Here is a 72,089-nt window from a genome sequence, read left to right on the forward strand (position 1 = left end):
GATGAATTCTTATTCAGCTGTGTCAATTTTCCTCTGTTCGTCGTATTCAAGAATGATCACCATGTGTTTGATGTAATGATGGTTTGCTGGGATTAATACATGTTCATACAGCAAATTGAGATTCTTATCACTACACTGTGATAATGTCATGGGATTAATGGTGGAATAATTGTGTGTGTATGTGTAATGTCAAAAGCAAATTGAGAATACAGTTATAATTCACAAAAAACCACAAAGTTAAAAACTTGGCATTATACTAAATTTCTTTTGAACAGAAGCTGGCCACTTGCAGTGCCTCTAGTGTCACTGTAAGAGGGTCGTCCATTGTGTAGGGCTGTTTTCCACCCTTGCATTTCATGGATTCCACTTTGAAGCCCCATTTCTTAAGATTGGCTCTGCGTCTTGTGGTGCCAGAGCGCAGTCTGTTCAGATTGAGGGTCCAGGTTTTAACTTGCCACTTTTGGACTCTTGCTTGCTGAGGTGTTCCTGCAAATATCTCTGTAGATCTTAGGAGGCTATTTCTTGATTTAGGGCATTGGCTTGCTGGTTGATATCCGAACAGAAGACACATTTGAGCATCCCCTGAGCAATATCTTGGTAGATGGTCAATTCTCTCACGCCAGAAGCAACTTGCAGTATGCAATTATTATTATTACACCACTGTAAATGCCATAGCAACATTGTTTGCATTTTGTAATTAGTGAGGCCCAAAAATTCTCTGACAAAGAATTCTCTCTAGGTTCCATACAGTGTTGAAAAGCAAAGAAAAATGGGTTCCCTTGGAATTAAAAAGGTCAGTATCCACTAATTGCAGTGATGCAAATGTATCTAAACACACAGAAGCTCAATGTATACATGCAAATACAAATGTCAGTAAAACATAGGATTGTTGCATTCACATTTAACAATAAATAATTTGTTCTTTTCTCGAAAAATTAAAAAATTCTTCTTCATGTGTGGAAATAGTACTTGACTCTTTACTACAGACGAGTAAACTCCAAATCCTTGCACAGTAAAGATGCTTGCCACAGATGCAGGTGAAATGTCAGGAGAGAATGCTTCTAGAACATGGCCATACAGCCCAAAAAACTTACAACAACCCAAATGTCCTATTTTCTTTATTACATAACATTCAACCGGTTTTGACTCACAGGAGTCTTCATCAGATAGTTGGGTCCTTAAACAATGCACGTTATTAATACACACAGCGTCATTTAAGGTAAAGTGACTTTTGAATAATGTATATTAAGATAAGACTTGTGTGGCAAAAGTTTGTTAATTGAATGGATGTATCAATGGAAAACTTAATATTACTATTTCAGATGTCAGATATTTGGCTATTTCTTCTCTCCCCCCCCCCCCCCTTCCCAAGATGGGTTTGTAAACCCGGTGTAACAATACAAGAGGGCATTGCCAGGAAATGAAGGTACATCCTATGCAGAAGATGCATTGTTGTATAAAAGAATCATCATATTGTGGATGATATTAAGTCCAGCAATAGTGTTGGTTCCGGGAGATACTGGACATAGTAGAGTCATGGTGGCTAAAGTGGACTCTACCAACGAAGATCTGCTTTTTGTATTGTTTCCTTGGGGGCATCTGCACGGTAGAATTAATGCAGTTTGGTATCACTTTAACTGGAGCCCCCGGTAGCACAGTGCGTTAAACCACTGAGCTGCTAAACTTGTTGACCGAAAGGTCGCAGGTTTGAATCTGGGGAGTGGGGTGAGCTCCCACTGTCAGCCCCAGCTTCTGCCAACCTAGCAATTTGAAAACATCCAAATGTGAGTAGATCAATAGGAACCGATCCAGTGGGAAGGTAACAGCGCTCCATGCAATCATGCTGGCCATGACCTTGGAGGTGTCTACAGACAATGCCGGCTCTTTGGCTTAGAAAAAGCACCAACCCCCAGAGCCGGACACGACTGGACTTAATATGAGGAGAAACCTTTACCTTTTTACTAGGTTGACAGAAGCTGGGGCTAACAGCGGGAGCTCACCCATCTCTGGATTTGAACCACCGCCTTCCAATCAGCAATTTCTGCAGCTTAGTGGTTTAACCCACTGCACCATTACGGCCCCTCGAAAGAACAATACACTATTTAAAATAATGAATAATTTTAACCAACATAAACTTGCCAGTATTTCAATGGGAAGTGTAGGCCTGCCTTTGGCTGATGAGACTCACGTTAATGAGGATTGTTGTTGTGAGCAAGTCATTTCAGACTTTATTGTTGTATTTTGTGGTACAGCAGGTTAAACTGCTGAGCTGCTCAACTTGCTGACTGAAAGGTTGGCGGATTGAATCCTAGGAGCGGGGTGCGCTCCTGCTGTTAGGCCCAGCTTCTGCCAACCTAGCAGTTCAAAAACATGCAAATGTTATTAGATCAATAGGTACCCCTTTGGATGTTTTTATGTTGAATGTTCTTATATTGAATGTTTTTATGTTGAATGTTTTTATATTGTATATAAGCTATTTTGCCCTATTTTGCCCTTGCCGACCAAGGGCAAGATGGATGGACAGCATCCTTGAAGTGACTGGACTGACCTTGAAGGACCTGGGGGTGGTGACGGCCGACAGGGAGCTCTGGCGTGGGCTGGGCCATGAGGTCACGAAGAGTCGGAGGCGACTGAACGAATGAACAACAAATAAGCTATTTTAAATTATAAGTCACTTGGAGCATTTTGGTGGAAAGCGACTAATTAAGAAATAAAGTGATGATGATGATGATTTGGTGGGAAGGTTAACAGCGCTCTATGCAGTCATGCCGGCCACATGACCTTAGAGGTGTCTACGGTCAATGCCGGCTCTTCAGCTTAGAAATGGAGATGAGCACCAAACCCCAGAGTCAGACACGACTGGCCTAAATGTCAGGGGGAAACCTTTTCCTTTATCTCTTACCACTTTAACTGCCATAGCTCAATTCCATGACATTCTGAAAGATGCAGTTTTACAAGGTCTGCCAGTTGCTGGTGCCACACCAAGCTACAAATCCCAGGATTCCACAGCATTGAGCCAAGGTCGTTAAAGAGGTATCAAACTGCATCAATTCTACAGTGTAGATGAACTCTATGTGGGAGTTTTTTTAAAAAAAGAAGGAATGAAAGAAGTTAGTTAATTAAAAATTTACAAAAGAGGAACCCACAGTGCTCATCTGATTATATTGATCGCTACTAGCTTGGGATGATGCACAGCTGGAAGGATCTGCTGACTTGAGCCTCTTAAACCAGAAGCTTCCCAACTTTGCCCGCGCGCGCCACTTTGGCCCCGCTTCTTTCCACCCCAGGTCCAATAGATTTTCGTTTCTCGTCCGCCGCGCGCACGGGACGTCACCACGCCGGAAGAAAGTGGTTGGCTGGCTGGCAGCCGGGGGCGGGGTTGGCGCGAGATAGGAAAAAATTGCTGCTCTGGAGACCCGGGCGGGCGCGAGCCATCCGCGCGCGCTAATCCTGGGCTCCCCTTTCCTTCCTTGCAATGGTGGCCAGCACTGTTGCTCTTGCTGCTGCTGCTGCTATAACCTCATCCACCTCTTCTTCTTCTTTGGGATCGTTATTTTAATTTATATTCTTGCCTAATTGTTTTTTTTTAAATCTAGAACAGAACAGGATGTCCCGCAAGGTTGGCTGGTGAGTTTTGCATTGGGGTTAAAATGATATTGCCTTAAATACTATAAATTTGATTAAGAGGGAAATAAGTGTGTGTGTGTGTGTGGGGGGGGGGGGTATTTCCTGGCCATTTCCCCAAAAGGTAATTTCTCTCATAGCAAAGAGAGATGTATCCCCCACAATAGTGGAAGTGATCCTATGGTTTCCATGGATGACTTAATTTGAAAGCGAGGTTGCTCTATTTTATTTTAATTTGGGTGCAATATTTTAAGGGGTGCTCCAGATGGCCCGCGTGAATTTCCAAGGCGGGAGAGGAACTCAATTCTCTTTGCGCCAAAAAAGGAAGGGGAAAGGAAGGTCCTCCCTGATCGATTTATTTTAAAGGGCTTGGGTTTTTATCTAGATCGATTTGGTAACTATTATTTCAGTGTGAAATCTTTAGATTACTTAAGCCCCTTCCATACAGCCCTATATCCCAGAATATCAAGGCAGAAAATCCCACAATACCTGCTTTGAACTGGGTTATCTGTGTCCACACTCAGATAATGTGGGATTTTCTGCCTTGATATTCTGGGATTTAGGCCCCTTCCACACAGCTGAATAAAATCCCACATTTTCTGCTTTAAACTGGAATATATGGCAGTGTGGACTCAGATAACCCAGTTTAAAGCAGATACTGTGGGATATTTTTTGCCTTGATATTCTGGGCTATATGGCTATATGGAAGGGCTCTTTCTCTTCCCTTCCCCCAGCACACCTGAATGGAGGAAATGGCAATGCATTTCCAATCACTGAAAAGGAAGTATGCATTTACATTGTAAAATTAATGTACTTTAACTCTTAGTTGCCATGCTGTAGAACCACAGAATTTGTAGTTTGCTGGAGCACCAGCTCTCTTTGTCAGAGAAGGCTAAAAACCTGGTAAAACTACAACTCACATGGTTTCATAGCATTGAACCATGGCAGTTAAAGCAGTATCAGACTGCATCAAATTTAGTATAAATGCACCCCGTGTCTTGTAACAAATACAAACTTCAGATTCCTTGGAGGTCATGAGAAAGTTATTGAAAGAAAGCAATTAAAAGAATCCACGAGCATGTGGACAATTGCAACGGGAAGGAGGAAACTATGAAAATGAACAAAATATGGCTACCATTCTTTCAAAAACTCTAAAATCAGGTCAGTAAATAAAGAGGATTGCAAGAAACAGGAGAATTCCTGTCATGAAACAATCATGACTAGATAACACCTCCCAACAAAGGATTCCCCCAGGCAGCAATCGCCCAGGCTTTGAAGCTGCAAAGTCATTTAAATGCTAATCAAGGTGGCCAATTTCAACATTCACACTTGCCTCCAACAGACAAGAGTTCTTTCTTCCTCCCTGGACATTCCTTCTTTACTTAGGCAATCTCTCGGGGGCCAAGGATGATGGTCCTCCAAGTCTGGTGGGTTCGTAGGTGGCTGTTCTGCATGTTCTCTCCCAGTGAGGACATTGGTTTCCAGGTGGAAGGACGTTTCTTAGCACGTTTCTCCCTTTTGCCCTCCATTTGTGCCTCTTCGAATTCCACAGCACTGCTGGTCACAGAAGGGTTGGCTTGCGGATCATCCAGTTGATTCAGTGGGTCTGTTAATTTGATTTATCTATATGGGCCTAAATCCAATTAACAGACCCACATAGTCAACTGGATGATCTGTAAGCCAATCCTTCTGCAAATCCTTCTAATTCATTATGTCTACTGTGGTTGAGAGTAACATTAGGAAGCACACTTTTCAACAAAATCACTGCTGTTTGCATGGATGGATGCAACTAGCAATATTTTAATAGGTGGGTTGCTGTGAGTTTTCCGGGCTGTATGGCCATGTTCAAGAAGCATTCTCTTCTGATGTTTCACCCACATCCATGGCAGGCATCCTCAGAGGTCATGAGGTCTGTTGGAAGCTAGGCAATTGGAATGTCCAGGCTCTTGAGCACTCTAGCTGGAGGTCAACTAAACCTTTTGCTGAATGAGAAAAGCTTAAATTCTCAACTGATGAACAAGGTAATTCAATATTGTGTTAACAAAGTGTCTCTTCCTTTCTTTTAAAACTAGTGAAGAGCAAGATGAATTGCACAGTCAAGACTCAGATGCTCAGGAACGGCGGGACAACAGGTGCAAAGTCAAATGGTCACGCGAAGAGGTATTGTCCTGTGGGGATTTTGGGGGTTAAGGTATGGAGTGGGATGGGAAACACTCTGGCGACATTCATCAAGAGCTATTATGAGAAGTCCTGACTTGAAAAGCTGGGGCATTTATGGTCCTTCAGAAGTCTCATCTGCCTTGGGCCCCTTCCACACTGCTCCTATATCCCAGGATCAGATCCTGGGATATATAACATTGTAGAAGGGGGCCAGGCCCGTAGCCAGGATTTCGTTTCGGGGGGGGCTGAATTTTTTTTCAGGGGGGGTTTCGGGGGGAGGCTGAGTTTCGGGGGGGGCTGAGTCTGAGTGAAAGAGGGGCTAGCCTAGCAAACCTTTTGTATCGTTACCCCAATACCCCCATGCATATGGGATATATTGAGTATGGTGATCAGATCATGATATGAATAAACATAACAGTTTAAATAATGCACCATTAAGGCTTTTTCGCGAACCACCATGAAAATTTCGGGGGGGGGGGGGGGGCTGAAGCCCCCCGAGCCCCCCCCCCCTGGCTACATGCCTGAAGGGGGCTTAGCAATTGCAGCCAGTATTTTACTTCTGGCAGGAAGGGCACTGTCAAATTTCAATAAATAAAATAGGAATCCTATGGATATCTCCCTTGTCCAGCTATTCAAAGATGCTGCCGTATTGGTCTAGAACAGTGGTTCTCAGCCTGTGGGTCCCCAGGTATTTTGGCCTGCAACTCCCTGAAATCCCATCCCATTTACTAGCTATTCAGATTTCTGGGAGTTGAAGGCCAAAACATCTGGGGACCCGCAGGATGAGAAACCACTGAATTAAAGCAAGGTAGGATATGTATTATCAATCAATGGTCTGGAACATCGGTATACAACGGGATCTTGCAGCACCTTAGCGAATAACTGAAATAATGAAGCTGGTAGCATAAGACTTTTGTAGACTTAAGAGTGCATCTACATTGTAGGATTATTGCACTTTGATTTCACTTTTACTGCTGTGGCTCAATACTATGGAATTCTGGGAGTTGTAGTTTAGTAAGTGTAGAGAAATGTTTATTATAGAGTGTTTAATGTACTGTGTTTAAACTGCATTTATGTATTACATTTATTGCCATGGCCTAGCTGTGAGGGATAGGTTGCCATGGTGACAAGACAAAGCCTCAGAGAAGGTGGGCGGAGCTTAAGGAGAAAAAGGTGGGAAAGTGGCAGTTAAGCTCCAGTCCGGTGGAGGAGACCCGGAGAAGAGCAGAGCCAGTTAAGGGCTCTGGGAAATAGCAGAGTCAAGAAAGGACTCTGGGGGAAAGTAGTTTAGTCCGGTGGAGGAGACCCGGAGAAGAGCAGAGCCAGTTAAGGGCTCTGGGAAATAGCAGAGTCAAGAAAGGACTCTGGGGAAAGTAGTTTAGTCCGGTGGAAGAGACCCGGGGAAGAGGAGAGCCAGTTAGGGCTCTGTTGTGAAGCTGTGAGAATTCAGTAGTTCCTAGAATTTGTGAATATTTCTTCAGCAAGAGAGCTGAAGGTGTTACCTTGTTAGATTGCTTAGGTTAAAGGAATCTAACAGAGGGGGGTTTTCAGGATTGCCAGTAAGGAAAGACTGGTGATCAGTGGTTTGTTCCGAGTATAGGGCAAACCGTGTGGATATTCACAATAGGGAACTCTGAGATAGTATAAGCACTTCACTAAAGAAGGAGTTTGTAGATTTGTAACATTCAGAAGCCTGAAAGTATCTCAAACCAGCCATTTTGTAACATCAAGCCTTGTGCCAAGTTCAAATTCTCAAAACTGCAACAATTACGTTCTGTTAACAATAAAACTTGTTCTCTTTGTATTTCAAACCTGCCTCCTCCATTGCTTCTATGCTTGGTGCATTCCACACTACCAAAATCACCTCACAACACAACTAAGGATAAACAGAGACATAAACCAGCGTCTCTAAACATATTGGTGGCAGCTTAATTGATATTTAAAAGAAGGTTCCTCACAGAATATTGGTGGGATTAACGCTTCGTTACAGTAAGGACCAGCGGTTTTCAGCAGAAAAGGCTAAAGACCTTGTAAAACTACAATTCCCATGATTTCATACCATTGAACCAAGGCAATTAAAGTGGTGTCAAACTGATTTAAGTGTGGTGATTGTGGTGGGGTGATGGCTTTGTTTGTTTTTTCTTTACTATAGCCCAGAGTTTGGGTGCTTACACAGTATGGCCCACATATCTGCAGGAAATATATTTCCAGACTTACAGTGGAAACAAAAACTTGTGGATAATAGTTAACTCTATTGAAATGAACCACCTCTGACGGAAGCATACCATAGAATTGTACTGGAGGGCCTAGAAACTGCCAAAAGAGAACAGTACTCTAGCATTTGTGGGTCCTCCATTGCAACTCTATGATCAATTTCTGGCCAAAGCACAATGTAGAATTCCACTGGATGACCTAGAAAATCCAACGAGAGAACACATTCCTTCCATTATATTGGAAGACGTAGAAAATGTCAAAGAGATTTTTTTGGCTGTGGTTAAGTGAAACAGTTGGTACTGATCCCCCAAATATTGCTGTCATACAGTATTTTCAAATATTTTGGTGTTTGATTCCCAAGAACTTCCACTCAATATAGCAAATGGCAAGGAATTGTGAGAATGGCACTTCAAAACATCTGCAGGTCTAAAAGTTCCTCGATTCATATACTATGATGTTAAAGGGCCACAAACACCTAATCTTACTGAAACTTATTCCTGAAATATTAGATTGCAATGTGTGTTCTTTATGTGGCCTGACAGTATTTCTCTTTGCAGGATGAGCTATTGAACTCCCTGGTGAATCAGTTTGGACATGACTGGAAGTTTCTTGCCAGTCACTTTCCTGTAAGTTGAGTTTTTCAGCAGAGTGAAAGGTTTTCTTTGGGATTATTTGTAAGCAGAGACTCATGTGAGTTAGACATGAGTGAGTTGCTTTTCTGTCTTGCTGCCTTTGAACCCTAGCAGTATTTAATGTGTACCTATTTGAATTTGCCTGCAGAACCGTACTGAACAGCAGTGTCAATACCGCTGGCTCAGGGTGCTAAATCCTGTCCTGGTAAAAGGCCCTTGGACGAAGCAGGAAGATCAGAAGGTAACTTCTTACAGTTGATATTTATAGTGGAAGCAACTTGAATCATTTCTATTTTGGGAGATTTTCTTTTTGAAAGTAGAATCTCATTACATTCTGAGTGGAATTTCTGCCTGCTGCTTCTCTTTGTTTATAAAATGCAAATTTCTTTATCTAAGGTAATAGTTAAGAAACCTTGAATCAGTATTGACTTGCTTCCTAACTGTTCCCCTTGAATATCATGAGGAAACCACTTTTCCCCTTGAAAAAAAACCCGTCTTGACTATTTGTTCTTTCCGACTACTGCAGCTATTTTTAGGCTTGTTCCTATATTTGCCCAATTTACCTGTCCGAACGCATCTTCCCCTATGAGCCACCCCGGAGATTAAGATCTGGGGAGGCCCTGCTCTCGGTCCCGCCACCATCGTAGGCGCGTTTGGTGGGGACGAGAGACAGGGCCTTTTCAGTGATTGCCCCTCAGCTATGGAACTCCCTTCCTAATGAGATCAGGTCAGCCTCCTCCCTCTTGTCCTTTAGAAGGATGATAAAAACGTGGCTGTGGGACTGAGCCTTTGGGACTGTGTAATGAGGCAGCGATAGGAACTCTTAGTATGCCAACCAAATTTGATATGGTTGTTGAGACAGTTTTAACTAGAGGATTTTAACGTCAGGATCAGTGATTTTAATGCTTCTTTTTTAAAAAAATAAATAAATCTTTATTGCATTTTTTAAACAGTTAAAAGACACCAATATACAGACATACTAAGACATCACAGTAATTACATAGAGGGTACAACAGATACAAACAATACACCTAACATCCAACAAGTTAAAAAAAGATTTCCATTTTGTGTTCCATCGGGCATATTACTTGTTCCCTATCGTTATGACCCATCAACTCTTTGTTGTAAGTTGGGGTCATAACGACTTTTTGACCTTTGATTTTATTACAGTTTCTTTTAAATTTCTCCGTTATCATTCTTAGGCAGTTCTTTCTTCCATCTTACTTATCACATACTCCTCCACCGGTTTCCAATCTGTTTGTCTCATTGGGATCCCGGTGCTTTTCTTCAAGTAAAACGTAAGCTTGTCCATGTCCTTAATGTCCAGCAGCTTGTCGAGCCATTGCTCGATTGTGGGCGTCTGATCTTCTTTCCACAATTTTGCAAACGTGATTCTCGCCGCTGTGGTTATGTATGTTATTATAATGTCCTCATCTCTCTCCAATTGTAGATCTTCTTCTGTTAATGCTTCTTTATGTGTATGGTCTAGTATGTTTCAGCATTGAATGTTTGCCGTTTATATGTGGTGCTCTGCCCTGAGTCCCCTTTGGGTGAGAAAGGCAGAATATAAATACTTTAAATAAATAATACTGTATATAAATACTTGAGAGTATGTTTCATTCACATTACTTTCTGAGTAAATCTGCATTAGCTTGTGCTGTTAGGATCTTATTCTTCTGGGCTTGAACTTCAATGCTTAAGGTTAGAGATTGGATTATTGTTTTGTAAATTTGATATGTCTGAATGCATATGTTTACCTAGTTGTGCTCATTGCATCTAACTAGGAACTCTGATTTCTCAAGGGTCTTCATTCTAACAGAGAAACCTTCACAATTTAGTGGTACATTGATAGATTTGGGTGTATACATTGGAAGCAAACCCTATCATAAGAGATTAGTTCTCTTGCAACTATTACACTGTCTGAAGAGAGCTAGAGAGACATCATATTAGGAAAAGTATTAATAAGCTAGAACTAATATAGAATTAAACATCTGTTGTGATGGCCTCTATATGTTCCATCTGGGTTAGTTTGAGAAATTGTAGCAATTGCATGTTTGTTGTGATTTTGCGCTCCAAAGGGCAAATCCGTCCCTTCCAAAAGCCATCCTGAAGGTTACCATGAATAGAATCCTTGCTATGTCTATGGAAAATAACTACTGCAAAGTATGTAGATTCATAAAGATGTAGTGTACTGGCATGAGTGCTGAGAAAAACGTGGAAGCAATGGAGGATCCAAATGTATATTCCTGATTGCCAGCAGTTAAGCAAAATGGGACTTATTCTTAGTGATATTATTTTTAGATGAGTTGTTGAAGGCTTTCATGGCTGGAATCACTAAGTTGCTGTGAGTTTGCTGGGCTGTATGGCCATGTTCCAGAAACTTTCTCTCCTGACGTTTCACCCACATCTATGGCAGGCATCCTCAGAGGATGTGAGGTTTATTTTAGATGTCTTTGTACCTGCTGAGTGTTGAAATGCCAAAACCCAAAGTACAGTCATGAATATGTCATATAATCATTTTTGTTTTTTTAATTAATTACCAGGTTATTGAACTGGTGAAAAAATATGGCACAAAGCAATGGACACTTATAGCCAAGCATTTGAAAGGCCGGCTAGGAAAACAGTGTCGTGAACGCTGGCACAACCACCTGAACCCTGAAGTGAAAAAGTCATCCTGGACAGAAGAGGAAGACCGTATAATTTGCGAGGCTCACAAAGTTCTGGGGAATCGATGGGCTGAGATTGCTAAATTGCTGCCGGGCAGGTAGGCTTTGTAGTCTATGAATGATGAATGAGAAGATGCTATACTACTTATGCCTTTTTCCTTGGCTTTAATATATGCATTTATTTTCCATTATTGTTGTTGTTATTATAGGACTGACAATGCTGTGAAGAACCACTGGAATTCCACAATCAAACGAAAAGTGGACACAGCAAACTTTCTGAATGAAACAAAAGAATCCAACCCCCTCTATCTACTAGTTGAAGTGGAAGACAAGGAAAGCCAAAACGTACAAGAAACTGAAAATCAGGTATGACTCAGGGGAGATTTTTTTAAAGTAAAGAAAGCGAATTATTAAATTTGAAATATATGTTGTTGTTTATTCGTTCAGTTGCCTCTGACTGTTCATGACCACATGGACCATCACACACCAGAACTCCCTTTCCGCTGTCGCCACTCCCAGCTCCTTCAAGGACAAGCCAGTCACTTCAAGGATAACATCCATCCATCTTGCCCTTGGCCGGCCCCTCTTGCTTTTTTCTTCCATTTCCCCCCAGCATAATTGCCTTCTCTAAGCTTTCCTGTCTTCTCATTATGTGGTCAAAGTACTTCATCTTTGCCTCTAATATCCTTCCCTCCAGTAAACATCTGGGCATTATTTCCTGAAGTATGGACTGGTTTGATCTTCTTGCAGTCCAAGAATTTTTCTCCAAAACCACAATTCAAAAGGATCTATCTTCCTTCACTCAGAAAGAAATGTGGCATCTACCTGCCTTGATTAAGATTTGTCAAATAGTTTTGGCCTTCAACTAGTGAATCTAGACTGGCAGGGGCAGGGATCAAATGCTCCTTTAGATCTTAGCTGTAACCTCCAGCAGGCTTTGACTGTTGGAGTGAAACAACTGCAACAGTCAACGTGCAGAGCTGTGTGGTTCCCATTCCATAGTATGTGGGAGTAATGATAAATTTTTCATTTACTTTCTACAGCAAAACTTTGTTACCAGCTGGCCTGTTCAAAGTTTGGAAATCAAAGAGGAGGAAGCCACTGAGGATGAGCCAGTTGGCTTGCAAATGCTGCCTTCAGAGCAACTCCCTGAAAGCCTAGCGGAGGACAACACCAAAAGTATACCAGAAACCACAGTGGCTGATGACGCACTGGAAGAAGGTTCCTCTTCATATGCATGGGTGGTGGAATCGGGCAGTTATTTGTGCACTGCAGCAGCCCCAGCCATTACAGAAGCTCTCGACATGATTGAATCTGTAAGAAGTGGAATTGTCTATTTTCCCTAATGCAATCAATAATGGGAAGATAACAGATCTGGGAAAAGGGATTTGTTTTTGTTTTTAATGATTCTCAAAAATGGCCACTAACTAATCTGTTCAAGTAATAACTTGTTAAAAATCTGGCTACTATTCCTAAGCTGGAGACTTTTTGACCTAACAGCTCTGCTTGTAACCCATATGAATAGAATGTATATTTCTTTTATGTCCTTCTCATCTCCCAGTACAGGATTCAAAGGGGCTTACAACCATTTGAAAAACACAGTATAGTTTGCCTATGGTATCCATGGATGGTTTGAAAATATTTTTTTAAAAAACTTCCTTTGACTTTGCAATTTTATAATGAGCACCATTTAACTACATCATTGTGTATCATTACGCATTCGCAGATATTGATATCCACTGGGGTCCTGGAACCAAACACCAGCAAATACCAAAACATTACACAACTAAAAAGCTATTAATCATAGAATCATTGCATTGGAAGAGACCTTGTGGGCCATCCAGTCCAACCCCCTGCCAGGAAGCAGGAAAATCGCATTAAAAGCAACCCCAACAGATGGCCCTCTGTTTAAAAGCCTCCAAAGAAGGAGCCTCCACCACACTCCAGGGCAGAAAGTTCCACTCACAGTCAGGAAGTTCTTCTCCAGGACAGCAGAAAACAAGCTTGCTCTCACCTTCCTATGGCTTCCCCTCACATATTTATACATGACCATCATGTCTCCTCTCAGCTTTCTCTTCTGCAGGCTAAACATGCCCAAATCTTTAAGCTGCTCCAGACTTGTTCTCCAGACCCTTGATCATTTTAGTCGCCCTCCTCTGGACACATTCCAGGTTGTCAACATCTCCCTTCAATTGCGGTCCCCAGAATTGGACACTATTCCTGGTATGGTCTGACTAAGGCAGAATAGAAAGGTAGCACGAGTTCCTGGATCTAGACACTGTACTCCTATTTATGCAGGCTAAAATCCCATTAGCTTTTTTAGCTGCCGTTGGTACTAAAACATGGTACAAAAACACAGGATGCCAACAAGCACGATCATTGATTTTAAAGACAGTTTTAGAGATGCACAATAACGTTTTTGTGGGGAACATATCTACATTCAGATTGCTTCAAGTCACGCTGTTCTTGGAAGTCCTTGTCTTCTCTCTTGTCTAACTCATTCACACTTGGGAAATTGCTTCAGGCTGTACTTATCCTTACCAGCTATTTTATGCTTCTTTGAAGGATTTGTACTAATCCTAGGAATTGCCCTCCTACAAACACTCACATTACTGAATGAATGTCTTTTAGTTTTCAAGCATCTGAAGCTAATTTAAAAATACAGCAGCAATACCATTGTTATTTAAAATATTTATATCCTGCCCTATATCATTCTGTTTCTGGGTGGTTAACATTAAAATTTGGTTGAATTATTTAAAATGTAAGACAATAAACATGAAACATTTTATTTACATCATTCTAAAAACATTAAACAACTGATTAGTAACTGACAAAATTAATATTTTAGGTTTCTCTAGCCGTGTGTGTTTCCTCATTCCATCCATTGTGCTTGTATACAACTCACATCATCCCCAGTCAATGTGGTTGATGGGAATTGTAGTCCAAAACAAATAAAAGGTGCCAAGGTGAGGTAGACTGAGACACGTGAAAGGCCTCAAAAAACTGAAGAGTTAGGTACAATAATTCAACTATAGTAGTATTAAGATACTCTGACACTTATTCTTCATCTTCAGTTTTACTCGTCCTGATTTTCACAATGTTCCTTTTCTGGCAGGACCCTGATGGTTGGTGTGATCTGTCTCAGTTTGACCTTCCTGATGATCTCTCTGCCAGTAACAGTAACAGCCCAGAGAGACAGACATCAATCAAACCCTATTCCTCAGCGCAGAACGTGACAGAGTACCGTTTGGATGGCCATACCATTTCAGATCTGAGCAAAGGCAGCAAGGGCGAGCTCATCCCCATCTCCCCACGCACAGACATGAGCTTTGGCACTCCGCCTTCTGTACTTAAGCGGCAAAAGAAGAGGAAGATCAGTCTCACGCCAGTTTCAGAAGGGGGTACCAGTACCAGCCTCTCCTTCTTGGACTCCTATAATAGCATGACACCTAAGAGCACTCCTGTCAAAAGCACCCCTGTCAAGACATTGCCATTTTCCCCGTCTCAGGTATGTAGGCATGGAGCAAGTAAGGGGTAGTGCCCAAGAATGAGGCAGTAGCTTCATCTGTTCACAACATTCCTGTCTTATGCCATTATCTTGGTTTTATGTTAGAAATATCTACCTTGATTTGCAAAAGGCAAGGAATGCTTTTCCCCACTGCTTGTGTTATAAGCAGGTTAAGGAACCTGTGATGCTCCAGATTTTGATGGACTGCTGCTCTCATTATTCCTTACCATTGGCCAGATTGACTAAAATTTATGAGTTTGAAATTCACCAGCTTCTAGAGCAGTAGTTCTCAACCTTCCTAATGTTGTGACTCCTTAATACAGTTGTGGTGACCCCCAAACATAAAATTATTTTAGTTGCTATTTCATAACTAATTTTGCTACTGTTACGAATCGTAATTTTAATATCTGATATGCAGGATGTTTTTTCATTCCCTGGACCAAATTTGGCATAAATACCCGATACACCCGAATTTGAATATTGGTGGGGTTTGGAGGAGGGATTGATTTTTGTCATTTGGGAGTTGTAGTTGCTGGGATTTATACTTAACCTACAATCAAAGAGCATTCTGAACTCCACCAATGATGAAATTGAATCAAACTTTGCACAAAAAACTCTCAGGACCTTAAAATTCTGGAAGGGTTTGGTGGGCATTGACCTTGAATTTTGGAGTTGTAGTTCACCTACATCCAGAGAGCATTGCGGACTGAAATAATGATGGATCTGGACCAAATCTGGCACAAATACTCAATTCAATGTTCCCTTCCTACTTCATGGTTCACCTTTTGCGGACTCGCTGTTTTGTGGGGTTTTTTTTAATGAATTTAAAATATTTAAAACAAGTAGTGAGGGACACTGATCAGGAAAGGTCCTGCCAGTGTGTGTGTGAGAAAGAGAAAGAGAGAGGCACCTCATCGCCGCCTGGACCCCTCCTTGGCTCTTCTTCCCTCCAGGGACGGCGGCTCTTCCCTCCTTGTCCTCTTTACCTTCCTCTTCCTCCTCGGCGTCTCCCTTCCTGCCAACAGACCCGGCCCAGGTGCTGTGGCTGCTGCTGCTCCAGAAGTGGCGGAGGAGGCACCTCATCGCTGCCTGGGCCTCTTGCACCGCTTGGGCCCCGCAACAAATGAGAACACTAGTGGAGTTTGAAGAAAATAGACCTTGACATTTGGGAGTTGTAGTTGCTGGGATTTATAGTTCACCTAGAATCAAAGAGCATTCTGAACTCTACCAATGATATAATTGGGCCAGACTTCCCACACAGAACCCCCATGACCAACAGAAAATATTGTGGTTTCTAATGGTCTTTGGCGACCTCTCTGACACTCCCTCGCAACCCCCCCAGGGGTCCCGACCCCCAGGTTGAGTAACACTGTGCTATAGTCACTCCTTATTTTCTACCTTTAGTACCCCCAAAAAAACTTCTTTTTAATATTTTTATTTATTTTATCATATCATAGACTCCTGACAACCCCTTGCGACCCCCCCCCCCCCCGGGTCCCAATTCCCAAATCAAGAAACACTGTTCTAGAGGTTGACATGTCTGCTAGCCTATTCTTAAGAGTTTGTGTTCTAGTGATATAATTTAAAATTATAGAAGCTGCTCTTCTGTTCCTTCTATGTCTAACCATATAATGCAGAAAACATTTGGATATGGCTGCATTTAAAAAGAATTGGGTTAGACCAGACAAGTCATATATATCAAGGAACAGATGTGTAAACCCTTCTTGCATTACACGTTTATATGATTAAGAGCCACGTGTAACTCTTCTGTGTTCTTGAATGTAACATGGGAGACTGTCCTGGGTCTTCATATTCAGCAACTCTGAAAAAGATTTCAGTTCTTTGATTTTGTTTTGCTTATTTTTCATTTACTTCATGTCTGCTTACTTCGAAGGAAGAACATTCCCACATGAAATGCTCACTGACCTATGAGAAAATACTGTTGTTATCAATGGCTTAGCAGATTAGCATGACTAGAACATTCTATTTCCATCTCTCAGCCATGTTGCTTGGCTTCATACTTTTTGCACGCATACCTAGGTCAGTGTGAGCAATGATAGCATTTTAAAGCTTTGGCGCAAACTATAACTCAAGGATAGAAAATGATCAAAGTGCTTTTGGACCATTTAAAAGGTGCTGGATTGCTACTGCATGTTTGCTACTGTAAAATTGTGGTTTTAGATGATATATTGGCGCCTTCCTGGCATTGTGGCAGTAGCTTAGAAGATTTGGTAATGACTCCTAGACAGATCTGATATAAAAACTAAAATTGTTATATTTCGGATATTAGTTATCTTTCTTGCGGACTTTATTCTTTCTAACGTTTGTTTAGGGAATAACTTGGTGTCTCTTGAAAGTGTGGTGTTATTTTTATTTACAAAGTACTAAAACCGTGGTGCACTTAAGCAACCTGCTGCATCATATGCGGCATAAATCTATCTAGCTCAACATTATCTGGCTCAACTACCAGTAGCTTTTCAGAGTTTCAGATAAAGGTCTTACCTGGAGACTGAACCATGGGCTGCCTCCATGCATGGCATTTTTATGGACATTCTATATTTCTTCTGTTGCACAAGGAAGGCAAGCTTGTTGGGACGAATGGGCTTATTAACAAAAGACCCTCTTCATAAATGTACAGCAGAGTAACTTATCAGCAGCAGTGTAACCCAGCACCAGTAGACCAAAGTGACAAAAAGAACAAAAATAGACCAATGTTATCCCTTCCATAGGCAGCTTTTCTTTGTAGTAAAATAATAGCTTTGCCCTATTACAAGAACAAGGTTTCCATAACACAAATAAAGTTCTTTATAGGGTTAGTCAAAATGCATAGGCCAATAAGCCATTCAATTGAATGGCTTATTGGCCTATGCATTTTGACTAACCCTGTACTTCCTTCTTTGCTTCTACGCTGGACTTCTTTCTCATGCAGATAAACAGCTTCACTCTCACAGAAGCTTCTCACACCAGGCCTTCTCAAGCAGGCCTATCTCACACTGAGGACTCTCTCATACTGAAGCCTTTTCTTACCAAGGGCAACTAACACTGAGGCGAACCAACCTACAGGCACACTTACTTATTTTGAACTAGAGCTTTTGCTGAATCATTGTATCCATTTAACCCTTTCTGTGTTTGACTCACATTTTTGTAATTAAAAATATTGAGTTAATTTTTAATATTTCTTCTGTTACACAAGAAAGACAAGTCCTGGGAATAATACAGAGGGATGTGATGCCCTAGAAGTCACTCAGCATTGCAGACAAGCCAACCTAAAGTGCTTCTCTTATTAAATGACCGAGTGGTGTTAATACTGTTTTTTCTGTGTTGTATCATATGGAAAAGATAAATATTTTTCTTGTGTTTGCATCTTGTGCCTAAACATTTATTTTTTGAGTTGCAATCTCCAAAATGTTTCATCCAGGGCTATGCTGGCTGGAAGACTCTAGGGGCTGTACACAAACAAACCCAACTTTGTAAACATTAGAATTTCTGTATTCAACCATGTTTGCCAAACCTCATTGTGAGCTCTCTGCCACGTTTTCTATGGTGACCAATTTATTTCCTTGTTAAAAATTTGGCAGTTCCTGAATTTCTGGACCAAACAGGACACACTGGATCTTGAGAACCCTTCATTAACTTCCACACCTGTGTGCAGCCAAAAGGTGATAGTGACTACCCCATTACACAGAGACAAAACACCGTTAATCCAGAAAAACTCTGCGTAAGTCTTCCCTTCTGCTTATTTCTCATACTCGCAGATATCTTGCAAGGAGGAGGGTCAGCTCTTTCCAGCTCTTTTGCTAAGACTAGCAGTTAGTTTGAGATACCCAAATTCTAAGACTGAATACTGCTTAATTTAAGGTGATGTAGATGAGAGACTGGTGTGAGCCGAACAAAAATTTCTGCAAGGCAGAATAAGATACAATATGCTGGCTTTGAGAGCTCATACCTTCCGATTCACTTTAAGAATTGCAGTATCATTATGGCACAACTAAAGCCTTCTCTTGCACTTACCTCAAGTACACATGTGTAAGTTGAGGGCAGGATTTGGGGCCAAAATTCTGGCTATAAATATGACCCATGGATAGGTTGAGAGTCATTATGTGGAGGGAGGAAAGTGCCAACACTGGCTTACGGGTCCACCAACTGCCTGCAGCCTTTACGCTTTTCCCTGCTCATGCATTCAAAAAGGGCTTTGATTACTCAGATAAGGGGATGATTTTTGTTTGATAATAGCTAAGGAAGAGTATTTACATTTATTTATTTATTTCCAGCATTGGAACCCCTTCTTCTCAACCTCAGAAGGAGGACTCAGGGAGGCTTACAATGGCAAAAAGTCAATGCCAACACATACAAAATACACACACCGTATATTACCTGTTGATTAGTTGACCCATTTTTTGAGGTTTTTTTTTTTTTACTAATATTACTAGACTTATACATGAGTATATATGGTAAGAGTTACTGAAACAGATGCTTTTATATTTCTTTGAATGAGGTTGTACATCAGGACTGAAAATTACGTTCCCCTCCATGTGTTGTTGGACTGTACATCCCAGCATTCATTACCATTGACTATGCTGGTTAGGGCTTCTGGCACTTGCAGTCCAATGATAGTTGGAAGGTCCCATGTTCCCCACCCATCATTTAGTTCACTGACCAGGTGACATTTGCAAAAAGAAGCTATGTGAAAGAACAGAGAACTTGTACAACTGGCAGTCTAATTTTGTCTAATTTGCAAAATAACATAAAAAAACACATTGCAACATTGTTTGTTTTTAATTTTTACCCTTCCTTATGTATTGAGAGTAACACCTGATCAGAATTACCTCAATCAATGGTTATCTAGTTGCTTGATAAAAGGTACAATAAAATAACATACCGGTCAGTATTTGCGTATTCGCAAACCATATCATAGGCTATACTTGTATGCTGTTACTTCTGCAAAACTGGATAATCTTTATCAAGTGTCCACCCAAACCCTGTATTGGAATCATGATTTAAAACTGTTGTTCTCTTTTTCTGTGCTTTCAGGTTTGTGACCCCTGATCAGAAATACATAACAGACAACACACCTCACACACCCACACCTTTCAAGAATGCCTTAGAGAAGTACGGTCCCATGAAGCCCTTGGTATGTATTAAGCCGTTTTATGGATCCTTTTCCTATTCCATTACTCTTCCCATGCTGTGAATGCTTAGGACTCCTAAGGAAGATCTCAAGCTCAAGCAAAAGGCCAACGTTCAACAGAAATGTCCTTAAGTTGCTCTATAACATACTTCGGGGAGAGACAAACATTTGATTTCATTGTTTGCAGAAAGGATTCATTTTGACAGCTGCAAATAGGAGATGTGCTATAGTTCTTATTTTCTACCCAAAAAGCCCCTTCTTTTTATCTTTTTATTTATTTTATCATAATTCAATACAAACACCCAAAAACTTGAGCATGTTTTATGTGTACATAAAACACCTTTTTAGAAATGAATGAAAGAGACCCTTCAGAATATGCTGATGTTTTCAATACCTGAACCATGACTTCAAAGATATAAATCATTCTGCAGCCACAAACCCCTAATCTGGAAGAAGATTTAAAAGAAGTATTGAGGAGTGAAACTGGCATTGAACTGATAATTGAAGAGGATGTGAATCCAGAGAAGCAGAAGAGAAAACAGGGAGTAAGTATCTCTTAGCATTCTCATTGTTTGCTCTTCCTCTTAAATCACCCTTGTTATTGTTGAATTAGCAAATTAGCAATATCAAGTCAGGCTATTTCTGGATGGAAGATTATTAATTTGCTGCAAAAATTGAGGTATTTAGAGTATTCTTCCCTTTTAAAAACAAAAATGGGCATCATCTGGAGATTTATGGTCAGGTTCGTAATTTGCCTCTTTCTGTATGCTGTTACATTATATCTCATTCGTATATTTGTGTAACTATGCTTTAAAACCTGTGAGTTTAAATCATTCTTACCAATGCATCTGAAAAAGTGAACAGATATGCATCAAAGATCCTTTTAAAATATAAATCACTCTGAAAAGGTGTTGCTAGATTTCTTCCTCTCTTTTTTCTTCCTTTTTATGGCTTTTAAAAAGCAAAAAACCATAGCACAAACCCATTTTCTATCAAACAAATGGCTTTCAGTGTAAACTTCATTTTAGAGATGGAACATGATGCTCCAGTTACGTAGTTTTTCATACACCATGCATTCAGTAAGCTCTTCCCATGTCGACATGTTTTTTGGGGCAAGCTCAGCTTATAGAACAGGGATGAGCAACTGGCTGATGTGAAAGCATTTTTTTCTGCCCCTGAAATTTTTCTGTAGCCAAAGATTGCCATCCAGTCCAACCCCCTGCCAAGAAGCAGGAAAATTGCATTCAAAGCACCCCCAACAGATGGTCATCCAGCCTCTCTTTAAAAGTCTCCAAAGAGGGAGTCTCCAGCACACTCCAGGGCAGAGAGTTCCACTGCTGAACAGCTCTCACAGTCAGGAAGTTCTTCCTCATGTTCAGGTAGAATCTCCTTTCCTGACATTTGAAGCCACTGCTTTGCATCCTAGTCTCCAGGGCAGCAGAAAACAAGCTTGCCCCCCCCCCCCATGACTTCCCCTCACATATTTATACATGGCCATCATGCCTCCTCTCGGCCTTCTCTTCTTCAGGTTAAATATGCCCAGCTCTTTCAGCTGCTCCTCATAGGGCTTGTTCTTCAAACCCTTGATCATTTTAGTTGGCCTCCTTCGGACACATTCTAGCTTGTCAAGATCTCCCTTAAATTGTGGTACCCAGAATTGGACACAGTATTCCTGGTATGGTCTGACCAAGGCAGAATAGAGCATGAGTAGCATGACTTCCCTGGATCTAGACACTATGTTCCTATTTATGCAGGCCAAAATCCCTTTAGCTTTTTTTGCTGCCAGATGACTTGTTTGAAAGGTCCATTGTTTGTCCTGGAGGTTTCCCAAGGAGATCTTTTATTTGCCAAAAAAAAAAAAAAAAAAAAACCTACCTGAGAGCCACAAAATCATCAGCTACCCTCAGGGCAACACTTTGCGCATCCTTGATACAAATGATTAGCAACTTCTTTTGTATTGCATTAAGAGCGGTGCACAGCCATTTCTCTTATCTCTCCCTTCTGCAGCACCATCCATGTCTTTTCACCCTCTTTCTTCCTCTCTAGAGCGTTATCCAAGGAGGGACAAGTCTTCTACTAGAGGTGTTGAATGGGGCTTGTTGGCAATATTTGAAACTAATCTTGAGAGCAGCATAGAATTAGGTGGAGGTCGCAAGTTGGTAGTGAATACTGCAAAGTGATCTTGGCCAAGGAAAGTAAATCTGTTGGCAGATTCATGTCCAGTAGATCTTAGCATGGTTTTCCATGTTGTGTAACAGCAGTGGTCAAAGACATCTTTCTTACAATGTATCGAATAGAGATTTGTGTTTATAAATGTAGGACCTTTTGAAAGTTCATGGCATGCTGTGGGAAGTTGGCTGTGTTCACACGATCACCAAATTGCACATGGTTCTGCTCTGCCTCAAGCCAGTTTTTTTTTGCTCCTTGGCGTAGTTATTTTTCTATTAGCAAGCAAGTAAAGTAGGTTTCACATGCCTACCAGCTGTTATAGGGCATATTTTGGGGACTTGGAGGTAGTGAGCAGGGTTATTGGGTCAGCTGTTTCCTGCAACTGCACATTACTTACAAGGATTATCCATAGTTTAGAAAACTTAACTGTTTTGGACACACTTCCTAGAATCTCATCATCAGCATGGTTACTGACTGGGGGATTCTTGGAAACATCAAAACAATACCATGGGAGCAATAAAAGTGCTGAGTTCAAAGGGCTCCGAGTTTGTGCAAAATTCCTAGATAGAGCTAAGACAGTGGTTCCCAACCAGTGGGTCCCCAGGTGTTTTGGCCTACAACTCCCAGAAATCTCAGCCAGTTTACCAACTGTTAGGATTTCTAGGAGTTGAAGGCCAAAACATCTGGGGACTCACAGGTTGAGAACCACTGAGCTAAGGGAAAGTGCAAAATTCAGTGGCAGGGATGGGAGAGTAATGTCCTTGGGCTTTATAATGTCAGGATTGTAGAGCGGAGGGCAATGCAAAATTGCCTGAACTTAGGTATTAAAGGGCCAATTATAGTCATTCTTTTTGGCTTCAGGCCTCTGGCCCAGGTGTCTTGGCTAGACGTTATCTCTAGGTGTAATGCTGAATCTTGTGATCTCTCCATTATTCCTGTGTACTAGCAGAGGTACTCTGTTCTGATTTTAACTAGAGTTTGAAAATGAATCCTTTTGTTTTGTAGTACAACTCAGATTCCCCTAACTAGTGTAGCAAATGATTGATACTGGTAAATGTAGATGATTTTTTCCAAGCTGTGGTTTGAATATTTTTATTTTCCATGGCATATTCATGACCAAGTGGTTTAGTCTTAACAGTAGCTTGTTGTCTTTTAAAATTTAGAGATGCATTTTTATTTCTAGAGTCTGTCTTTTTTCATTTTACTTCCTTTTGGAACCTAAATATTACTCTGTAATATTCCTCATCTTTCCAGCTGCACAGAAGTCCCATTAAGAAAGTCAGGAAATCGCTTGCATTAGACATTATGGAGGAAGACTTGAAGATGACAGTTTCCACCATGGCCAAGCCCGTTTGCATCAAAAGAACTCAGGGGAGCCAGGTAAGTTCTCGGGATAAAGAATTCATTTTCACTCAGCTGGATAAGATACCTTCTCAGCATATATTCATCTCATTAACAGATGTGTTCTACTTTGTTTTGAAGCAGTTCAGAGTAAAGAAGTTGGTTTCATTGCTTGCTGTGAAGGCCCAGAACCTATCTTGTGACATGACATTTCCTAGCCTAGATTTGTATGTTTGTTTGTTTTTTAGAAAAAATAAAAACAAAAAGATGTATCTGTGTCTCATGATTGTATGTAATAGTTTGGAACTGGCTAAACCGAATGGAATGCAGGCGAAATGTGATTTCTATGGGCTTTAGGAAGCTGCAAATTTGAGAGCAATGGAAGGAGCTTCACTCTGAACCTCTTAAGTTATTTTTCTGGTCAGCTTTTTTTTTTACTTTTCCTCCCTTGTACAGGAGAGAAGACATAAACTCTCTGAGGCCCCCTCTGCAATGCAGATAAGAAAACAGTTTGACAAAGGGAATCGATTTCTGACAGCAAAATGGTGCACAGAAAAGTATTACATATGTCTTTTCTAGTTTAGTTTGGTCCATGGGTAGCCTCATGCTACTGTTCTAGGGTTTGTAGCTCATTTGTAGAACACATGCTTTGCATGCGGGAGGTCCCAAGTTGAATCTCCTTCAGCAAGGCGAAGAGAACTCCTGGAAACATGTGAGAGCAACTTTGAGCCCAACTAGATAGCTATGTGTCTGCATGGCTCTGAGACTTGCACAGCCTAAAGCACTTGTGTAAAAGCATAGACGTGTATGCTTTCTTCCACTGTAAATATGCTTGCATCAGATATACGTCCTTTTAGCCTGAGCTGGAAACGTTCCATTTCTGGACCCACCACAACCTCACAATTTCAGGAACTTGCAGCCCAGCTTATTATTATGTATTATTATTATGTATTATTATTATTATTATTATTATTCCACTTTTATCACTTGATTGAGATAACAAAAACATCGATTCACAATGTTAAAAAACACAATTTAAATTCTACAACCTATAAATATTAAAATAGATTTAAACTGGCAAGTCAATCGCTCCCTTTAATTCCTGGATAATTTACACCTTAAAACGTAGGCCCATTCAAAGATGGGCTATAATAATAATTTTGTTGAAATGGTTTCCTGTTGCTTTGAAAGATTTCTTTTCCTCCTTCAAGTGCTTTAGCTCTGACGGATGTGTAAGGAATTACTATAAGGATGAAAGATGTAAGGAAATGCTATAGGAATGTAATGCTAAGGTTTTCTTTATTGCTGTCATTTCTGAGTATGCCCTCAAGCATATTGATGGAAATGATTGGTTAGTATTCGTCTGCCACCGTGAAATATCTTGGAAGTATAGCAAAACCTATCAAAATCTACCAATCCCATATGGCTTTTAAAAAATTGCTGTGTTTTTATGCCTCATTACTCTTGATGTAATAATCAATACCTGACTTGTTAAAGATGCAGTTTTCAGCTGTTACGAATAGGAATGCCAGATCTTGTTCTCCTCCATACTTTAAAATAGTTGGCTTCTAAGGAATTGTAGTGGTGCTCTATTTGGCCCACATTGCTTTTAGCAACTGTATTGTGAAGCTGAGATCCTCATGTTGCTTCTGGGGGGAAAAGATGGTAAAAATCCTCTAGAAGTTCTCTGACTGGGTGATTGCAGGTAGGAAAAAAGGCCAGCAGCAGCAAATAAATATATAAGAGAAATCATAACCATAAAAGATAAACTTATGTGTATATGTACATATAATCAAATAGCTAAACATTCAACACTTTTCCATATGTCAGCTCTAAATAATGAAGTTGAATAGTGCATTGCTTTAAAAACAAACAAACAATATCTCCCTGACTAGATGCGAGAATATCCAATACATTGAATTGAGCTATTTTTAGTGGTGTTTTAAGACTTCTTCGGGTTACTCCTCACCCCACTTTCTGCCTTACTAGACCTGGCAGGGCGAATCCACTCTGGATTTTAGCCTGAATTTGAGTGCATCACAGAGCTTCAAAGCCAGTACTTGCTTAAGGCTGCAAAGCCCTTTTGTGTGTAAGAAGGTCCAGGGAAATATCAAATCCTGTCAATCTCTTGCATAATTTCACTTGTTCATTTGATAGAGTTGTATGGCCAACATAATCATTGTGATTCTGAATTTATGGTACAAGTTTAGATCATGTTAGCGTCAGCAGTCAATGCTTTGCATCCATTTTAGGACAGTATACATCTTAGAACAAGTTATATGAGTAGAGAGATCATGTACGTGTTTACTTAGAATAAATAAGCCCCAGAGAGTTCATTTAGATTGCCCTCCTTCCAAGCATACATGCATAAATTTCTATCCGGCATGAGAATGTTGTTGGACTGCTAGTCCCATCAGCTCTAGATAGTATAGTGAATGGTGAAGGATGAGAAGAGCTGCAGTACAGCAATATCTGGAGACCTTCATCCATAAGTTATGGACAATTTTTGGGGTCAAAATAAGAGTGTAATGCTCAACTTGAATCTTGGATATATTAATCCTTTTTAAATTAAAATTTCTAGACACATATATGAGGCTATAGGGTAGTTAGCTTCACAAAGGGGGTTCAAACACTTGGTGTTTGAACTGTTGTGGTCCAGAATCACACCATCCCTAACCCATCACTCCTCGTGTATGATGTGTTGAATGTCTCTGTCTTTACTGCCCCATATACAAGACACAGTTCTAGTTGAGGTTCAGCATATTCATGGGTTTGCTGTGTGGATTTCGACAGCCAGCATTCCTATAGCCCTACATTTAATAAATTCCTGCTTCAGTAGACCCATTGAATAATTGGAATGTAGGAAAGTACAATCCACCTGCTCTTTCTCATTCTTCTCCATCTAGTGAATTCAATAAATCTACTCTTTTTGGGACTAGCAGTTGGGTTTAGGCCTTGGAATTTTGTCTAACAATATATAACTTATTATGGCTATTAATTATTTGACCTGAAATTGTTGCAAGGAATCTTGAGCATTTGAAATAATACCTTTTTTCTGAGCCAAGGGAAGTAAATGATTTTCACGTTGAAAAGGTTGTAAGGCTTAGTGTTCTAAGAATTGAGCAAACGGAGCATTACAAATGAGGACCTCTTTTTTGCCTAGCCCAAAGATCAAGCAGATATTTTTTATAGCAGTATGCCTCTGTAAAGGCGGGAGGGACATCAAATAATTTAATTTACACATAACATCTGTAACTGTTCATTTTCTCTTTGATTGCAGTCTGTGAGCTTCCTTTCTCAGTCCCTCAACCTTTCGGTGTCAAGCAGCAAGAGCAATACAAGCTTGCTCAACAGAGGCTTTGTGCACATCAAGGCAGAAAAGGCTCCATCTTCCAAGAGAATCCCTAGCAAGTACAGGCCACCTGCATTGGTAAGCACCATCTGCTGTGGAAGGTTTTTGTAAATCCTGCTTTCTTTTAGAGATTTGATAGGCAAAGTAAGAGTGGATTAAATATTTCTCAGTTGAAGGGCACGCTTCTTTCGGGATTATCTGTCAGGATGAAGATACGCTTCGTGGAGATGCCCAAATCAAAAAACAGACATGCCTACCTATGTCTCTTTCTCATTTTTCCCCATCTAGTGAAGGCACAGATTATTCTTGTAGAGCAGTGGTACTCAATATGTGAGTCCCCAGATGTTTTGGCTGACAACTCCCAGAAATCTCAGCCAGTTTACCACCTGTTAGAATTTCTGGGAGTTGAAGGCTAAAACATCTGGGAACCCACAGGCTGAGAACCACTTTTGTAGAGGTTTGGAAACTGATCAATTATAGAGAGCTTTTGAAATTAGGGCAAGGTCTAATGGCATTGACTGAAAATCACATATTGCCCTAGTGCTACAGGTTGCCCACCAGACTTATTGTCCTTTTGAGCTCTCTTAATGTTGTAGTGTACCTAAGAGAAAGATACCACATGTAGTATACTGGTAGTTGCCATATGAGCAATCTTTGGGTTTTGTAAATGGCTTGGGGTATTTATGTTTCTCATCCTGGTAAGGATTTGAGTTTAGTCAACCATTTTCTTCCAGTTGGTTCAGTTCCCACTAGTTTGCCAACACAACACTTAACAATTTTGTGTCTGCAGCTTGTAAATACAACCTTGTGATCTCACTGCAATAGTTAGCTGCTGTGGCATGTGATGTTGCTGAGTCAGTTTTGAAACCGTATCATTTTAAATTTAGAAGTGCTTTAGAGTTGTATATAGTCAGCTGTGATGAAGTTTGTCTGCCTATGTGTTTAAATAGAGGCAAGGAGGTTGCCCCGAGGCTATCATTATTGTTTATTTGTGAGTGTCCATGGCAAAACCAAGGAAACAGGGATTTGAATTTGAAACAATCAGTTATAAAGTCCATAAATTAAAGCATCCAAGATTCGGTCATCAAATGGGCTTATACACCAGTACGCAAGATGTTTCTCCAAATTGTCACCACAGTTTGAGGGTTTTTTTGAGGCAGTGTACACAGTTTTGCCCATTGAAGGCTTTGAGATGGACAAAACCTCCACCCGACGATTCCAGTATTAATTTAGATCATACGCAGAAAAATCAGCAGCCTTGGGGAAGAGGATTAATTATTAATAATTTGCAGATGATCCTCCTTGTGACTTACCCAAGATAACCCAAGGAACCCACATTAAGAAGTGTTGATCATCATGTGCATTTAATGGTGTTCATTTGTCTTCTTTTCCTCCTTCAGATGTCCAGTGCTTGGAAAACAGTGGCTTGTGGTGGTTCTAAAGATCAGCTGATCATGCAAGACAAAGCTCGGCAGGTTTTGGGCGTGCTGAAACAGAACCACACATCGCGGACATTGATCTTATCTTGAAGAACTCTATAAACTTTTGTACTCCTCATTTTTATATGGAACTGGCAGTAGGAAGAATAAAAGGACAAAACGTGGGGTAACCCTTTTCACAAGGCAATATCTTTTCCTTATTTGTTTTCTGACTCCTGAGCTCTGTAATAGGTGCCGTTAATAAAGTGCTCCATATTCCCAGTTTTATGCAAGGTATCAGAAATTATGTACAGAGGAATTAATGTCAAGTTGGATAACAAGTCTGCATTCAAGTTGAACATATCCACTCTTCTCCGTCGCTACCTCCTGTTCATTTGTCTTCTTTGGACATGTGGAAGGATACAAGGGTTAAATGGCATAGGAAAAGCCATAAACGTCTGGACTAGTTTTTTTGGTTTTTTGTTCCAGAAGCTAAGTATAATTATGTGAAGTTATCTGCCCATATCTGCATTTGGGATAGAAGGAAATTGGAAGTATATGCAGTTTGCTCAATGAACTATGTGAACTAGAACGTAGTCTGTTGTATTATGTGAGTGTATGTATCAAACACCTTCAGGGCATTGCAATTATACAGATAACACAGTTACTACTTTTTGTTTGCCTATAGGTTTATGGTTTGTTTTAGATTGTTTTGTATTTCCAACTCCACCAGATGGTGCTGATGCCTATGCTTTGCTCCTTTTCCAGTCCACGAGTTTGATTAGATGAAAGGAACAGGCAAGCTAGCTGAAGCATGACTGGAGTGTTCCCAGCCTTTTTCTTGGCACTTATGATAGAATGACACTTTGTGAGTAAAGGTTTGACATACCTTCCAATGTAAGAGGTTATGCCATGAGTACAAGTCATGGTTGCTTTTCTGTGCTTTGCTATCATGTTAAGAAAAGTGCCTGATATAACCCTGCAGATCAGCACAAACAGATTTTCCTTTGCTGACCATTTCTGATATGAGACAGATAAGAATGCATCAGATTTCTCAGTTTTAAGCTATACAGCAGTTCATCTATCAAAGCTTTGTATTCATCCAATCCATATCATCATTGGTATTGCCAGATTGTTCTTACAGAATGAGAAGATGGTTAATGTTATTAGCTGAATCTGGTCTAGATCCTAGAAGGTATTCCAGGCCTGTAATCTACTTGCCATGCTGTATAACTGTTCAATACACAGACAAAGATAATGCACACTTTTTAAGGTGATATCTGGGTCACAAATGTGTTTGCAGATGTCAGTAGCAAACTGGTGCATACATGGAGAATGGTGATTGGCTGAATTTCCTATGATTTACACCAGTGGTTCCCAACTTGTGGTCTGCAAGAATGAAAATATGGTCTGCAGCTTCACCATTACTACACTGTTGCCTTGAAACCACGTGGCAACGAGAGCGACAGGTCTCACAAAACCCTTCAGAGTGCCGAGGCACCAGGGATTTCGGGAGGGGAGAGGTTGACTTTCCACGAAATATTACTACTACCACATCATCTCTAGATTATTAAATATGTTTTTTCTGGAGGTGAGCAGATAGGGTCTATTGGATGGCATATGTTCTGCATCAGAAACTAGAGCTGATGTGGTCTATCCAATGCAATTTTCTGAATCAGCACCCCAAATAACTAAACCGAATCTGAAGTTGACCAAACACCAATTCGTAACCCTTTTGGTACTAATGTTGGAAAGTGTTCCTTGGTCGAAAAAAGGTTGGGAACCACTGATTTACACTATCCAACCCCAGATCTTCTAGATGTTTTGGACCAAAACCCATCCCAGGCCATACTAATGGGAGTAGTAGCTCAAAGCATCTAAGATGTCACTACATTGGAGGAAGGCTACTCCACACTCAGTGGTAAACCCAGCCTTGCCTCTGCTTGATTAATGAAATGTCTTTACATTGATTTGACCACAGAAATTGTAAGAAAACAAGTTCAGAGGTTTCAAAACCTAATTCAGACATCCTTGAATATTAAATGTGTATCTATATCCTGTACACTATACATATCAGTTTCTTTGAGCAACATATGGTATAATTAAATAATTAGGAGAAACTCCTGGCTCAATCAAGGTCTCCCTGCAAGATATATACAAAATGCAAACCATATTCTTATCTTTGTTTCCAGCCTTTCACAAACACCAACTGAAGCCAGACTGTGTTATAAAATATGAGTTATAGAATATGTGTTTCTCCACATGTTGCTGGACTGCAGTTTCCATGATCTTTTGCCATGTTTGGGCCAAAAAAATATCTGGGCAGTCCAAAAATATCAGGAACGTTCTATAAAGCCTGCAAAAATGGCTATATTGCAGTGTATTATGCTATGTTTACAGAGTTGAAAAATTCTTTTTGAGCAGAAGAGATCTACAAATAATAAGATTTACTCCACACTGAGATGATAGTGATTGTTTGCGTGAGGATTACAGTTTATAAGAACAAAGGAGCTTTTCTCAGTCATTTGGATTATTTGGCTACTGCAAACTTTTTTTCCTTAATGCCATAGGTATATAAAGTCCTGGTTATAACCCTAAATAAATTATCGTTCATTGTGGGAGTTGATTTTGATGTTAGTCTCTTATCCGCTGGAAATGAACGTATCACAGGTAAGACCAACTTTCTATTTGATTTGGAGTCAGCTCTAAATTAAAAGATTATGATGGAAATATTAAAAGCTATTTCTAATCTCCTAAATCTGATTCTACCAGTGTGTCCTGCTATGTGTTTATTGCTTATTAAGGAAGATCTACTGTTGAGCAAATTTCAGGGGAAATGAACAGAGAGAGCCTTTCTAATGACAAAGGCAATTAACTTTTAATTGGAAAGCTAAGACGTATCCTGTCAGAAACACATACCTGGCTCAGTTATTCTTCAGCCTGTAGAATAGGTTATATCTTTGAAAGCATGGTTGCCTGTATTGTTGAGAGAATGTGCTTGCTGAGAACAGAAAGACGAATTTACTATGATTTGTGCAGAGATACATCTATTCTGTGTGTGATGTAGGGTGTTGGGTTCATCTTTTAAAAAGCCATGGGGGCTAGTAGAAGTCTGAACTATATCACAACTCTTGTTCCACATGTGGAAAAAAAACCTGATATGGTTGTGGTGTGCCTTGCTTTGTATTTATGGGGGGAGGGTGTTCATCTCAGCACTGCTTTTTTCTTGTAACTACTGGATAAAATGGTAAGACAAATCCATGATTTCCAAGCTTGGATCCATTTGTTCTTTAAAGTCCCAATGAGCTTGGCCAGAGAGCAGTGAGTTATGGAATTACACCCTAATAGTAGAGTTGTTTTGTTTTTTCTCGTGTCAGGAGTGACTTGAGAAACTGCAAGTTGCTTCTCGTGTGAGAGAATTGGCTGTCTGCAAGAACATTGCCCAGGGGACGGCCAGATGTTTTACTATCCCTTGTGGGAGGCTTCTCTCATGTCCCCGCGTGGGGAGCTGGAGCTGACAGATGGAGCTCATGTGCACTCTTCCCAGATTCAAACCTGGTACCTGTGGGTCTTCAGTCCTGCCGGCACTTGGGTTTAACCCACTGCACGACCTTTTGCTGGCTTGCGGTGTGCAATACATAGGGGCTCCTTGCTCCTATGCTCAGCCATAGAAACCCACTGGTATCCTTGAGCAAGTCATACTCTTTCAGCCTCAGAGGGAGGCAAAAGGAAAAACCCTCTGAAGGAGTTTTGTCAAAACTCCAGGCTAGGGCCACCAAAAGTCCAAAACACAATAGCTAGGGATCCAAATTTGGGAACTTCTGCTCTTAATCAATTATAACTCAACTGTTATAATGTATGGTAATACTGAGAGTTAACTGGAGTTCTGAGAATAAAATAATTTTGGGTTAGGAGCCTCCCTTTGTCTGGATATCAGACTGAAGGTCTATGAACTGTTTCCCATGTCAATTGCATTATGGGATTTACATAATAAATAGGCTGGAATGTACTCAATGTTATCTGCAAGACACTGGGTGGTGTAGGAGGGCTAGTCTGTTGAATAAGAAAATACTGAGAATAGATAAGTACAATCTGTTAAGGGAAGGAAATATTCTGAAAGCAATGTATCTTTAGTAATGCAAATGCCTAATCCCAACCTGTTCAGAAGTGCCACCCAGAAATGCATTTGTTATGGAGCAACAACATAGCTTCTTCATGCCAGAATCTTCTGTTGAACAGTAAGATCCCAGTCTGTGCTTAGGTGGGGATTTCTGTAAGCATTTCAGAGATTGACAGTTCTTCCATTATTCGGAGAGAGCTGGAACTGAAATAAGGAACAAAGGTTCTAGCCTGGGACTAGTTCATGGTTGAAATTTCTGCAAATCCAAATGGCCAGTCAGCCACTGCTTTTGCTCTAAAGGTCTCCCTCCCTACACTCTTAAGTGTAACCGCCGATTTATGATGCTGAGTCCCACTGTCTTTGCTCCAGGCTGTCATTTATGTAACAAGGATGAATCATGTTTTCCCCAGCATTATAAGGAATATATTTTGTACCTGGAAGAAAAAATTCTTTCACCAACTGATGTGTTTCTCGTCATTGCAGCTAAAGCATAGATCGTCTGTCTGCTACAGATGGCTGTTGTCTGTGATTCTGTTAGTAGTTGTAGACACAGCTCACTTATCTCTGCTGGATCCATTTTGTGAGCATTCAAAACACCTATTAAATTATCTTATATATTAATGCATAAATTGACTTATTGTTTAAGGGGGGCAGGTTTTGAGACCAAAATTATGGATCCTTCAGAGAAGAGGGGAAAGTGCCAGTGCACCTCAGGGGCTAGAAATCATTGCTTATCGCTACCATTTCCCCACTCAAAAAGCCCAGAAGTGGTGAAACAGTGGAGTGAACAGAAAGGGGGGGGGGTCAATGCTTCTTTTAGGTTCTCCCAGGATGGGTGGAGCTTTTATTTATTTATTTAGAACTTTTATATCCTGTTCTCCTCTACCTCGGAGAGATTCAGAATGGCTAACAACAGCAAAAATTCAATGCTACACAATAAATAACATTTTAAAAACAACATACACAATAAATAAGTTATAAAATACATATAAAAGACAGTTCGCTGAGTTGAAAACATCATCCAACTCAATGCAAACATTGTGGTCCAATACCTCTTAGCCTTTACTGGTTCAATCCATCAATCTGCGAATGCCTGATTCCAAAGCCAGGATTTCAGTTTCTTCCTGGAGGTCAAGAGGGAGGGGGAAGACCTAACCTCATTGGGGAGAGAGTTCCATAGCTGGGGGAGGGGGCACCACAGAGAAGGCCCTGTCTCTCGTCCTCACCAAGTGCGACTACGAAGGTGGTGGGATTGAAAGCAGGGCCTCTCCGGAAGATTTATATAGGGGAAGATACGATGGTTTATACAATGGTTTATAGGGGAAGATACTTTCGCTTTTTGCCATTCTACTCAAAGAGGATGGTTCCTTTTATACATGAGAGGTAAGATAACAGTACTCATGTTCACCTGTGGATAAGTTGATCCTGGTTTTTGTGTGCTGCCTGCTTCCACTGCTGGATTTCTCAATGTACTTATTTAAATGACAAATAAAAAGAAAAGCAATAATAAAAACCAACATGCTACTTCAATTATTTGAGAACATTTTTTTAGCTTTTTCAAGTTAACAGGCATGGGAATTGTGAGACCCTCCCAGATATTATTGAACTACAACTTCTAGCATTACTAGCTATTAAGGCTATGCAAAAAATTAGATGCAAGTCGTAAGTGTTTCAGTAAATCTGTAGTTATCACCTGATTTACCAAGCCAGCGCAGCACACTACCCCCACCCCCCAACACAAAACCAATTAAAACAGCCTTCAAGGAGTTTTAATAAGAGTTTGTTACTCTTCATAAGTCACAGTAAGTCAGCTTCTTCTTGAGTGGAAGCAAATTACTGGGCATTGCAGGCAAACCTGGTATTTCACATGCTCCTCAGCCTATTCGGGCTGAGGGAGAGGAGAAATGAGGGAGAGGAGAAGGGAGGAGGCACTTCAGGCATTTTCTTTAAATCCAGGAGTCATGTTGCTTGCATTGCCATTGCGAGAGAGCTGGGACGGAGATCAAGGGTAGTGACTAGCTAGAAGCTGAATTTGTCCATTCTCAAAGGCTTTTGCATGTGCCATGCAAGCTTAGTTTGCCTAGCAGCTTAGGATTCCTTTCAGGATTCCCACAGCTGAGCTTAGAATCCTTTTAAGATACTTTTTCTTTGCATGGGTGGAGAGCGTTTAGGATTCATTTTTGGCTTTTTTCTCCATGTTTCCCCTTTGGCTTTCTTCAATTTAAAATTCAACAAACTTCTTTCTTGATTTTCTAGTATATTTTAATTCTATTTCAGTTTTAGCCTTCTTACTTTCCTTTCTACTGGTTTAAAAAGTATAATTCAATTCTGCAAAGTGAAGTGTGTATGTGCTTGCTTTAATATTTTCTGAAATCCCAAGTTACCTAACCCTAAGTTACCTGAGGGTTGCTGCTTTTACTGCTGCTGTCGATGCAACAACAAACAAACATACATTTTGGGGTCAAGCGAGCAGAAGAATTCTAGTCTAGTATCATTGACCAACCAAACCAACCTGTTTCATTCCTTCCCTATATTGTGGGACCATTTGTAGTACTACCAAGTAGCTGGTTTTCATTATCAATTGGTTTTAAAAGTGTATGTGTTTTGTGGAGTTAGGAGAGAAAGAGAGAACAAAATTTTAATTTTTTCCCTAAAGAGGGGGGAAATGATGCCCTGGTTATGTTGTGTAATTTTAGAGAAATGCAAAGAGATCGCTCCTGTAGTTTTTTTAAAAAATGATTCTCATAAAATCTTTGAAATTTCCCAAAAATCTGCACTCTAATTTTTTTTGGGGGGGGGGGGGGTGTTACAGTGATAAATGTGTGCTGTGTCTATAGCAGGTTTCATCTTGATAGTGTTAGAATGAGGGAGAAAGGAGTCCCAGAAATGTTAAAACGAAAAACTAATGAAATTTTTGCAACTTATTAGGTACAATATGGACCCCTTATGAATTTTTCAAAACACTTTAGAACAAAAAAGAGGGTCGCCCACATTTCGTAAATACAAACGAAGCAAAAATTTGCCTTTACACACACCTCTACTAGCTATGCTGGCCTGAGCAACCATGAGTTGGAGTTCAACAATGCAGGTAGATCTCAGCACCCAGACATTATTTCTTTAAGTAAATTCAGCATCACAGGCAAAAAATAACAATGAAAGGATAGGGATAAGTTCCTACAACATACACAAAAAGCAGCCACTCAACATGCTTCAGCAAATGTTTTATTCGAAATTAACAATATATATAGATTAAATGAAGCAATTCAGGCAAGCCTTGCACAAGTAAGCGAAAACATTCGGAACTTCCTAGAGAACAGTTGAAAACTACTTTGAAAATGAATTTAGGGATGACTTTTTCTTTAACCAGCTTTCACTTTTCTTATGATTTCCATCACTTCACTTTTCTATTCCAGCAAGAATTGAGGAGCAATAATCCTTTGCTTAGGGTTAAGGATGCTTGGGAAATTGGATCTTTGTGAATCTGACATGAATTAAATTGATCTGCCCCTCATTCTCTAGAGTGAAAAAAATCAAAATGTAATTATCTACCAAGTTTCACACTTCCTGAATCACTTCTTGGCACAAAATACCCAAATGCATTTAGAGATGGATATTTTTGAAAGAAAATATATTAAGAAATACATGTTGTGTGAGATAATTTTTGGCATTCATCGGCACAATAGCTTAAGTCTATCTTTACTTCATTGTAACCCTCTTCTTTGTAATTGTAGAGGCTACTATTCTGTTCCAACCATGCAACAATCCAAATCCTGCTCCAACTCATACTCTCTGTTCCTTAAGTGTAGTGGTTCTCAACCTGTGCGTTCCCAGATGTTTTGGCCTTCAATTCCCAGAAATCCGAACAGCTGGGATTTCTGGGAGTTGTAGGCTAAAGCACTTGGGCCCCCACAGGTTGAGAACCATTGTTTTAGTGGGGCACAAAGTGAGGACATTATACCTCAGAATCCCCAGAAACTAAGTGAGGTGGTAAGTTCCAATGCTATAGGGGCAAGCAAAGTTTATTCATTAGTCCATTGACCGTATCAACATTAAAAACAAAAACAGAAACATGAAAAAATAGACAATAATCACTATCCTAAGACTCCCATAATAGTGAACTAATATACATTCAAACTCGAATGCTAAAGGAAAATACTTGGACACGTCTTTGCTATTCCCCCAACTCTTCATTAGCACTGAAATGTCCATTTTGATGGTGGGCTGCCACACTGTAAACTTGAATTTGGGGATTGCAAGCTGAAGATATATCTCCTGATGCAAAATCTCAGCCAATGTACATTAGTGCATCTTTTTATGCAGGGTTTTTCATTCATTCAGGATGGAAAAACCCATTAATATTTTACAGACTGACAATAGAGTGATTCAGTAGACATTTTGTGGGAGAGGAACATTTAATTCAGAAGAAATTGAATACTATGCACAACTGTGTGTACATACAGACTCTTTTTGGTAGCATTGAGATAAAGCTGGGATGAGTAACTATATTTCCAGATGTTGAACTGCAGCTAGCCTACATTCATCAGTTTTTTCTAGCTATGTCTGTTGGGAGTTACAGCATCTGATCCTAATATCTAAAGGGTCATGTCCTGACCTTGCTATAAGACTATTGGAATAACTTCTCGAAGGTTCTTATTAGTATTTCTGTTGGGGGCACATCATATATTATTGTATTACATTACATTACATTACATTACATTACATTATGGAACTCTCTCCGCAGTGAGATTTGATCAGCACCCTCCCTCTCGACCTTCAGAAAGAAAGCAAAGACATGGTTGTGGGACCAAGTCTTTGGCCAGTAAAGTAATGCAGTGAAATAAATAAATAGGGAATTTGTGCAACTGACAATTGGAATTGCTTCGGTTAATGATTTTGGATTATTTGATTTTAATATTTATATTAGGATGTTTTAATGCTATGTCTGAATGTTTAAATGTTGTATATGTCCTTTGTTTAATGGTCTTAATGATTTTAACTCATAGTTATATGCTGTTGTTTAGATGTTATGATTTAGTTTTTTACATGTATGTTTGGCATTGAATTTTGCCATTAGTATATTGTAAACTGCTTTGAGTCCGTCCCAGGGATGAGATAAGCAGTATATAAATAGGGCAAATAAATCTATATAAATAAAAATGTAATGTTCGTTTGTGGGATTAACATAACTCAAAAAACACTGGACGAATTGACGCCAAATTTGGACACAATACACCTATCAGGCCAACAAGTGACCATCACTCATAAAAACATTGAAAAACATAGCAGAAGAGATTTAAAAAGCCAAAAAATTAAAAAATGCATTACAACACATGTGCTAAACCACATATATATACGCAAACACACATATACACACACATAAAGAACATATATAAATACTGGGTCACAGCAACACGTGGCAAGGGACGGCTAGTGATAAATAAAATGACAGTAGTAGGCATTATTATCTTGTGGCTTTGCTCATGGCATGAGCTGGAGATCAGACTTACTGCACTTCAGTTGGAAGTGCCCCGTCTTAGTGTAACAAAACCAAATTTTCAGTATTATCAGAACTAAAAAATGGAAATCCAACTGTAATACAAATATGATAATCCACCTTCTCTGTACTTTCACCTTCTCTTTGACCAGATGCTGACTAGGCTATTATAAACTCGAAATGCTTTCAACGCTCAAAAACAGGGAAATGCTCCAAGAATCGCAAATGTGGTTTTATAAGGAAATGTTAGATTGTGAAGTGATTTTATTGACTAGAGTGGTTTTGATGAAGTATTTAATCACAAGAGCTGTTCTGGAAAGCCACAGTGACCTCAATTCCCATCTTGTTTTGAACCTATTTCTTTCCTTTGGCTTGAGACTAAAAATATTTAACTCAGTCTGGGTTATAGTCAGTGTCTTTAAATTGCTTATTTCTTGGGCTGATTCATGCAACTGGGAAATACAGTAGTATTTTATGGAAACTTTGAAATGCATGTGATGGGAGAGGAAACAAGTATTTTAAAAATTGATATTCTGCTCTTCAAAATAATTTTCCCAAGGTGCATTAGAATACACTAACAATAAAAAACCCAGTAAATAAAGCAGGCAGATATGAGTGTCATGGAACCCGAAGACTGGCTGGGGCTTTCTTTGGTTGTGATAACAGGTAGTAGGTAGGTTTGGAGAAGAAAATAGAAACCACATAATAACTGCTTGGTAACTTATCATTAACTGTGTTCCATGCAGTCATGCTGGCCACATGACCTTGGAGCTGTCTACAGACAATGCCGGCTCCTCGGCTTAGAAATAGAGATGAGCACCACACCCCAGAGTCAGACACAACTGGACTTAATGTCAGGGGAAAACTTTTACCTTTACCTAACTTATCATTTGGTACTTCTATTATTATAGTGTTCATCTAATCACACCCTGAAGATGATCACTCCCTCTCTGTGGCTGCTCATAAACCCATGTGTCATAATGGGCTCCTTCATTATATGGGCAACATGAATGAGGGGTCCACTCTCTCTTCCACTGTAGCTCAGATGGACTCCAGTGAGGAGGAGAAAGAAAACCTGTTTGAACACTGTTGCATTAAGTTAATGATGTTATGAATTAAGTTACCATTATTGGGGGTCAGCATCATGTGAGAGCAACAAAGTCCGCAAAAGATCATTGCCCAGTGAAGATGACCACTTTAGCTTTGAGATGCTTCCACAATAAGAGGTTATGAAAACAGTCATATGAGGCACCAGAGAGACATATGAGATATTTTAAGATTGATAAGGAGGTCAAGGAGGTGCTGCCTGCCTAAGTGTACCCAAAATAAGCTTGGATAACTCCAGACTTCCAGGCTTCTATGAATATCCAAAGATGCAGAACATCATCTGTATCAGTAGTTCCCAATCTGTGCTCCGTGGACCACCAGTGGTCCACAAGAACTAAAATATGGTCTGCGGCCTCACCATTACTACACCGTTACAATGAGAGGGACTGGTCTTGTGAAACCCTCTTATAGTGCTGAGGCTTATTAATTATGGTTTTCTGTGGGTGAGCAGATAGCGACTACTGGATGGCATATGTTCTGCATCAGAAACTAGAGTTGATGTGGTCTATCCAATGCAATTTTCTGAATCAGCACCCCAAATAACCAAACCAAATCTAAAATTGACCAAAAACTGATTCATAACCCTTTTCATACTAATGTTTATTTATTTATTTATTTATTTATTTATTTATTTATTATTTAAACTTATATGCCGCCACTCCCCTGGGGCTCGGAGCGGCTTACAAGAATAGCTAAAATCTAACAAAGTTTAAAAGCAATTTAAAACAATTTAAAAACAACAGTATCAAACATTAAAAACCTGTCGGAACAGGTATGTCTTGCATGCCCTGCGGAAAGCTGGTAAGTCCCGCAGGGCACGAACCTCAGGTGGCAGAGCATTCCAGACTGATGGCGCCACTGCTGTGAAGGCTCTGCGTCTGGTTGCCGCTAGACGCAAGGTCTTGACACTGGGGACCTCCAATAGATCTTGGTCCTCAGAACGGAGGGATCTCTGGGGTTGGTAGGGGGTGAGACGATCCCTCAGATACATTGGCCCCAGACCATGCAAGGCCTTAAAGGTGAGTACCATCACTTTGAAAGTGATCCGGTGCTCAATTGGTAACCAATGCAGCTGTAGTAAGATTGGTGTTATGTGGCATCTCATCGGAATTCCCGCAAGAAGCCGAGCAGCTGCGTTTTGTACCAACTTGAGCTTCCGAATCACCGACAGAGGGAGGCCAATGTAGAGGGCGTTACAGTAGTCCAGTCTTGAGATGACCGTGGCCTGGATCGCCATAGCTAGGTCGTCCCTGGATAGGTAGGGGGCCAGCCGTCTAGCCTGCCGCAGGTGAAAGAAGGCGGTTCTGCTCACGGCAGAGACCTGGGCCTCCATTGTCAGCAGAGGGTCCAAAAGGACTCCCAGACTCTTTACCAATGATGACGGGCGTAATGCCTCGCCATCCAGGGTGGGCAGATGGATGTCCCCACTGCCCGGTCCATCCAGCCATAGGATCTCCATCTTTGCTGGATTCACCCTCAACCTGCTGGCACGCAGCCATCCAGTAACGGCCTCGAGGCACTGATGGAAACAATCGGGTACAGAGTCCGGTTGGCCTTCCATCTTCAGCACCAGCTGAGTGTCATCGGCATACTGATAACACTCAAGCCCAAAACCTCGAACCAGCTGAGCAAGTGGTCGCATATAGATGTTAAACAACAGAGGGGAGAGAATGGCCCCCTGAGGAACCCCATAAGACAGAGGGGCCCTCTCAGAGACCAGGCCTCCCCTCTCCACTCGCTGTCCACAGTTGTGAAGAAAGGAGGACAGCCAGTTTAAAGCTGTCCCCCTGATTCCAGCAACAGCAAGGCGGTGGGTCAAGAGATTGTGGTCGACTGTGTCAAATGCTGCTGTGAGATCCAATAGCACAAGCAGCGCTGACCCGCCCTGGTCAAGCTGGCATCGAAGGTGATCCGTGATGGAGACCAGCACAGTCTCTGTCCCGTGCCCTGCACGGAAGCCGGATTGGAAGGGATCTAGTCCAGCTGTGTCGTCTAGGAATTGCTGCAACTGCTCCGCTGTTGCCCTCTCAATCACCTTGCCCAGGAACGAGAGATTTGAAACTGGGCGGTAACTGGAGGGAACTGAGGGATCGAAATCTGGTTTCTTCAGCAAAGGAGAGACCACCGCCTCTTTTAAACCCTCTGGAAAGACTCCTTGCTCAAGGGAGCTGTTTATGATCTTCAAAAGAGGGTCACGTAATCCCTCCAAGCAGGATTTCACCAACCACGGATCGAGGGAGCAAGTGGTCGGTCTAGCTGCGGCTATGAGCCTATCGACAGCCCCTGCATCCAGCGGGATGAACCGGTCGAAGATGGGCCCAGCAAGTGGCCATGGGGTCTCACGTTCTCTCACTGTATCAATTGTGGTGGGGAGGTCCCGGCGAAGTAGCGAGATCTTGTCTGCAAAATAGCTCTGAAAAACCTCGGCTGGAGGGGCCTGATCACCACTTTTTGGGACGGCAGGAACTGTCGTTAGAGATAGAATTATTTTGAACAATTTTGCCGGGCGTGAGCTAGCAGACGCTATCAAAGAAGCATAATATACTCGCTTTGCCTCAGCGATAGCATGCTCATAGGATTCCCTGAATGCCTCATAAGCTGATCTCGATGCTCCGTCACGGAGTTCTCGCCACATGCCCTCCAGCTGTCTCTTTTCCCGCTTCATCAGTCGAAGTTCCTCGGTGAACCAAGGAGACCGATTTCGGCGGGGTCTGAGAGGGCGTCTAGGGGCGATCTCGTCGAGTGCATTGGATAGCCTGATGTTCCATGTGTCCACCTGCACATCGATCAAGTCGCTGGCAGGCTCCAGATCCCTCAGAGCATTCCGGAACCTACTGGGTTCCATAAGTCTCCTTGGGCGAGCCCAAATTGGCTCGGCGCCCTTGCAGCATGGGTAGGCATGCTCCAACCGGACTCTCAAGGCGCAGTGATCCGACCATGGAACCTCTATTGTGGAGGCTTGGGTCACTTGAATTCCTGCGCTGAAAATCAAATCTAACGTGTGCCCCGCCCGATGCATGGGCCCAGTAGTACAGAGGGAGAGTCCTAGTGTCTCCATGGTAGACACTAGGTCCACAGCCGCTAATGAACAAGAGTCTGCATCAGCGTGGACGTTGAAATCCCCCAAGACGATAAGTCTGGGGAACCTCAGGGACCACTCCGACACAGTCTCAAGCAGCTGGGATAGGCTGTCCGCTGGTGCGCTGGGCGCACGGTACACCAGCAGAAAGGCTATGCTCTCACAGGAATCCCACACCAGGCCAACACTTTCAATGCCAGAGATGCTCAGCACAGGAACTGCCCTAAGAGAATAGCCACCCCACCCCACCCCACCCCCCCCGCCTCCCAGTCCGCATCTGGTGAGTGATTGCATAACCTGGGGATGTTATTTCCTGGAGTAGGATCTCATCCCCCTCTTGGATCCAAGTTTCTAGAAAGTGTTCTCTGATCAAAGTGGTCCCTGGTCAAAAAAAGGTTGGGAACCACTGATCTATATCATGAGTACTTACTTACTTATATCATGAGTAGTATAAGAATGTTCAGTTAATTGCATTAAGGCTTACGTTTCTTTCTAATCTCAGGAGAACATGACATAGACAATCTCGATGTAGGGTGAATTACTGTGTGGCAGGTAGAATTCAGTGGTCCATTCCACTGCATGAGATGAGGCCAGAGCCCATTACACTAAGAAAGAGGTTTAACTTGGAGGTTCTGAGGCTGGAAATTCTTAAGCATCTGTTGTATATACCTTCTATTTGCCCTCTTGAAACCTGCCCCCTCCCCACCTTATTGAAATGAATGTCAGCAAGGCTAACCCATGCCAAATCCAACTGGAACTGGGCAGTTATTGAAAGGTTACTATAATGCCCAGAGTTTCCCAAATCTGGGAGGTTTCAAAAGTATTTTTTCTAGGATCCCAATCCAACAGTGTTCAGCAGAATTTCTTTTCCCTCCTCACTGGAGTCCATCAGCTATTTAGAGTGCATTTTCACAGCCAAGGTAAAGTACAGACAGTCTCCAAGTTATGAACAAGATATGTTCTGCAGGTTTGTTCTTAAGCTGAATTTGTATGTAAGTCGGAACAGGTACATTTTAAAGTGTAACTCCAATCTATCTATTTTTTTCGTGTCAGGAGCAATTTGAGAAATTGCAAGTTGCTTCTGGTGTGAGAGAATTGGTTGTTTGCAAGGATGTTGCCCAGGGGACATCTGAATGTTTTGAAGTTTTACCATCCTTGTGGGAGGCTTCACTCATGTCCCCACATGAGGAACTGGAGCTGACAGAGGGAGCTCATCCGTACTCTCCCCAGATTCGAACATTTGACCTATTGGTCTTCAGTCCTGCTGGCACAAGGGGTTAACCCATTGCGCAAGCAGGGGCTCCTCTATCTATTTCGCCAAGCCTTCAATAGCATAGGGGAGGGTTACACCCCTGTGGCATTTGTTTTTTCTATCTGTGCCCCTGTTCAGAGGATTTTACTTCACTTTCTGTCCCTGTGATGGTTGGATTTTGAAAAATGTGGCTTGTCGTGGAAACAAGGATTGGTGATAAAGCTTCCGTTGAGATACCTTTCCCCCATAATAACTCTTTCAGGCGTGCATTTTCCTTCTATGTGGTAGAATTCTCTCACTTCCTGTTGTCTCATCCCCTTTTGTAATTATGATTCAGATGTTTGTAACTCGGGGACTGCCTGTACTGTGGTGGTACATCTGAGGAAGCATACAGTTTCCTGTTACTCAGACTTTCCTGCAACTCGAGGAAAGCTAAAATGGTGGGTGGAGCAATTTTTTTCTTGGTCTCACTACTTAACTCTGATGGATCAGTCCTGGACATGCTGAAAAAATAGGGGTTTTTTTTTTTTTTTTTTTAAGGAGAGAGACTAGAATGCCACTTCTATGGTAGACAGAGGTGAAGGATTTTAAGGGTCAGAGCTCAGTTTTAGGACAAAAATGTTGTCCCTGAGATTACAGAAGCATTTTTAGGCAATGTTTTAAATCCAGGGACGTGGGAGTAGAGAGCTGCAGACTTTAAAGAAAGATGTGAGGAAATATATGTGGCCTGTGGAATTCCTGTTGTCCACCCCAGTCTGCAATCATAAGATGTCACATACAATGAATGGCTTTACCTCAGGCTTACCTGACCAGCTGTCCCCTGCCAACTCCCCTTTCTCCCTCCTAAAGTTTTATATACTGAATCAAAATGCAAGGCAGCTTTTAGAGCTTTACAAAACACCACCTGTTTTTGCAAGATCTAAGCCTTATACTGCTAATACTATTTTATGGCCTCCTAGCTGCCTTGTCTTCATTAAATTGGGATGTTATTCAAGTCATTCTGCCATAATCATCCTTTGAAAAGACACGGTGGAGTTATTTGCTTGGTTCGTCAGGTTGATGTTTGAAGAGTTCTTGTTACTTTTGTTTATAAAAGCCACACCATTTGCCACTTTCAGCTTTACATGGAAAATAGCTGCTCAAGTAAGTCTGATGTAAAGCCATAAATCTGTCAGGCACTGTGCTTGTCGGTCCCTTCTCTGGAATCAGTGAGGCAGAATCTTCTGCTTGCAAGCACCAATTTGGAATCTGTTTTGCATAACCTCATTGTTTTTCCTGTCTTTCTCTGACAGATTCAGACACTTGGTTTTTTTTTTTCTTTTATGAAACCAGCATTTTCCTCTGAAACTAAAATTAGTAGTTATATACCTGATGGAGAGCTGGTGTGGTGTTTTGAACACTGGACTAGGAGACTGGGGTTCAAATTCCTACTCAGATATGGAAACCCATCAAGTTATCTTGGGAAATCACTCACTCTCAGGCTCAGAGGAAGGCAACGGCAAAACTCTGAATGACTACTGCCCTCACCTTAGGCTTGCCATTAGACTTGAAAGCTTGCAATACAAATAAGGCTCAACGCAGGTCTGGCATGGAATATATATTTAACAAAGGGTTTGGTATGGATCTTCATTGCAACTAAATGTAGGCGCAGAACTACATTTCAGGTACTGTGCCAGGATATTTAATTTTGCAGAGGGTTCCCACCTGCGTACTAATAGCAACTTGCCTTCATTGCTTTTGCTGCCATGATATAGAGAAGTAGGTAGATGTGATTCTAGGAGTTTTGACCAACTAAACTCAAAGTATGCTTACCAGTGGCTCATCTTTATTCTGGAGAGAGATAATAATGGGGTGCCACAGGGTTCTGTCCTGGCCTCATGCAGTTCATCATCTTAAATAAGTAACGGGATGATGGAATAGGAAGTATGCTTAACAAATCTGGAGATGACACCAAATTAGGAATGGTAGCTAATACCCCAGAGGCCAAGATCAAGATTCAAAATTGATCTTCAAAAACAGCTGTGCCAAAATTAAAATGGATTTAGGTAGGGAGAAAGGCACTACACTTAGGAAACAAAAACCAAACCAAACAAACAGAATGCAGATAAAGAATAGGTGACATCCAACTTGACAAAAATACAGTCAAAGAGAGCTTAGTAGACCAGCAGCTGAAGATGAGTCAACAGTGTGATGTGGCAGTTAAAAAAGCCAATGTGATTCTAGGCTGCTTCAATAGGATTATAGTGTCTAGATTGATGAAGTAATAGTCCCATTCTGTTCTGTGTTGGTCAGAGCTCACTTGGAATACTGTATCCAGTTCTGGGCAGTTTCTGAGAAGCTGGAACATGTCTGGAGCTCTTGAAGCCATGCCTTATGACGAACAGCTTAGGGAGCTGGGTATGTTAATCCTGGAGAACAGACAGTTAAGAGGTGACATAATAGCCATGTTTAAATATTTGGAAGAATGGCATGCTGAAGATGGAGCATTTTTGTTTTCTGTTGCACAAGAGACTAGGATAAAGAGCAATGGATTCAAACTACAGGAAACGAGATTCCACCTGAATTTTAGGAAGAACTTCCTAATGGTAGCAAGCTGCTCTAGAGTGGAATGTGCTGCCTCAAGAGTGTGGTGGAAACCTCTTCTTTGGAAGTTTTTTTTAAAAGGCTGGATGGTCCTCTGTCCAGAATGTGGGTAGGATTGAAGGGACCTGTAGGTCATCTTGAAAGGGAACTGTGAACCATCATTAATCTAGACACTTTTTTGTAACTTTCCCTAAGCCAAAGTTGGGGCCGGTAATTATATGATTGAAAAACAACATTAATTGTCCCTTCTCTTCCATTAGGCCAGTGAAATAACTGCTTCCTCGACATCAAGATGGCACAGAAAAGGAAAATATAAGATTCCACTTATGATCACTTCAGCCCCCATTCTCTCCAGGTACGGTGGATAGTAAATTAGTACATGTTGCATGATTTTGAGAGAAGCCCTCTCTCTCACTTAATTTTCAAGCAACTGTCTCTTGAAAGCACCTGACAAAACCCATTAAAATGAAATTAATTGACATGTGCTACTAGATGTTAAGTAAAGATTAATCCAACCCTGATGTTAATAGGATAGCTTTCTGCTTTTTTTTTCTTCCCCAGATGTAAATTTATTACTGTCAGTATTTCCATCTCAATCCTTTTTAGCAATATCAATTTCCTAGCTGTACCCATGGGATTTTAACATAATTATGATCAAAATTGTTTTAATACAATTTAAGCACAAGGGTTCTTCATATAATTATTCAATTTTGTTCCTTAGAGGTTTCTTGGAATTCCAACCAATGAACTTAGACATGAGAGACCTGCACACCTTCTGCTTATTTAATTGAAAGTTTACTCCTTGGCAAATGTGCACAGGATTGCAGTTTTAGGATCACACAGATCCTAGACTTGTTTTTCTGGAGGTTAGTCTCTTTAAATGCAGTGGGCTTTAGACCTACAATTCACAAAAAGCTTGGCCTCTCAATGAACATTGAAAAAACCAAAGTGCTCTTTCAACAGGCACCAGCCAATCCTTCTGCAGTGCAGCTTAATGGTGTAACGTTAGGAAATGTTGACTTTTTCAACTACCCTGACAACCTAATCTCCACAAAAATCAATATCAACATTGAACTACAACACCATCTCAGCTCTGTGAGTGCAGCATTCTTCTGAATAAAGCAGAGAGTGTTTGAGGATTGGGACATTCCTAGGGAGACCAAGATGCTTGTCCTCCCACCTTGTTTATTTATGCCAGTGAAATGTTGACCATTTACAGATGTCACATTCAACTCCTGGAACAATTTCATCAGCATTGCCTCTCAAAAGTCCTGTAAATCTCTTGGGAAAACAGGCAGACAAATGTCAGTGTGCTGGAAGAAGCAAAGACCACCAGCATTGAAGTAATGATCTTCCACCATCAACTCCACTGGATTGGCCACATTGTCCAAATGCCCAATCACCTCTCTGAAAGCAGCTACTCTACTCTCAATTGAAGAATGAGAAACAGAAGGTTGGTGGACAGGAAAAGAAATTTAAAGATGATCTTAAAGCCAACCTTAAAAATTTGTCAAGAGAAGAGCATGTCAAGCCAACCCTGACCGGGACCGCCTTTCATCTGGAAATGGACGTACTCACTGTGGAAGAACATGAAGGTCACAAATAGGTCTTCACAGTCACCTATGGACCCACTAACAAGACAGTGCATTTGGAAGACCATCCTTCTCAGACCTGAGTGATTGCCGTTGATGATAACTTCATCAACATATTTGCATCAAAGAGAACACACAGAAGAGCATGTTGGATATCTTATCAGAAAAGCCAGACTTGATCCTTAACAGCAGTGATATCATGAAATGGATAGAACCATGAGCAAAGCTTGTACAAATATAAACCTGATTGTTGTCAAAGCTGATAGTTTTCAACATGCTAGATTACGTGTACAACTGGGTCTAGGAAGCTAATAATCTATTGTGTAACAAAATTATTTTTATAGGGGAGATTAAACTCCTGTGGGGTGGGAACTCAGCCTCATTGTCATTGTCTGAACTAACTCGAACTTTGCCCAGCTCAGACATGAAAGCAGAGGATGGGCAGAGGAGAGACAATGAACATCACAATCCTACTGTAGCATGTCTTGAGGCTGATCATTTTGTGTTTGGGACCTCCTAGGGATTGCACATTGTTCAAAATGCCAAATAATGCAAAACAAAACAAAGGAATCTGGAAGTCGATTTCCACTTTTGACAAATGGAGTGTTTTAAAACATTGAGTGGATGGACTGCTTATCTATCTAAAAAGTATATTGTTGCTCTAGAGAATTCGATAAGAGGTTGTTCACTCTCTCGTCACTTTCTTTTTGGTCCCCAAAAGATATTTTGGGAAGTCTAAATGGTTGACAGTGACAAACACAGCATGTGGTTCTAAGGCTGGAGAAAAACAGATTTTTGATGTCAGATTGTAGTAGCATGCCTGCATAAACAATGCAAAAAAAGAGAGCTTAAGCTAGGAACGCATAGTACAGTGTTCCCTCACTTATGGTGACGTTCCAGGACCACCTGCAATAAGTGAAAAACTGCAAAATAGGGACGCCCCCTCCTCTTCCCTCCTCACCCTCTTTACCTTCCTCTTCCTCACTGCCTGGGCCTCTTGCCGCTGCTAGGGCCCTGTGACTGAGGAGGCACAGAGGTGTCGCGTGGCCCAAGCAGTGGCAAGAGACCCCGGCAGCGATGTGGAGAAAGAGAATGGGGCAAGGAGAGAAAGAGACCGCCCCCCTCACCATCTTTACCTTCCTCTTCTTCCTCCTCGTCGCCACTTGGGCCTCTTGCCACTGCTTAGACCCCTCAATTGAGGAAGCGGGGAAGGTGGCGCGGGGCCCAAGCAGCTGCAAGAGGGCCAGGTGGCGACGAGGAGGAACAAGTAGGTAAAGAGTGTGAGGGGGCAGCTCTTCTTCTCTCCTTGATACAGTCTTCCCTCATTACTTAAATTTAGTTTTTTTTTTTAAAAAAAAACATGAAATAGTGAGTCCGCGATAAGTGAATTGCGAAGTAATGAGGGAACACCGTATTATGTTCTAGCTGCATTTACTCCGTGCACTGCCTCCAAAAGGCAAAGTAAGCAGCAGCTGCCTTCAGCACCCCTGACTTGGCATAAGTGAACAGCACAACAGAGAAATGGGAAGAGCAAATAAATTTGTCTTAACATCTACCCTAGCATGTTTGAACTGTATGTCTGGCCACCAAAATGGAAATAATAAAAAGCATGATGTGAAAGGGAAAAAAAAATCCATGGACACATTTTGGAACCTTTCAGGTAGCTTCTAGAAGGTTTCAAATGTCTTTGTTTACACATGCAATGCTTTCCTGAACTTTTTGATATATTTCACATCTTTATATTGGCTTTCTTCAAATTTAAAAAAGTTTGTTGAAATTTATTGATTTGTTCTTCTTTTCTGTGGTACAGAAATCCATCTATTCCTAATATTTCCATTTTTTTTTACTCCGATACCAAATAAAGAAGTATTGAGCAGGTACATATATACATCTAATAATTTTGGCCAGTGGTTCTCAAACATTGGTCCTCCCAGACAATTTGGACTTTAGCTCCCAGAATTTCCTGAGCATTGTTCAAATGAGCTGAGACCTCTGGAATTCAAAATTGTGGGAAGAACAATGACTAAGAACCACTGGTTGGTACCTGACATTTTGAAATCGAATAGACAACTTTTACAATGTGCCGAAGGTCAACAGAATATACAATATTGGAAGAATTGAAAATCTTGTGTAAAATGAAGATTTTTCTTCTCGCTCCTCCAGTAGTATAGTAGCAGGGAAAAAAAACCTAGCACTTCCTATATTTCTTCCTCATATAACCAGTTCCCTGCTGCTACTGAAATCTTACAAAAACTTCTACCACTTGACACAGATGAAAGAGACACAAAATAAGCAAAATGGAATTGTAATCTGTGCGGGAACAAAAATGGTTCTTACTGAATTATATTTTAAAGGTTGCATCTATTTGAATCTGTAAAAGAGGAATTCAGGCCATATTACCATCATTACACCCCTTGTTAATACAAATTAATTTGAGTCAATTTCCCAATGAACAACTATGAGATTGCATTTTAAATCTAATAAGCAGTTTCAATTTGGGTTCCTTTAACATATTGTGTGCAAGCAATTGCCCAGCAGTTATTGGAAAAGATATACATCTACTGTAATTCACACCTGTGACCCAAATACAAGCCTGGAAAAATTGCAGTTCTGTAAAGTTTAATGGAGATTTCTGGACCATTTAGAAAATGAGACTTAAACTGGTGCATGCATTTCTTCTGTCACTGCATCAAATAAAAAGTACAAAACTGTTGTGTATTCAGTTTCAAAACAATTTTCTCCTTCTCATTTCCTACAATGACATGCTTTAAGTGGTTCACCTAAGACAGTAAACTTTGTGCAGCACAATTCTAAGTCTGCTTACTCAATAGGAAGTTTATTTGAGTTTAAAAATATTTAAACAATAGCTTTTGGAATGATAGCCCATACACATAGACCTTAAGAAACTATCATCATCCCTTTGACTCATCTTTCACTAGCCAAACACTAATGGTTGGGTATGCATGTAAAAATGGCAAGACCTTTAAAATAATAAGAAATATAAACCTGATATATCACATTACAGTATATAGATTGCAGTTACAATTCAGCATTTGAGCAGTTACAACATACTAGGCTTTTCAGTCATAAAGTGCCTGTGTATTTAAGTACTGTATGCCTTCAAAACACACAAGGAGTCCTATCCATCATTTCTGCCATTCTTTTCTGAACCCACACCAATGTTTAATGGCATTCTGACACTATCAGTGATGCTTCCTTTGCTCTCTCTGATTGTATCTATTGCACAGTAATAACAGTTTGGTGCCGCTTTAACAGACATTATTCAATCTGATGAAACTATGAAAGGTATACTGTGATGAACTGAGATTTTTCTGTTAGAAGTTCTAGTCACTCCCTGGACAGAAAAGTCAAAATCTTGTTGGGGCATGATGCTATTATACGTACATAGAAGTGGTTGCACAAGAGATTTCTAAGAGGTTGTATAAATGCAGTCCCTCCTATACGTGGCCATTCCACAAGCACATACACACAGCTCCCCTTCACTTGATGAGTGGAGAGTTACTGGACTATCACACAATGGGTGAGCTCATAGCTTTGGTATCCATTGCACAATGGTTTGGTCAAACTCTTGGCCAGAATTAAGTTTTGCACCAAACTGCACATCTTAGGACTTTGTTGAACAGAGCTATGCCAATTATAAAGGTATAACCCTGCTAAAGCTGTGTAGAACAGAGACAGAAGAGAATCACCACCATTCTCATGAACAACAATGCTGAAGGATTTCCTGAGGTTTATAGAAGCATGGGGAAAAAAAAGCTAGAATCTGAATGCTAGCATAATATTGTTATAGTAGCATATGTACTTTGATGTTGTGCAAGGAGATATGCATATCTCCCTGCGCATTGTCATCATGCCTCATGAACAACACGGGGGGGGGGGGGGGACAGGCACATTTAGATGTAGCTCTTTTCTTGGCTACTGATTTGGAAAAGGACTGCACTTGAGTACCTTGCATATGTCTGAGTACAGCCTCATGCCCTGTGAAATTGAGAATGGAGCAGTGCCCAGAAAACCCATTGCAGAGGCAAGGAGACCATCTCTGTCATCAATGGTTTAAATATGCTAGTGGAGCCATTCCTCCTCCTAATCCCACAAGACTTTTCTTTAAGATTAAATGGCTGCTTCAGTGGAACATAATGACCCCAAACAGGAGTGATTTAACACAGACAACCTCTGCCCTTATGGATGCCATCAGACTATGACTGTTATATTGATACTGCAGCATGGGGCAGATGGGTACTGATGATCTCTTGAGGTCCACCACCTGACTATCCTGATTGAAGGGATCATCGTAGTAGTGCTTTCAGAGTCTGATGTACAATCAAAGGACAAGATAAGTAGAAAGCTCTATGAACTGTTGCCTAAATTGCTCAGAGCTGAAAAGTATATGATAAAAAAACTGCAGAGATAGAACGCTGCATATGGAATTTGAAATAATCAAAATCTTTGCATGTAGGGCTTTCCTTTTCTACAATATGCATTCCAAATGAAAGTGGGAATTACACAGAGGTTCCAGCAGCCCAAAATAGTACTGGTAAGGAATGTTGGCGGTTGTTGTCTAAGAGCATCTAGAGCAGTGGTTCTTAACCTGTGGGACCCACAGTTTAAGAACCACTGATTTAGAGAGACACATGATTCCCACTTCTACTTTATAGTAAGTACAAATATCGCTATTGGATTGTGTTCAGGTTTTATTATGCTGACTTAAGGACACCACCCAAATTAACACTGATAAATATATGGGAAATGGGTTCTCAGCAAGATCTGGAAATAGTGAGGTCAACTGTCTGTAGGGTCAATTTTTGCCTGGAAGTTAAGAGCCTCTTCTGGGACACCCTTTTCAACTTAGTACCTTGTAGTGATGATATCTGAAACCAGGACTACATACCAGCACCATTTATATTCCAATGTTGTCTATTAAGACATAAAACAGGATTAGGGCTGGTCTGAGTTCCTCTACAGAGGTAGAGAAGATCGGGATATAAAAGTTTTAAATAAATAAATGTAAATAAATAGGGCGACTTTGGCCCTCAGGATCCAGCTGCAGCACATATTATTCTCACAGTCCCTTATTATTGCAAAGATTCTGGGAATTAAAGTTCAAAACATCCATACAAAAGACTTCGTATCAGAACTGATGTCCTTCAAAAAATATTTATATGTCCAACTCAATTCTAACTTCCCCAGAAATATAAAATAATCACTTTTAAAAACAATAACAACCAAACTAAACCGACTCTGAGATTTCTTTTTTTTACTTTAGTAAAATGGAAACCAAACCCTATAATGAATGTCAGAAATAAAGAATTACTAACTCTTCCACTGCTAGACCTTGACATCATTAATTGGAGCTGATTGTCATTAAGTTCCGAACAAACAAAAAGAAGTGCTTCTTCAAATGCATCAACTCATGAAGCTATTACAACATATTGTGCTGGATACTAGTTTGAGTGGCTCCAAAAGACAAATTCATGTAGGTTGATTGCTAAATCAGTTATTAATGCAGATAGTTAATTAGCATATAAAGGTTAGAGCCTAACGATCTCAGAAGAGTAGATACAAAGTTGATTACCACTCTCAGATCTTCTCTTTGTGTTGCCCAGAACTATGAGGTTGGGCATTGGTTGCAAGGGTCCAGGAGACAAGAAAATACCTGTCCTAAAGAGCAGGTATCCTACTGGTGCACTATGATAATGGTTTCACTTTCTCCAGTCTGGTTTTTCCTTGCCACTGTTCCTTGAAGGAGCCCCCAGTGGCGCAATGGGTTAAACCCTTGTGCAGGCAGGACTGCTGATCTAAAGGTCAATGGTTCGAATTCAGGGAGCGGGGTGAGCTCCCGTCTGTCAGCTCTAGTTTCTCATGTGGGAAAATGAGAGAAGCCTCCAGATGTCTCCTGAGAAACGTTCTTGCAGACGGCCAATTCTCACACTAGAACAGACTTGCAGTTTCTCAAGGCGCTCCTGACACAAAGAAACAAACAAACAAACAAAAAAAAAAAACCTGTTCCTTGCAACAGTGACAAGGAAAAACAGCCAAACCTTTCTGGTTTCAAGCAGCTTGTTATTCTAGTGCAAGTGTATCAAACTCATTTTCACTGAGGGTCTCATCAGCCTTATGGTTACCTTTAAAAGGAACACTCAATGGACAGAGAATCTGTGGATAGAGCAGTGGTTCTCAACCTGTGGTCCGTGAACCATCAGTGGTCAGCAAGAACAAAATATGGTTTGCGGACTCACCATTACACCGTTGCCTCAAAACCATGCAGCAACGAGAGCGACTGGTCTCGCGAAACCCTCTTATAGTGCTGAGGCAATGTGGATGTCAGGAAAGGAGAGGCTGAATACCCACAAAAGATTTCTACTACTACATTAGAACTAGATTGTTGAATATGGTTTTCTGTGGGCGAGCAGATGGTGACAACTGGATGGCATATGTTATGTATCAGAAACTAGAGCTTATGTGGTCGATCCGATGCAATTTTCTGAATCAGTGCCACAAATAACCAAACTGAATCTAAAGTTGACCAAAAACTGATTTATAACCCTTTTGATATTAATGTTGGAGGATGGTCCCTGGTCAAAGTGATCCCTGGTCAAAAAAATGTTGGGAACACCTGATATAGAGGGATAACTATATTTTTTTTACATAGGTTTTTCTTACATAGTGGTTGGTACTCTCTAGTTTTTACCCAATTTGGGTCCCCAGATGTTACTGAACAAAACTTTCAATCATTGTTATTATTCACCATGCAGTCTGGGGATAATGGGAATGACAACCTAACAGTAGTTGTAGCTCTGAGGATGGGAAAACGTTAAAGGGCATTTTAAAATCAGATATGATTTCCACAAGCCTTGTATCTAAATTTAAACCTCACTATCCTGACTAAAGAAAACAAAATGCAACCTTCCAGATGTTCCTGTATCACAACTCCCACCAGCTCTAGTCATGATGTGTAATGATGAAGAATACAGGATCTGTAGTCAGCATCTGGAGGGCTACATAAAATAACATGGAAGGTTGCATCCAGCCTGTGGGCCTTGAGTTTCACAGACACGTTCTAGTACTTTACTTGCCATCCTGGCTACTGTACATGCAGACTTTTTCCTACTGTTGCCATTGTCTGAACAGCTGTAGTTTTATCAGCACAATTATTCCAGTGTACTGCACAGAAAAATGATGGTTTACCCCCCCCCCCAAAAAAAAAAATGCTGACTGAGGCTGATGGGACCTGGAAACAATATGATCTGGAGGGCTGTAGGTCTCCTGTACCTGAAACCATTCTTAGTCTCTTCACCAAGACTGCACAGAAACTTTATGAGTGAAGAAGAGTTATCTGAAACTATATGGTCTTGCTGTGCTTCATTAACCAACCAAATCGGCCCTATTCCATCTACACAACTAAAGGAACATACAGTAGCTTGTTTGCCTAACTCCCCAAGTTATGCATCAACACCACAAAACAAAAAATTGGATTTTATTCTATAGAGTCTACTATCACCTTAGAAGTTTTTTTTTTAAATTCCGGAGACTAACTTGTCTTGCCAATTAAATGTCGTAACTTAGTCTGGCACATGGTTTCAATCACATGAGAGAGGAGAATAGTCCATTATTAGTGGTCCATCTTATTGATTTAATAATATAATTTTATATAGAAAACCCCTTTCCCATCAAAAGGGGTTATCTACTTTTATCTTTTGCATCCATTTAGTACGCACAATAATTTACAATCATTTCAATTATTACTTGTCAAAATCAATGTTTGAGGTCATTAGTAGTACATATTTGGAGTTAAAAATTAATTCTGGCCTAGGGAGCCTTGCCAACTTCACCAGTGAGTTCCTGAGAGGGGATACTGACTCTACATCCTTCATGTCCCAAGTTAATATCAATTCTATGCTGACAATGTGATGGCAGTAATGTTCAGTCAGAGCCAAAGTCTACAAATGTCAAGGGACTTGATACTCTTCGAGGAAGTATGCATAGGACTGCAGCTCAAAATGCTTAATTAAGCAGCAAAGTATGTAACAAACAATAAAGTAATGGAATGTCAGTGAACTGTATGATGATATAATCCTGGGTAAAAGTAAAATCCCCCCCATGAAACCCACTCACTGCGCTTTATGTCTTTGTAAATGAATTTATGTCTGCAGGAATTAGAATTGTGCAGCTGCACAATGTCCTTATCTAGTAGGGGGCTTCTACATTACTATGCAGCAGAGTCAGCAAAGGGTCGGATATTGCACAATGCACATCAGTGCTTAATGTGCACCACAAACTGAGGGACACATTGATGCACATTATGCATTGCACCACAGTCTCAGGGTGTGTTGGCCATTCTTACTGGTGTCCTGTTAAGACAATACTGCAATTCAGTAAAGGGATTTTCTCAGTGCTTTTGCTAGGTAGCTAGGTATACATAAAATTACATGACATAACAGGTCATATAGGATAGCAGTGTTAAAATCTAGATATAAAGCTTTAAAACAATTAACAAAAGAGGTCTGTTAAATGCTCCACCTTCCTTACTTCTCCCCTCCTGAGTTTTTTTTATAACATGAATTTCACCCCATAAAAGCTAATGCACAAGTCTGAGGGGTTGCTGCACAGATTATGCTAGTCTTCTTCTTTTTTAATTTTCTTTGCCTGGGGCTGACATTCCTCAGCCTCAGAGTGAGCTGAAGATCCTGATGGCTTGGGATCACCAGAGTGGCATGGTGCCAAAGAGTTTAGGGAATTGTGTAGCCCTGTTGGCAGTGATGGAAGCAGTACAGAGGTACTTGGAGAAGAAAGAGTAGGATGTTCCTGGGAAACTAAGGGCGCTGAAAGAGCAGGTACTCGAGTGGCAAACAACTGTGCCAGGTTTTCCAAGGCAGCAGTTTGCCTGTCCATGGCATCTGCAATTCTTCTGGTAGACGTCTCCATCAGAGAGACAAGTTTATCTATGTTTTTTGTAGCCTGGTCCACATGGCTTGCCAGGACGGCAAACTCCTTCTTGTGGTCATTACTTTCCCTGGTTTGTGCAAGCTCGGATGTCTCCTTGTGTTTCGAATGCAAATTAGACAGAGCATTCACTAGTCTGTCACCCACTTGTGATATGGCATCCACAATGTCTGAGGTAGCTTCAGCTTGTTTCCTCTGCTTCCTACTCCAATGGTTGCTCATACTGTCAGCATCATTTAGGGTTCCCCTGGGGAAAGAGCTGGACGGGCCTGTAATGAATATAGAACAAGTTAATACAACCACAGTATATTGACAGGACCTCACAGCACACCCAATGCTAAAAAGAACAAAAGGCATTTCATACTTCATTATTAATTTCAGCTGAATTTTTTTACAATGATGAGACAACCACTGAGCATGTGTGGAACCCCTACCTTTCGGCACTGAATAATTTTAAAGCTTTATATGGCTCAGATCTAGGTTATATGTAGCACCACAATTTCTCAAAATAACCAGTCTCTGAAAGCTTCACTAAGGACCCCTTTTCCAGTCCTACCTTCTTCCCAGATCTGTCTGGTGGGAACACAGGGGAAAGCCTTCTCAGTGATTGCTGCCAGGCTTTGAGGTTAGAATGGCTCCATTCTGTGGCAGCCAAATAATTCTGTATGCATTCAATATGCAAAATTGTAATGCTTTATCAGTCTCAGAAGAAGGCAAAGGGACATGCCCTCTGAACAACACTTACCAAGAGAACCCCATGACAGGTTCACCTTAGGGTTGTTTGTTGAAAGTTGGAAAGAGCTTGAAGGCACACAGCAACAACAAGGTTAACTTCTACATTACTTAAGCCCTTGGAGTTCAGCATATTCTGTCTATAGCAAATTGAAGTATTGTGGGAAACTTCATTCTCTTCAAGTCACTGAGGAAGACCTGTTGGAATGACCCCACATTCCTAGGAGTAGCTATATTTCTGCTCTTCAGAAATACATGTCTTTTGGACCCTATTCATATGGATGTTATGGCTTGAGCTTTTTGGGGGGAATTCCATATCTGGTTTTAAGACTATTTATCAGTACCGAAGCTGCTTTGTTTTATCATTACATATTATTTATTTATTTCATTTACTTATACCCCGCCCTTCTCACCCCGGGGGTGTATATATATATATTTATATATATTTATATATATATTTACAAGTATCTTAGACTGCCAGCAGGGTTGGCATGACTTTTTGTTTTGCCACTTCTTGTTTGGAAACCACCCTGAGTCCCACTGGAGAGATAGGGCGGGATATAAATAAAGTAGTAGTAGTAGTAGTAGTAGTAGTTATTATTATTATTATTATTATTATTATTATTATTATGATGAATGTATTTCTATATAAATGTAATACTCGTTTGTGGGATGCACACAATTCAAAAACCACTGGACAAAATGACACTAAATTTGGCCACAGGACACCTACTAACCCAAGAAGTGACCATCACTAAAAAAAAAATCACCAAAAACAGTGAAAAAAACTAAAAAAGGTAGAAAATGACACAGCATATGTATGCAAACAAATACCATAGCCCCACCTCCTCCTGCATGAGGACCCAGCAAGTGTGAGAGGCACTGCTGACCATCCTCCCTCTTCTGGTCAGACCAGGACCTGGGAACGGATGGCACAATGGTAGGTCTGGCTAGGGGGGAGCTGCCAGGGATGGAAAGAAAGAGGGAGGGAAGGAAGGAGAGAAGGAAAGAAGGCGAAAAAGAGGGAGAGAAGCAAAGAAGGAAAGAGAGAAGGAAGGATGGAAGCAAAGGAAGGAAAGGAAGGAAGGAAAGAAAGAGGTAGAGAAGGAAGAAAGGAGAGAAAGAAAAATGCGAAAGAAAAAGGGATGGGAAGGAAGGAAAGAGGTAGAGAATGAAGGAAGGAGATAAAGAAAGAAAAAAAAGGGAAGGAATGAAAGAGGGAGGGAGAGAAAGAGGGAGGGAAGGTTGGCCACAGCAACGCATGGTGGGTACAGCTAGTATTTATTTATTTATTTATTTCGCACATTTTTACCCCGCCCTTCTCAACCCCCAAGGGGGGACTCAGGGTGGAGTATCCTTATAAATTGTTCTAGTCATTTCTATTATATTGCCTATAGGCTCCTGCTATTTTGTGTCCCCTGTATTTCTCACAGTATTATTTATTGTGTTATTAACGAATATTGCTAAAACTGTACACTGCTGAGTCCCCTTCAGGGTGAGATAGAGTGGGATAGAAATATAGTAAATAAACAAACAAACAAACAAATAAATATTAACACTGTTTTCCCCCTTTGGTTTTTTTACTGATGTCCCACCAGCACAAGGACTCATGAAATGAAGAACCAAACATCCATCGAATTAACACGTAGCCTCAATTGCATTGCTAGAAAACTGTGGGCTGGCATCCTGTGAGTGAATAACGGGATGAATTAAGTCCAATTAATTAAACTAAATTGATTAAATTAAGTACATTGTAACCCATGTTTTGGGTCACTGCCGAATTCTGTTCCAATCATGCAACAACTAAAATTTCCTCAACCCCACCCTCTCCACATGGCAATCACCAAGATGTTCATTTCTGCATCTGTGGAGCATTGGGGAAACATCAGAGACGCATCCAGCTATCTTCCTTTAGCTAAATGCACACCTTTGAGATGTCTGGCAAGTCTCTGATGATCATATTAATTGTGTGCATTTAGCTAAAAGAAAATAGTTGGTCATATCTCTTATTAATCTGTCACCTTTACTAGCATGGAAACGACCATTATGGGAAAAGGTGGCTTTGCACACTGAGAAGGTGGCTTTTTGGGGAGCTGAACTGGGAAATGCATTCAATGTGCTGGAAAAACTCTCCTGAATCATGTGCAAAAACTTACCTGAATTAGCAGAATGGCTCTCCCCTCTACTGTTGTGAAAATGGGGTGAAGCTACATCACCTGCCAGAATGCCATCTTCTCCATGATGTTCCCACTCATCACTTGGAGACTGTGCATTCACCAAATCGGAATCCATCCGTGCATCTTGAAAATAGCCATTGGATTCATCTGTAGGTTCTGGAATGGATGCGTCGTCATCATCAGAAACAAGGACAACACTTAGCTTCTCACTCTTCTCCTGCCCCAGCCCCAGTTTTTGTGCTTCTCGATTCCTCCGATCTATGGAGAGGGAAACTTTGGATACCACAAGGCCCTTGTGCATGCACAGAAAACTGTTCAAGGCATCATAGAAGGGCAGGGCACGTTGACCACTCACAGAGGAATTATTTCCACAAACAATAGCCTTGTATCCTCGCCGAAGTTCTTTGGCACGTAAACGGCACTGCTTCATATCCCGGTCATAGCCATATTCTCGCATCCTATCAGAGATCCACTCATACTGAGCTTCATTGCGAAAATTTGTGGCCAGTGAGGCTTGGACTTGGTCATCACCCCAGATCTCAATAAATGTTCGGATTTCTTCATCAGGCCAGTAAGGATTTCGATGACGGACACTCTTCCTAGGAGCGAATGGCTGGATGTTCATATTCTCTGTTGGCAATTGCTGTTGGTCACGAAGCAATGACTTTGAACTTCTAGATGGAGGACGTTTTGTTGATGAAAAGAATCTGGATCGGAGGCTGTTCAGTTCTTCCAAGTTATTCTGTAGATTTCTTAAGAGGTCATCATTGCTTGCCATTCTTTTCTTAATGCTTTTGCTGCCAAAAAGAACAAACAATATAGAATCTCACAGGTACATTTTCCCTTTAAGCAGTTTTTCTAACCTCCATTGGGTTCTTTTCTAACTGGTCCTGATCACATTAACCAGGGATGAAAAATGTGTGAGCCTACAGATGTTACTGGGCCACAATTCCCACGATCCTTGTTTACTGCCTAGCACTAACTGGAGCTGCAGTCCAACACTATCTGCAAGTCTGTATGTTTCCCATATGCAAAATAAACAATTCAGTTTAGTTAGCAACACTGACTGGTTCACATATTCCGTATCCCTAGAAATGAGTGAACATCTTTTAAATGAAGTACCTTCTCAGTTGAATTTCTCTACTGAATCTATCAAAGAAAATTCCTCTCTGTGCATAAGCAAGTGTCTAATCTTCTTCTCTGTATGGCTAGTTGTGTGATAGATCTCCATCACTTATTCCCAGATGTGTAGTTACATAGGCCACTCTACCTCAAACGTCTATAATCCATACAGACATACTCAAAAGTACATACCACTGAATTTGTTTACATTTATTTGGGGTAATTCTCAAGGAGATAGCCATGCTGATCTCTTTTCACAATGGGAAAAAGAAGTATTTAGGAAGCATATTCAGGAATAGTCATATTGATTATACAGCAAAATACATCACATCAAAATCCAAAAAATCCCCCCAAACCACTAGTTTTACTGGGCCAACTAATATGAACAAAATAAATCATGCAAGCCTGTTTTGTGGATTTTCCAGCACATTTAAAACTAATAGATCGATTTTAGCAGGAGTGTTTATGCTTCCTCAGGTATTAGTAGGAAGCAGATATTGGTCATAAGCATTGCTTCACTAAAAGCCGATGTGGCTGTATTCCTGGGCAGAATGGAATAAGCATGCATAGGTCTATAGCCCTTGCAGTATTCTGTAAACTGGAAATAAAATAGAGGCATCTCATTTTGAGTATCAGAGTTCTGTGGAAGGTCCTGGATGTGATCATAAGAGCACTTACTTAGAAATAGGAATGGAATGGAGCCATAGGAATGCCATAGGAATGGAACAACGGAAATGATACCGAATTGTGGGATTGATGATGAGACGACACGGAATGGCTTTGTAGAATTTGGATGTTTTGATGAGATGTTTTTTGATAGTGATGTATTGTGGATTATTTTACACTATGTTTTGCATTTTGCACCTGTTTCTTTTTTCTATGTTGTACACCGCAGTGAGTCGCCCTAAAGGGCTGAGAATTGCAGTATATAAGCGAAGTAAATAAATAAATAAATAAATAAATTAGAAATACAATGGGTCCTTGGTATCCACTGGGTTTTGGTTCCAAGATCTCTTGTGGATCCCAAAATCATTGCATGCCCCCCTTATATAAAATGACATAGTAAATTGTGTCTCTTATATCAAATGGCAAAAATCAAGATTTGCTTTTGGAATTAAAAAAAATCAAGCCATGGATGATTGAATCTCTGGATGTAAAATCCATGGATACTGGTAAATGCCAGTTGCATAACTATAATATGTATCCACATGTAAAAACACACAAAAATACACAAATGCTGCATTTCCAAGTCAAGGTTCAATAAACAAAAACAGTTTATAAAAACGAAGGTGTCAGTTACTGCAAACTTATTTTAGGTGAAAAAATGACATTATTAAAATTCTGTCTAGGGAATTTTTAAAAAAGTCTTTTTTAAAAATAACAATAACTGATGAGGCATGTCTATGATCTACCTGTTACTGGTTAGGCTGAGGAATATGTGTTTCTCCAAACATATGTTTCTTGTAGCTCCCATCAGCCCTATCCAGTGATGAGATGATAGGAGTTGTGGCCCAACTGTATTTGGATGGATGATGTGGAAAATCACAAGACCAAATTGTTCTCCATATAACCTTCCTATAAATAGAAAGCCAGATGCAACAAGGCATTTTGTCCATCATTCTGCCCACAAATATGTGCCAATCTATGAGAAGGACCCCTGGTGACGCAGCGGGTTAAACCGCTGCACTTGCTAATGAAAAGGTCAGTGGTTTGAATCCGGGGAGTGGGGTGACCTCCCACTGTTAAGCCAGCTTCTGCCAACCTAGCAGTTTGAAAACACACAAATATGAGTAGGTCAATGGGTACTGCTTCTGCGGGGAGGTAACGGTGCTCTATGCAGTTATGCTGGATACAAGACCTTGGAGGTATCTACGGACAACACCAGCTCTTCGGTTTAGAAATGGAGATGAGTACTACCCCCCAGAATTGGACACAATTAGACTTAATGTCAGGGGTAACCTTTACCTTTTATAAGAAGGGTAAGAAAGCAACTGCAGTTTTTTGTTTCTGCTCTTCAACAACTGATAGTGGATGGAGATATTGCCTACAGTGCAGGACGAGATGGTGGTGATGGGTTACAGAATCTCCCAATTTTGATTACAGTAGGACCTCTCTATTTTGGGGGTTAGAAGTATATGACCCCTGCAAAAATAGTGACTAATACAATAGTAGGACCTCTCTATTGTGGGGGTTAGACGTATATGACCCTTGCAAAAATAGTGACTAATACAATAGTAGGACCTCTCTATTGTGGGGGTTAGATGTATGTGACCCCTACAAAAATAGTGACTAATACAATAGTAGGACCTCTCTATTGTGGGGGTTAGATGTATATGACCCCTGCAAAAATAGTGACTAATACAATAGTAGGACCTCTCTATTGTGGGGGTTAGATGTATATGACCCCTGCAAAAATAGTGACTGATACAATAATTTTGCTACAGATTTCTAAGTCCTCCCAAATGACTCTATCATCAACTTATGCCAGAAGGACCTAAAGATTCCCAGAAAGAACATATTAATCACATCTGCAAAATTGAAGCCCACAAATGTGGAGGGCCAACTATATAGGTAGAGTGAAGAAATACTTCTTTTCCTCGCTCCTTAATATTGTGCCCTTTAAAAAAAATTAGTGAGAAAAATAAACATATAACTCAACCAACAAAACAAAATCTACAAGTAAACACACACCATTGTAAAGCATTAATATATAATTAATCAATATTGTGCCCTTTGTCTTTTGGGATCTTTTTCACATCCCCAAAATATAATAATATAAAATATAATAATTATCGCTATAATAATAATAATAATAATCTTTTAACTGCTGCCTAAAAAAAGAAGGAAAAGCGATAGTAAAACCATAATAAACCAAGTCCCTAACAAGTACGCCTCCTTCCAAAGCAAGCACGCGTGGCTTTCAGGGATGCATCTACACAGCTGAATTAATACAGTTTGACATCTCCTGAAATGCTGTGGCTGGATGCAATGGAATACTTGGGAGCTGTAGTTTGTTGAGGCACCAGCACACTCTGGCAGATTAAAGGCCAAGGACCTTGTCAAACTACAACTCCCATGGTGCCATCCAAAACACCAGGCTGGTGACACCATAGCATTGAACCATGGCAATTAAAGTAATGTCAAACTGTGTTAGATTTACAGTGTAGATTCAGTCTCATTCTGAACAGGAGAGAGGGAAGATGGCAGACTCTCCCCACTAAACTCCAGTTGCAGCTTCCAAAAGAAGATCTGTGGTTTTTAGAAATGTCATAAATAAAAGTATCTCTAAGGCTAACTCTGGGGTGCAGCCTGGTTTTTCCTGCCCCCTCTCTTTCCCCCAAAAGTCCTCCCTCCCAACAAGGCGCCCACTCTCAGAGGCACCTTTGGGTGCTCTGCAAGGCCTCCGTAACCATGGCAACATCGACCAGCCTCCCCATCCTCTTCCTTAAAACCTTCCGCTTCTCCCCGACCCACACAGTCGCACACACTTACTTGCAAGTTCCCGGCTCGCTCGTGGGCAGGCAGGCCGGCTCCGATTGGACCGGCGGCTTGACGAGCGCGCCTCCCGCCCAATCAGGGGCCGCCTCCAGGAGGCAGGACGAAGCGGAGGAAGAAGGCGGGAGGGCAAGGGGAGCGAGCGCTCAATCAGGAAGGTGGGGAGGGGCAAGAGTCGAGCCGGTGAGTGACAGTCGGCACCACGAATCAGAGCGCCGGGAATGGAAAAGGGAGGGGTAGGGAGTTGATGAGGGAGGGGGAGGAAAAAAGATGCAAAGAGGTTGAGCTTTAGGAAGGCTGGGCTCAACTATCCACTAGAATGGATGCACCACTTTATTTAGAAACTGGGTGCCTCATAGACTTACATTAGACACAATGCAGTCTAACTTGGGGCTTTTGAATATGAGATGGAAACACACATGTCATACACTCTTTATGTTTTGCGAGTTGTGGCTCAGCTGGTTGGGAGTCAGCTGCATTAAAATCACTACTGACTAAGAGGTCATGAATTTGAAGCCAACCTGGGTCAGAGTGAGCTTCCGGCCATTTGTCCAGCTTGCTGTCAACCTTTGCAGCCCAAAAGACAGTTGCTTCTGTCAAGTAGGAAATTTAGGTACCGCTTATGTGGGGAGTCAAATTTAATTAATTTACAATTTGATAAAACTTTCTAGCAGGGTGCAAAAAGAATGAGGAAGTACTCCATTATTGTCACAAGTGGATGTTGAAGTGACAGCTCCCCCGGTGGCCGGAATTCAAAAAGCATACCCTCATGAAGCTGGAAAGTTAAATGGCCTCTGTGTCTCTATATATGTTGTGTGTCTATGGCATTGAATGTTTGCCATGTATATGTGCATTGTGATCCGCCCTGAGTCCTCTGTGGGGAATATAAATGCTATAAATAAATAAATAAAGAAATAAGCAATAATAAATTTTGCAAATGACAATGTTTGGGTGATTTGCTACCCTTGGAATATGTTTACTCCGTATGGTTTGTGAATGTAGGTGGACATGGGAAGAATTTTTAGATTTTTTTAAAGGAGGAAAACCAACAAACAGAGGAGTAGAAAGCAATGTGTGCCCTGACAGTTGCCAACCTTTGAGTTAGCTGCACAACAGGCTAGCTAACAGGACCAGCTAACACCTCCCAACAAAGGATTCCCCCAGGCAGCAACCAGCCAAGCTTTGGAGCTGCAAGGCCATTAAATGCTAATCAAGATGGCCATTTGCAACATTCACACTTGCCTCAAGCAGACAAGAGTTCTTCCACGCTGTGTAGTTTCCAACAGACCTCTCAACCTCTGAGGATGCCTGCTATAGATGTGGGCGAAATGCCAGGAGATAATGCTTCTGGAACATGGCCATACAATCTAAATAACTCACAGCAACCCAGATTACAAATAAGCATCAATTAAAATTGTGACATTTTAAATGAAACATTAAGTTCATTTTAGTGAATTTAGTCCACATATTTTTTTTAGTTATGTAAATTTCTACTTCAAACATGCATTACATCCAGAATGATTGGCTAGTAATTTGGTTATCAAAGCACATGTATAGTTTTCTATTGACTAAATAGGTGAATTTGGGGAAATACTGTACTATGTATGAAGGACAAATCTAGCATTGCATTAAGGTCGCATTAAACTAGCAACTGCAAAACAATATGGACTGTAAATATAAGATAGAGCCTTCTCAGTGGCTGCTTCTAGACAGTGGACCTCTCTCCCACAAGAAGTCTGGTTAGTCCTCTCTAAGCTCTCCTTTCACTGACAGGTTATAAGCTGACTTTTATGTGACAAGGCACTGTATAGAGAGCTCCTTTTCTCCTAAAAGGTGGCAATACTTGCAGCAAATAAAGCTTTCCTCTCTGCATGCCTTGCGTCTGCAGATTCACGTCTGGCTGAGCTGTTTGAAGTGCTGAGAGGCTTGACCCAGGTTCCCTCCCCTCTGAACCCTTTCTAGAACCTTCAGTAGGCCACTGTGGTGCTTTTAATAACCATTTTGTTGATAAAATCTCTCGCATAAGAACTGTCTTAGATGTTGCCATTGGAGCAGAAGCCAACAACAAGGTGTCTAGTAACTCTGTGATTGGGATTACACTGGATCAGTTTCAATTGGTGAATACAGTTGATGTGGACAAGCTGCTGAGACAAATAAGGAGGGCAATCTGCTTTCTTGATCCCTGTCCCTCTTGGCTGGTCATCCAGGGAGGAGATGCAATTTAATCTCAAATATAAGAAATTATTAATGCATCCCTCATGGAGGGGGATTTTCCACCCTGTTTAAAAGAAGCAGTAGTTAGACTGCTGCTAAAAAAAGCCCTCCCTGGATCCCCTGGACCTTAATAATCCCCTGGACCTTAATTAGACAGACCAGTGTCTAATCCCCTTTTTTGGGCAAGCTGATTGAGAAGGTAGTTACAACAACAATATTTTATTATGGTCTAAAGACCCTTATTGTACCATAGGCAGTTGCCCTCCAACTCCACGCGGTCTTGGATGACACATACTTCCTTGACCCATTTCAAACCAGCTTCAGAGCAGGATGCAGAGTTGAGACCGCTGTGGTCACCTTTGTGGATGATATCCATCTCAACGACGACAGGGGGAGTGTGCCCCTGTTGGTGCTTCTAGACCGCTGAGCAGCCTTCGATACTGTCAAACATGGTATCATTCTGGAATGCCTGGAGGGGTTAGGAATTGGAGGTATTGTGCTGCAATAGTTCCTGACGTACCTTTCAAACAAGTTCCAGATGGTGGTAGTCGGGGATAGCTGCTCCTCTAAAAAGGAGCTGCTATATGGGATCCCACAAGGTGTTATTCTATCCCCGGTGCTCTTAATATTTCCATGAAGCTGCTTGGAGAGATCATCCATAGGCATGGGGCATATTTGCTGATGACACCCAAATATATTTCTCCATGCCTTCCAAAACAGCTTCAGCTAAACATAGTGTGTCTCCTTTGAATGAATGACTGGAGGAGGTAATGGGCTGGATGAGGAAAAACTACATTTGGAAGACATCTCTTCTGGTCAGCCTACCCAGACAGTTTTGAATGTGAATTTAAACCCATGTTGTTTGATGTCTGTTTTGTGTTCTTTAATATGTATTTTATAGAAATGCAGTTTTCATGTGGATCTTTTATAGAAATTTGTATATTTGTAGAATGTTTGCAATGTTCGTGTTTTTTGTGTGTGTTGTAACCCGCCTTGAGCGTGGGGAAAGGCAGGTGAGAAATATAATAATAATAATAATAAAAATAATAATAATAATAAAACTTTCAAAAATGTAAGTCACCTTGGCAAGAGAAAAATCAGATAGAAATGGAATAAATAAAAATCAGTGAATGCACACTCCAATTCCACTTTAGGAGTTTTAGTTATTCAGTGGGGAATAATTTACTGGAGGGTGAAGATTGTCCTTCAACATTCTTCAAAAATCACTGGTGCTTTTGAGTTAGCAATATTTTTCAAATGTGTGCTTTCTGGTAGTATGACATTGTATTTTTAAAATGAAGTCTTTTAATATGTTTGAGGAATTGGTGTCACACACAGTAACCCTAGGAACGGGCTTGCTGAAGCTGCAAACAAATTTACCTGTCAGCGACAGCTTTTGCTCGGTGCCACAAAATTACACGCTTGCTTCCTAATTTTTTATTGTAGTTTATGACACATTGATATGGAGGTTGGTGATAGGAAAATCACATCATTCCATAAAACCTGCTGTTTGGAATAAATGCTTCAATATGCTTCAGTTGAAAGCAAAGGCAAACCTGGTGCTGGTTTCTAGCCAGCATATTTTGGAAGTCAATGATGATACAATTTCTAAAAGGAAAATGCTAAGAGCTCATGCCATCTTGAAAACCTGTGCCTGCTCATACCTGCTCTGCGTTGTCAGAAAAGCACCCTACATGCACATTATTTTCTTTAATATTTCCATGCTCCAGAGTTTCACCCTGACTGTCCTGACATATTACAGAAGTACATCATGGCTCAGTTGAAGACTTACACAGAAGCAAGGGGTAATAATAAAGTAAACACAGCCAGGTCATTAATATGCTGGGTACTTGGGGTTTTACAGGCCAAACCTAGCTCCGTGAATTGAGCCCAGAAAAAACAGATGTCTCTCAGTGGATATTATATGAATACACAGCTCATCTCGCATGTGATGAAGTTTCTAGACTTCAAATGCAACCCTATACGGAATGCATCACTATAATCATATTCAGAAGCCAGTATTGTAAGTGGAAGTAACCAAAAATCTGTCAGTATCGACAATTCCATTCTCTAGTAATGAGAGTAGCTGGTGTATCAGCCAAATCTGACAATAGGTACATTGAACTTGTAGTGGGAAGTTTGACAGTAGAAATTTCTCCTAAGTTGATTGATCGAGATCTATAGGGAAAAGCTATGAGGGGAGAATATGAGGGTATTGCTACCCCGAATAACAATCCTGTTCCCCTGTTAATTTTTCCATTAAGGAAAAGGTTTTCCCTGACATTACGTCTAGTCATGTCCGACTCTGGAGGTGGTGCTCATCTCCATTTCTAAGCCGAAGAGCCGCCATTGTCTGTAGACACGCCCAAGGTCATATAGCCAGCATGACTGCATGAAGTGCCGTTAGCTTCCCGCCAAGGCAGTACCTATTGATCTACTCATACTTACATGTTTTTGAACTGCTAGCTTGGTGGAAGCTGGTCCTAACAGCGAGCACTCACCCCACTCCCAGGATTCTAATCCCCAACCTTTTGGTCAGCGAGTTCAGCAGCTCAGTGGTTTAACCTGCTAAGCCACCAGAGAGCAGTGGTTAAATTTTTCCATTACTTTTCAAAATTTTAGCACTGTAGATTGTAAGATGTTGAAAATGGTTCACCTAGCTCTCTTATTTTTTGCTCAGCTTGTATTCCCTTGGTATCATTGCCTTGTCTTTGGTAGCTTAAACTTTTTTTAAAAAAAATAGCAACTCATCTTTTAAAATACAGTATGGTCCCATAATTTCAGGGTTGCATTCTTATATTTAACATAGAAACACAAAATTGTGGATAATAGTGGATGGATGCCATTGAAAAGAACCATTCCAGTAGAAGCATACTATAGAATCAAAATGGATGACCTAGAAAATGCTTAGAGATAAGATTTTCCTTTGAATCTGGGTAAGCGAAACTGTGGCTACTGGCCCCATTGACACTGGGGTCATATTGTACTGATGTGCTAGAAATTTGAGAACTGAATCAAAATTTCATTTGGGCACAGGATTTCTATTTGGTGGAATGATGCTCTTATTTTGTCCTCATAGAGATACCTCTGATTTCTACAGCCAGTCGCTGTAGCCATTGACATCAATACAGTGTTGTCTGGAAAGTTTAAATTTAGTCAACCTCAATCTAGTGGTTCACTGATCTCAGACATATGACAAAAAGGAAAGATATTCTATTTAACCCCCCCCCCCCCCAATACTATCAGTAAATGATTTATGAGAAAGACCTTGAAAGAGAGGGTGTTTATTTGTGTGCCCATCAGTGAAGATATTCTTCAGTGGATAATAGCCAATAGAAAATCAATGTACCTTGTACAAAGAGATCATTCTTTTTTTATCAATTTCAGTAGGAATTCCTACATCTTTAAATTTACTTTATATCAATATTCTGCTGCTCTGCAGGGACTTGCAGTTCAACACCTGGTTGTTGTTGTTCATTCGTTCAGTCATTTCCGACTCTTCGTGACCTCATGGACCAGCCCACGCCAGAGCTCCCTGTTGGCCGTCACCACCTCCAGCTCCTTCAAGATCAATCCAGTCACTTCAAGGATGCTATCCATCCATCTTGCCCTTGGTCGGCCCCTCTTCCTTTTTCCTTCCATTCTCCCCAGCATAACTGTCTTCTCTAAGCTTTCCTTTCTTCTCATGATGAGGCGAAAGTACTTCCTCTTTGCCTCTACTATCCTTCCCTCCAATGAGCAGTCAGGCTTTATTTCCTGGAGGATGGACTGGTTGGATCTTCTCGCAGTCCAAGGCACTCTCAGAACTTTCCTCCAACACCACAGTTCAAAAGCATCTATCTTCCTTCGCTCAGCCTTCCCTATGGTCCAGATCTCACATCCGTAGGTGACTATGGGGAATACCATAGTCAACATCTGGAGGAATACATAATGTCTACCCTGACCAGATGCCATTCATGGAAAGTTATATGAAAATACAGAGAAGTTATATTTCAGAATGGCTTGGATCTACTTCCCTGTAACATTTGATAAAGTTTATAGTAAAATGTGTTAATATTTCAATGTCCTCAGAACCACAGGGATTTTGCTATATCACCTTCCAGCAACTAAAATACATTTTATTAACACCTAACACTTCCCAACAAAGGATCCCCCAGGCAGCAACCATTCAGGCCAGGCCCGTAGCCAGGATTTTGTTTCGGGGGAGCGGGGGCTAATTTTTTTTCAGGGGGGCTCGGGGGGGCTGAGTTTCGGGGGGGGGGGCTGAGTCTGAGTGAAAGAGGGTCTAGCCAAGCAAACCTTTTGTATCATTACCCCAATACGCCCATGCATATGGGATAATATTGAGTATGGTGATCAGATCATGATATGAATAAACATAACAGTTTAAATAATGCACTAGTAAGGCATTTTCGCGAACCACCATGAGAATTTCAGGGGGGGGGGCTGAAGCCCCTCAAGCCCCCCCTCCCCGGCTACATGCCTGATTCAGGCTTTGAAGCTACAAGGCCATTAAATGCTAATCAAGGTGGCTAATTGCAACATTCACACTTGCCTCAAGCATACAAGAGTTCTTTCTCCCATCCTGGACATTCCACAGATATATAAATCTCACTTTCTTAGTTTCCAACAGACCTCACAACCTTTGAGGATGCTTGCCATAGATGTGGGTAAAACATCAGGAGAGAATGCTTCTCGAACATGGCCATACAGCCTGGAAAACTCACATCAACCCAGTGATTCTGGCCATGAAAACTTTGACAACACATTGCATTACACTTTTATAGTACAAAAGCTACACAATACTTTAGGTGTAGTTAGTGTCTGTCGATAAGAAACACTTTGCATAACTTTATCTGGTGAACTATAGGTAGGCAGATGCAGCTTGCTGGAGTTAACTGTATCTGTGGCTTCATCTACAGTACAGAATTGATCCAGTTTGATTCCACTTTAACTGCCATGGTTATGGAATCTTCTGAGTTGTAGTTTGGTGAAACATCAGCACCGTATAATTCTACATTTCCCGTAGCACTGAGCCATAGCAGTTAAAGAGGTGTCAGGCTTTATTAATACTAAACTGTAAAAGCACCCTGTGTCTCTCTGTTCCAGTTTTTAGGTTTAATTAGCAGCCTAAAACTCATGACATGATTTCCTCTATAAGAAACTAAAAACAGAAAATGTATTTGGTAGTTCATCATTGCAGATTAAAATGTGTGGAAGTGTATGTGTCATTGAGGTGCATGAACAAATTTGTAGATGTGTTAATGCTTCTTCGTAACCAATATTTTTTGGCCCTAGAATATTTATTACTTAAATATATTTTTTCTGGGATTAATCATTTTTGGAGTATAAAGTAACATTTTAAAATAGTTTAATATGAGTCATACTGATGCTGAAAGTAATGCCTGTCAAGTCATAATTCCTTTATTAACAGCATGAGGCATACTCAACTGCATACAAGTGTAAAGTAAGTCTTTATCTACAACACAGCACTACTATATTAAAAATAGTCTCCATCAATGGTGATGCATTAGTACCACCTTTGAACCCACTCATCAAATCTATTTTGGAAAACGTCAGAGCCCCAGATTTTCACTGTTCAGTTGGATGAAGGAAAGTGTTTGGGAATGGGGCTTTAGTGATGTATCCAATGAGAAAGTCACTATCAAAAACTGGACCAGGGATTGCTTGAAAGAGGAGTTTTCCCTCAAAATTGAGTTGATAATGGGTTCAAAGGTGGTACAAATGCATTGCCACTAGTGGAGGCTATTTCAAATAGCACTATGTTATTGCAGACAAAGAGTTACTTTGCAAATGTATATAGCTGACTATAGTTGCATATGTCTTACGTTGCTGATAAAGGTATTATAAACTGATAGGCATTATTTCAGTATGACCCTCGTACTTCATTGTAACTAGGTGGTCTGACAGTTATGCTGGATATGAGGC

At 40.8% G+C, this 72,089-nt stretch overlaps 2 protein-coding genes across 2 annotated transcripts; one reads left to right on the plus strand and one right to left on the minus strand.

Moving 5' to 3' along the window:
• Positions 1 to 3,382: 3,382 nt before the first annotated feature.
• On the plus strand, positions 3,383 to 28,808 carry MYBL2 (MYB proto-oncogene like 2). The gene is made up of 14 exons (XM_060772271.2): positions 3,383 to 3,627; positions 5,697 to 5,784; positions 8,556 to 8,624; positions 8,779 to 8,871; positions 11,174 to 11,394; positions 11,506 to 11,662; positions 12,340 to 12,612; positions 14,412 to 14,804; positions 18,383 to 18,522; positions 19,836 to 19,935; positions 20,364 to 20,477; positions 23,356 to 23,481; positions 26,723 to 26,872; positions 28,195 to 28,808. Exons 1-14 carry the CDS (start codon positions 3,608 to 3,610, stop codon positions 28,321 to 28,323), a joined length of 2,073 nt encoding a protein of 690 aa, XP_060628254.2. The 5' UTR covers positions 3,383 to 3,607; the 3' UTR covers positions 28,324 to 28,808.
• Positions 28,809 to 55,066: 26,258 nt separating this feature from the next.
• On the minus strand, positions 55,067 to 63,962 carry LOC132773217 (uncharacterized). The gene is made up of 3 exons (XM_060772269.2): positions 63,924 to 63,962; positions 59,289 to 60,106; positions 55,067 to 56,669 (listed from the first exon to the last, which is right to left on the minus strand). Exons 2-3 carry the CDS (start codon positions 60,085 to 60,087, stop codon positions 56,074 to 56,076), a joined length of 1,395 nt encoding a protein of 464 aa, XP_060628252.2. The 5' UTR covers positions 60,088 to 60,106; positions 63,924 to 63,962; the 3' UTR covers positions 55,067 to 56,073.
• Positions 63,963 to 72,089: the final 8,127 nt, after the last annotated feature.

Source organism: Anolis sagrei, chromosome 4, assembly GCF_037176765.1.
Source record: "Anolis sagrei isolate rAnoSag1 chromosome 4, rAnoSag1.mat, whole genome shotgun sequence".
Classification (NCBI taxonomy): Eukaryota; Metazoa; Chordata; class Lepidosauria; order Squamata; family Dactyloidae; genus Anolis; species Anolis sagrei.

What these genes read in the sequence shown, in the direction of transcription:
- MYBL2 (XM_060772271.2), top strand. Translation starts at nt 3,608, where the DNA reads ATGTCCCGCAAGGTTGGCTG. An exon ending in ACGGTCCCATGAAGCCCTTG is followed by an intron (nt 19,936 to 20,363) that starts GTATGTATTAAG and finishes ATCATTCTGCAG; the next exon opens with CCACAAACCCCTAATCTGGA. An exon ending in AAAGAACTCAGGGGAGCCAG is followed by an intron (nt 23,482 to 26,722) that starts GTAAGTTCTCGG and finishes CTTTGATTGCAG; the next exon opens with TCTGTGAGCTTCCTTTCTCA.
- LOC132773217 (XM_060772269.2), bottom strand. Translation starts at nt 60,087, where the DNA reads ATGGCAAGCAATGATGACCTCTTAAGAAATCTACAGAATAACTTGGAA. An exon ending in GAGCCATTCTGCTAATTCAG is followed by an intron (nt 56,670 to 59,288) that starts GTAAGTTTTTGC and finishes TATTCATTACAG; the next exon opens with GCCCGTCCAGCTCTTTCCCC.